This window comes from Pelophylax lessonae, assembly GCF_965119305.1.
Source record: "Pelophylax lessonae genome assembly, chromosome: 9".
Lineage (NCBI taxonomy): Eukaryota > Metazoa > Chordata > Amphibia > Anura > Ranidae > Pelophylax > Pelophylax lessonae.
This window is the reverse complement of record NC_138776.1, coordinates 246,882,852-246,950,666: the sequence shown is the minus strand read 5'-3', so window position 1 is coordinate 246,950,666 and position 67,815 is coordinate 246,882,852. Positions and strand designations below refer to the sequence as shown.

The following is a 67,815-nucleotide window of genomic DNA, read 5'->3' as shown; positions in this document are numbered from 1 at the left end:
TTGTCTCAACAGTTGCTGGTTGCTATGCAATCTCTGACTATTTTAATGAAGTTCTTCTTTAAGGTAGGCTGAGCAATCAAAGCATATTTTATGAGTACTAGGAAGTCTGGGTTGTGTTTACCCTATCCCTTAAGCCCCTCCCACTGCTAAGCAATTGGCCACACCCACAATTTGCCGCGGCGCGCTACGCGCGCCGCAGGTTTGCTTTTTCTTTCAGTGTCCCTCATTGCGAACTTCAAAAGTTGGGAGGTATGCAGAAAGATGCCAGCCAATAATCCTGGTAAAGGGCAGATATTATTAAAATGATAAGAATTCCACACCACAAACATATCTCCGCAGTGAATACCAGGGCCCCGGCTGGCTGATATACATTTGTGTGGTGGAGTTCTCCTTGCACTGCCATAGATCCGGACCGGCACCGCCAATTGGGATGATCGGGCTACAAGTAGCGTGCAGTCTCCATTTAATGGAAGATTTCCACAATTACAGGTCTTTCCTCAATGCCAGTTAAAGCAATATTCGCTGTGCATAGCGATTACCGGTAAACTGACACTGGGAGACATAATGGCAATTTAACTAAAAATACATCCTAAAGGAACATCCACATAAATATTAATAACATTTAATAACATTTCCACAACACAGTCTTGAGGCACCCCATTGTAAAATGTAAAAAACTATTCTAATACATTTTTCCTATTACAATAACGTCCACACACGTAAAGCACCCAACGTTAGAGGTGATTTATTCTTCCAAATCCAATACACGTTTGCATACTGGTACTGACTAGTTTTCCAATGTTTCTCTTCTCCCTCAGATGTCTCCATCATTTAGCTAATAAGTCCCCAGCACTGACAGAGAGGGGCAGGGGAAGGTCATTGGTTATTAGGTCCCCGGCGGCTAGAAGGTCGTAATGGTGCATAGTGAAAACCTATGGCTTTGTGTAACTAACAGGTAGGCTTCATCTATCTGCTGACTTGTATACAATTTTGGGGCAATTTTTTAGGCATTTTGCCAAGGCACCCCTGATGAAACCTCAAGGCACCCCAGGGTGACTGGGCACCCTGGTTGAAAAAGGCTGTCCTGGACTATACAGCTCTAGTACATTGTACTTGTGGAATGGACTATCAGGGGAGAGGGCCAGCTTAGAGCTCAGCATAGGAAGGAAAGGGACACAAAGAGATGACTGAGAGCAGCAACATCCACAGGAAGGTGGGTGGTGTTTTCTGGAGGGGGTAGTCCTTCATCCCCATCTCCTTTGCAAGCTGGGATGAATTCCTAAGCAACAGACCATTGGCTTTTCCAAGAGTTTGATAAAAGACCTGCAACCCACACTTTACTGCTACTAAAACACTAAAGATACACACACGTATTTAGTAAAATGATGAGGTGGGTGCAGAGGATCCAGAATATACTGTACCTGGTTGATCAAAAGTGTAGTCATCATTTAAAGCTTAACTCCTACCCAAACTTTGTAAACTATCAATAAATGGTGTATTACATGTTGTTCATACTCACCCAGTCACTATAAGATTCATTTTCTGTATTCTGCAACCAACCTGGTTTATCCTGCTGTTCTCTATCTCTGCATTTTGTCCATGTCACCAATGCAGCTAGGGATTTGGCAGAGCATTGTTGGCAGCTCTGCATCTATAGCAGTGTTTTTCAACTCCGGTCCTCAGGGCACACTAACAGGCCAGGTTTGCAAGAAAACTGAAATGCATCCCAGGTGATATCATTTGCTGCTCAGTGATTGCAGTGTTCTAGTCGGCATCTCCCCAAGGTAATACTTAAAATCTGGCCTGTTAGTGTGCCCTGAGGACCGGAGTTGAGAAACCCTGATCTATAGTATGGTCAGTTTTCAGTGAGTTTCAATGCTGAGCATTTTCTCAGCATCACATCTGAGCAGCCCGTGTGACTATAAAGTCACACATGTGGGCATATATACAGTGGTAAATGACCCACTCCCTGCCTCCTCCTCCATGCCCACTAACCAGCTAAATACAATGGGGGTGGGATATTACATGTAGATTGATTGAGGCTTCACCTTCCTGTTATTCTAAGACAAAGTGGAGTAAAAAGGTACTGCGCTACCCTAAGTATAAATATTATAAAATAATATAGACAATATAATATAAAGCAATATGAAGCAATGGTCTAATTAACAATAATAAAGTGCTGTTTTGAGTACCATATATCAAATTCAAAAATTCAAAAAATATTCAAAAGTGCACGTGCATATGTGTATAAACAATATAAAGTGCTATAGTATCGTGATGGCTGGTAAACATATATAAATAAATAAATGCAGAACAATGTATAAATATTGGTGACAGTCCGTGAAATCGTGACAAAAAAGTGCAATGAGTGCTGGAATAGTCTTTTGAGTGAAGTTAGCAGTAGGTGATATACTTCAGTGACCCTCCGTTTCACCACTCTGTGCCAAAGGTAAGGTGGCTCACTTACCAGAAGTTGTGGATTCTTATGGCATACGCCAAAAAGAATCTATATGCGCTTAGTTTGCTGCTCCTCTGTGTGTATGGACGAGCTCCGTGGGATGCTGGTATGCACTCAGAATAGAAGAAAAGAGAGGCTCCTCATAGTGTAGAAAGATAACGACCTTTATTTGTGCATTTCACACCAAACAACTATGTAAAAACGGTTATCTTCATATAAAAACATCCATAAAAGTCCATAAAAATCACTGCAGCGTTAAAACTTTCATCACTCCATTGAAATTGAAATAAAACGTAGGTGTCACAGCAAAAAACAAACCGCATTGTGGTCAAAAAGGTATTCCCACCGCTATTGAGCTCCTGTATAGCCTCGCAGCTGGTGTAACAGGACGCTGGCTCTCTCCGCAAGCTGCGCCGTACCCGGAAGTGGGAACTCGGCGTGCGGTCCAGCTGTCTGCTCAAAGCGAGGCAACGTGCGTACCAACTTGACGCGTTTCGTCAGAGATGTGACGTCTTCGGAAGTGGTACGTGCGTTGCGTGTCAGCTTGGTTATATGCGAGAGGTTTCATTGGTATCCGCCTTTCAACCCGCCCTTGTTAGCATATTTTCCATACAGACCGGAAGCAATTCACAAGGTCCGCAATCTGAGCTTTTATGTTATAATAAATACATATCAATTCTCCGTCCTGTATATCATTCTGTATTATTCTACGCCTTAGATCTCCTTTTGGGAAACATGCGGATTATTTATATATATATATTCTAAAGCGTATTGGCCACCTATTGTATATACCCAACCCCGTATAGATATATATCAATTATGGTTCCGGGGTGTGTCCATTCCAACGTAATCTTACAAGGATATTTATTAATTTAATTGGCCACCCATTATGTATCTACCCTACTTTTTGAATGTGGGTCAGATGTAAAAACAAATGAATTGCTTCCGTTTACATACTTATATACATACTTTTATCTTAACACCTGTCATATATTTGATGGGCTGTGGATAGCCCTAATATTAAAAGGAATATTATTATGTGTGATCTGCCCATCTGCCTTGGTCCTATCATCTATATTATATTTGGCTAATAGTCACCTCACTAATGAACTGTGTACGTATTAAATAAATACAACTATAGTAAAAGTATGTTATTATGAAAAATTTAAAAAAAAAAATTTTTAAATATAAAAATATTTAAATATTTAAAAATATTGTATCTGCCACCTATTTACACTAACCTCAGTTAATAATTGGAAATGAAACAGTTAATGTCAAGGTCTTTGTTCATTCCACCAGGTTGTAGTGTACCTAATTCGCATATCCAAAATGTCTCATTTTGTGATATAGCTATTTTCATATCTCCCCCTCTCCAATGGGGGTCAACTCTGTCTATCCCACAAAAACGGAGTAGAGTGGGATCCCTGTTATGGTGGGTCCTAAAGTGCATGGAGAGACTGTGTTTTTTATATACCTTTCTGATATTATTAAGGTGTTCCCCTATTCTTATGCTCAGTTTTCTTGTGGTGCGGCCCACATACTGTAGGCCGCATGGACAAGTAACTAAGTAGGTTACGTGAGTGCTAGAGCATGTAATTAGTTTTTTGATTTGGTATTCTTTAGACGTGGTGTGGGATTTAAAGGAAGTTTGTTTTCTAGTTTTTGTTTTAACTGTGTTGCATGCTTTACATTTTTTACAGGCATAGAAGCCTTTAAAATCCAGAAAGGATGACACCATCCTCTTTGGGGGATCTGGGATATTATGGGCCAATCTATCTCTCAAATTTGGTACTCTGCGATATATAAAGAGTGGCTTGGGAGGTAAAATAGTTTTGAGGGCGTTGTCCCTCATAAGTATGTGCCAATGTTGTTTGATCACTTTCTCAAATTGTCTATGATTTCTGTAGTATTGTGTGATAAAGGCTAAATTAAAGTGACTGGTGCTTGGGTCCTTACTTTTGTTTCTGTTCTCCAAAAAGGTTTTTCTATCTACAGTTTTAATATTGTCTCGCAATGTGACTAATTTTTGTGCATTATATCCCTTATCTGTAAATCTTTCTATCAGTGTATTAGTTTGCTCATCATAGTCTATGTCATCTTTGCAGTTTCTCCGCATTCTTAACATTTGTCCCTTTGGGATTCCCTTGATCCACCGCGGATGATGGCAACTGTGGGTGGGTATGTATCAATTGCGATCTGTACTCTTAAAAAATGTTTTTGTATAAAATTTGCCTTGTTTCATATTAATAGTCAAATCTAAAAAATTAACCTCTGTTTTGTCATAAATACCCGTAAAATTTATTTTGTAATTGTTAATATTCATGTTGTGCATAAAATCTTTTAAAGACTCCTCCGTTCCAGACCATACAATAAAAATGTCGTCAATATACCTTTTATATTATATAATTTTACCGGTATTTATGACAAAACAGAGGTTAATTTTTTAGATTTGATTATTAATATGAAACAAGGCAAGTTTTATACAAAAACATTTTTTAAGAGTACAGATCGCAATGGATACATTTTGGGTCTTTTTGACCCCAGATGCCTCCATAAAGAGGACCTGTCATCCTTATTTCTATTACAAGGGATGTTTATATTCACTGTATTAGAAATAAAAGTGATGAAAAAAAAAAGGCACAGTGTAAAGATAAAAAAAGTAAAAAAAAAATAAGAAAAAAAAATGTACAGAGCCCCCGTCCCTCCGTGCTCTCATGCAGAAGCAAACACATACATAAGTCACGCGCACATATGTAAACACTATTCGCACCACACATGTGAGGTATCACCGCGAACATTAGATCGAGAGCGAATATTCTAGAGCTAGATCTTCTGCGTAACTCCAAACAGGTCACCTGTGAAGGCTTTTTAAAGGTCACCTATGGAGATTTTTAAGTACCGTACTTTGTCGCCATTCTATGAGTGTGCGCAATTTTAAAGCGTGACATGTTAGGTATCTATTTACTTGGCGTCACATCATCTTTCACATTATACAAATGCATTGAGGTTTAGGGGTATTGTGTTTTTTTAATGAATTAAAGTCTATTTCTCCCCCAAAAAAATTGTTTGCCAAACTGCTGCGCAAATACCGTGTGACATCAAAAATTACAACTATCCCCATTTTTTTCTCTTGGGCCTCTGCTAAAAAAAATTGTACAATGTTTGGGGGTTCTAAGAAGTTTTCTAGCAAGTGATACTGTTTGGAAGAAGATGAAGGGAGAACACCCTGAAGGCCAGTCCTGAAAAGTTACCTGTTAGAGCAAATAACCAAAACATCACCGAGAGTACTCAACTGTTTTGCTGTGAGGAACAAATACGCCTACAATCACCCTAAGTACGCTAAGTACAAAAATCCCAATATGGTCCACAAGGTGGTGACCTGACTTCTCTCAGATGGAACGCACAGACAGGAAATGATATGAGGTACAGACAGGAAGTGATGTAAGATACTAACAGGAAGTGATGTAAGATATTAACAGGAAGTGATGTAGGTCCACACAGGAAGTGATGTCAGGTATAAATAGAAATTTCAGAGGCGAGTCAGGAAGAAGTAAAGAGGAGCCGTAGCTGGAAGTGGGAGCAGAGGAGGTAATAAGATATTATTTTCTATATAATCTTTAATTACATAAAGAAAATATCCTCCTTTCGTTTTTATGCTGGGGGAACAGAAATAGAGGAACGCATAACACTGAGAATCAGATTGCAGTCCCCCGGTGAAATCACATAAATAGGATGAGCGGCAAAACTTCCTCCAGCTCTCCTGTAGCGCCCTCACCAGGCAGAGCCGAGGTACTCATAATCTATCTGGGGAAGAGGCAGAGCTCGGGGTGACCCCGACACTCCCCTCTGGAAATATTCAGAAGCTTTCCTCCCTCGTCACTACTAACATTAATCCTGTCCTCTGCCCCAACACCAACTGGGACCCCACTTCTCAACCCCCATCTAATACCCCTGTCCCCCACTCCTCACCCCCCATCTAACACTGCTGTCCCCCACTCCTCACCCCCATCTAACACCGCTGTCCCCCACTCCTCACCCCCCATCTAACCCTGCTGTCCCCCACTTCTCACCCCCCATTTAACACCGCTGTCCCCCTCTCCTCACCTCCCATCTATCACTGCTGTCCCCCTATTCCCCCCATCTATCACGGCTGTCCCCCCACTCCCCCCTCTATCACCACTGTCCCCCACTCCTTACCCCCCATCTAAAACCCCTGTCCCCACTTCTCACCCCCCATCTAACACCGCTGTCCCCATTTCTCACCCCCCATCTAACACCACTGTCCCCCGCTCCTCACCCCCCATCTAACACCGCTATCCCCCATCTAACACTGCTTTCCACCATTCCCCACCCCCCATCTAACACTGCTGTCCCCTCACTCCCCCCCATCTAACACCACTGTCCCCAATTCCTCACCCCCCCAATCTAACACCGATGTCCCCTGTTCCTCACCTCCCATCTAACACCACTGTCCCCAATTCTCACCCCCAATATAACACCACCTTCCCCCACTCCTCACCCCCCATCTAACACCGCTGTCCACCATTCTTTACCCCCCATCTATCACCCCTGTTCCCTACTTCTCTTCCAACACTGTTGTTCCCCTCTCCTAACCCCCCTACTCACACTTCTCACCTATATTCCACAACCCCCACTGACACTGTTGTCCCCCACTCCTCATTCCCTTATTCAACATTGCAGATGTCCACTCCTGACACCCCATATTTGACACTTCTGTCCCCCACTCTTCACCCAGACCCAATGCTGCTGCCTTGCTTTCTCTCGCTTCTCTCATGATATCGCTCTTCTCTCTATTAATAATACACAGACCTGATCAGAGAGGTGAGGGGGATTCTGGGAGGTCACATGACATCACTTCTTATCTCTATTAATAAAGCACAGACCTGACCAGAGAGGTGAGGAGGATTCTGGGAGGTCACATGACATCACTCTCATCTCTATTAAAAAAACTCTGACCTGACCAGAGAGGTGATGAGGAGTCTAAGAAGTTTCTTAGAAGGACACAAGGATCTCTACAAGGACGTCATGATGAAGAATCAGTCGCCCCTCACATCACTGGGTAAGAGGAGACTTTATTGTAAAGGAGAGAGCAGTACAGAGGCTCCACTTAGATCCCCCATCATCTGATAAACACATAGAAACAATATATTCAGTCAGTGTGTGTGTTTCCTACAGATGGATCCAGTAATGGGAACCTACCAGAGAGATGTCCCCGTCCTCTGTATTCCTGGGATTCCACACAGGAAGGTCACACCATCCCTCACCATCATCAGGTAGGTGAAGATGGATGTCGAGATCGTAAAAGTGACCTGACTGTATGAAAATATATTCCACTTTTAGATATAAGGTTATTTGTGCTCACATTTTAAAGAAACCATTCCCTGCTATTTCTTTATTTAGAATGAAAATCCGATAGATATAAAAGATGAGGTTAAAGAGGAAGAAGAGACGTATGTGATGGCTGATCAGCAGTTCAGGGAAGAGGTTGGGATGATGGACAAAGTTAAAGAGGATGAATCTTCTCCAGACATCAGCACAGGTGAGTGATGACCACTAAATACAAAAACTGTTTGGGTATATGGATTGATGTTTGAGGATCAGTAGATCCACTTCAACAAAGACGTCATGATGGAGAATCAGCCGCCCGTCACATCACCGGGTAAGAGGAGACTTTATTGTAAAGGAGAGAGCAGTACGGAGGCTCCACCTAGATCCCCCCATCATCTGATAAACACATAGGAACAATGTATTCAGTCAGTGTGTGTGTTTCCTACAGATGGCTCCAGTAATGGGAACCCACCAGAGAGATGTCCCCGTCTTCTGTATTCCCGGGATTCCACACAAGTTAACATTAAAGAAGAGATAAAAGAGGAGGATGATGAGGATTTTGTAATGAAAGGGTCAGAGTTTCCAAAAGGTCACAAAAAACAGTACCAGGACACCATGGAGGAGTCATCCAGTTACAAAAATCCACCAGAGAGATGTCCCCGTCCTCTGTATTCACGGGATTCCACACAGGAAGATCACACCATCCCTCACCATCATCAGGTAGATGAGAATGAAAATGTAGGAAAATGATCCAAAGCCCTAAGAGATATCATTCTTCTATTATTATTATTTTTTTGGATTTAATATTATTTCTGCCATTTTGTTGGTTTAGGGTGAAGATCTGATGAATGTACAAATTGAGGTTATAAAGGAAAAGACGTATGTGAGGGGTGATCAGCATTTTACAGAGGAGGTTGGGATGATGGACGCAGTTAAAGAGGAAGAAACTCCTCCAGATATCAGCTCAGGTAATTATGCAAGAATGGTTTAAAGCTTACTTAGTGATGTTTGGTTGGATGGTATCATTGATCTGGTTAGTTGTCATAGTTTGGTGTTGTGATTGCACCCAGTTCCACCACAGATCTCTTTTAAACTTTGAAATGCTCGTCCAACATACACTGCTCCAAAGAATGAAAGGAACACTTTTAAAACACATCAGATCAGGGGAAAAATGTCATGCTGGATATTTATACTGGTATGGACTGGGTAATGTGTTAGGATCTATACTGGTATGGACTGGGTAATGTGTTAGGATCTATACTGGTATGGACTGGGTAATGTGTTAGCATCTAAACTGGTATGGACTGGGTAATGTGTTAGCTTCTATACTGGTATGGACTGGGTAATGACTTAGGATTTATACTGGTATGGACTGAGTAATGTGTTAGGAAGGAAAGGATGCCACATAGTTTGATGGAAATGAAAATGATCACCCTACAGAGGGCTAAAATCAAAGTGAAAAAATGATGCAGCAGGCGAGTCTATTTTGGTGAAATGTCATTGCAGCAACTCAGAATGGTCCTCAGTAGTGTGTATGGCCCCCACGTGCTTGTATGCATGCCTGACAACGTCGGGTCATGCTCATAATAAGACCATGGATGGTGTCTTGGGGTATTTCCTCCCAGATCTGGATCAGGGCATCACTGAGCTCCTGAACAGACTGAGGTGCAACCTGGCGGCATCAGATGGACTGAAACAGAATGTCCCAGAGGTGTTTTATTGGATTCAGGTCAGGCAAGCGTGGGGGCCATTCAGTGGTATCAATTCCTCCATCCTCCAGGAACTGGCTGCATACTCTCAACACATAAGACTGGGCATTGTTTTGCATCAGAAGGAACCCAGGACTCAATGCAGCAGTGTAGGGTCTGATAATGGTTTCAAGGATTTCATCCCAATACCTAATGGCAGTCAGGGTGCCATTGTCTAGCCTGTAGAGGTCTGTGCGTCCCTCCATGGATACGCCTCCCCAGACCATCACTGACCTACCACTCAACCGGTCATGCTGAACAATGTTACAGGCAGCACAATGTTCTCCATGGCTTCTCCAGACCCTTTCACGTCTGTCACATGTACTCAGGGTGAACCTGCTCTCCTCTGTGAAAAGCACAGGGTGCCAGTGGTGGACCTGCTAATTCTGGTGTTCAATGACAAATGCCAATCGAGCTCCACGGTGCTGGTGGGCAGTGAGCACAGGGCCCACTAGAGGACGTCGGGCCCTCAGGCCACCCTCATGAAGTCTGCTTCTGATTGTTTGGCCAGAGACATTCACACCAGTGTCCTGCTTGAGGTCATTTTGTAGGGCTCTGGCAGTGCTCATCCTGTCCGTCCTTGCACAAAGGAGCAGATACCGGTCCTGCTGATGGGTTAAGGACCTTCTACCCTTCTACGGCCCTGTCCATCTCTCCTAGAGTAACTGCCTGTCTCTTGGAATCTCCTCCATGCTCCTGAGACTGTGCTGGGAGACACAGCAAACCTTCTGGCAATGGGATGTATTGATGTGCCATCCTGGAGGAGTTGGACTGCCTGTGCAACCTCTATAGGGTCCAGGTATGGCCTCATGCTACCAGTAGTGACACTGACCCCAGCCAAATGCAAAACTAGTGACAAACACTCAGAAAAGATGAGTAGGGAAAATGTCAGTGGCCTCCGCCTGTAAAACCATTCCTGTTTTGGAGGTTGTCTCATTGTTGCCCATCGAGTGCACCTGTTGGTAACAACACCCTCTGCTACTTCACTGACCAGATGAATATCCCAGGAGTTTCCCTGACTTGATGCTATACTCTGATTATAAAGTGTTGAGCAGTGTATATGAGTGTAGAAAACTCTTGGTAATTTTTCTTGTCTTCTGACAGACGGACTCTGTGGGGGGAATAGAAGGAAATCGGAGGAAGATGTGACTGCAGAAGATAATGACATGGCATTTTCTCCAGAAGTAAATCCCGTTCCTCATAATATACATGACAGATCTCACCATTGGAGGAGATCATTGGATATGTCTAATTCTGAGGAATCTCCTGATACTTCACATAGTCCTCTAATATCTGACAGTGTCGACGGGTGCGGGAAACCATTTAATCTCAGGGAATCTTCTTTATACCATAAAGGGGTTCGTACAGGGGAGAATTCATTGTCATGTTCAGAGTGCGGGAAATGTTTCAAAAAGAAAAAAAACCTTCTTCAGCACCAGAGAATTCACACAGATGACCTTCCCTATTCATGTTCAGAGTGCGGTAAATGTTTTAAACAGAAAAAAAACCTTCTTAGCCATCAGAGAATACACACAGGTGACCTTCCCTATTCATGCTTAGAGTGCGGGAAATGTTTTAGTCACAAAACATACCTTCTTAGGCACCAGAGAATACACACAGGGGAGCGACCTTTTTCATGTTCAGAGTGCGGGAAATGTTTCAATCAAAAAGCACACCTTCTTAGCCATCAGAGAATACACACGGGTGAGCTTCCTTATTCATGTTCAGAGTGCGGGAAATGTTTTTATGATAAAGGAGTCCTTATTAGGCATCAGAGAATACACACAGCTGAGCTTCCCTATTCATGTTTAGAGTGTGGGAAATGTTTTAGCCAAAAAGGACACCTTCTTCAGCACCAGAGAATTCACACAGGTGAGCGTCCCTATTCATGTTCAGAGTGCGGGAAATGTTTTATTCATAAAGGAAGTCTTCTTATTCATCAGAGAATACACACAGGTGAGTGTCCCTATTCATGTTCAGAGTGCGGGAAATGTTTTAATTGTAAAGCACACCTTCTTAGCCATCAGAGAATACACACAGGTGAGCGTCGCTATTCATGTTCAGAGTGCGGGAAATGTTTTAATGAAAAAGGAAGCCTTCGTAGGCATGAGAAAATACACACAGGTGAGCGTCCCTATTCATGTTCAGAATGCGGGAAAAGTTTTAATCATAAAGTAAGCCTAAATAGCCATCAGAGAATACATACAGGTGAGCGTCCCTATTCATGTTCAGAGTGCGGGAAATGTTTTAATCAGAAAGTAACCCTTCTTAGACATCAGAGAATACACACAGGTGAGCGTCCCTATTCATGTTCAGAGTGCGGGAAATGTTTTAATCTGAAAGTAAGCCTTCTTCACCATCAGAGAATACACACAGGGGAGCGTCCCTATTCATGTTCAGAGTGCGGGAAATGTTTTAATCGTAAAGGACACCTTCTTCGCCATCAGAGAATACACACAGGTGAGCTTCCCTGTTAATGTTCAGAGTGCGGGAAATGTTTTAACCCCTTTAAGAACCGAGCCCATTTGTAACACATGTGGTTTACAAGTTAAAATCAATATTTTAGCTAGAAAATGACTTGGAACCCCCAAACATTATATATAGTTTGTAGCAAAGACTCTGGAGAATTAAATTGCGGTCGTTGCAATATTTTTTTGTCACGCTGTATTTGCACAGCGGTCTTTCCAACTCCATTTTTTTAAGAAATACATTTACCCGCATTTAAAAATAACTAAATAGTAAAGTCAGCCCAATTTTTTTGTATAAGGTGAAAGATGATGTCACGCCGAGTAAAAAAAAGAGAAAAGGCCAATGCGCTAGCACTGAAGTCATTGTAATGAGGATGTGTAGATAAATAGGTATAGAATAGATGGATAGAAGAATAGAAAATAGGAGAATCCTATCCCTTGAGAAAGTCACGTGGTGTGACGCAACGCGTCGGGAGGAGCCGGGTGACGTCACATTTTTTTTTCCTATTTATTTTATTTATTATTTTTTATTTTTACAGTTTAAAAAAAAAAGACATTTTTGATCATTTTTATTCCTATTACAAGGAATGTAAACATCCCTTGTGAAAGAAATAGGCATGACAGGACCTCTTTGTTGTGAGATCTGGGGTCAAAAAGACCTCACAACTACACTGAAAAATAAAAATAAATTGTTGAAAAAATATCGGCCCTCTTCACATTACAGGAGGCAACAAGTGGACAATCATCACATTACATGGGGCAACAAGTGAGAAATCATGACAATACATGGAGTAACAGATGAACAATCATGACAATACCTGGGATAATAAATGGGCAATCCTGACAATACATGGGGCAGCAAGTGGGCAATCATGACAATACATGGGCCAATAGTTGGGCATTCATGACATTACATGGATCAGCAATTGGGCAATTATCACAATACATGGGGCAAGAGATGGACAATTATGACAATACATGAGGTAACAGGTGGGTATTGATGATATTACATACGGTAACGAGTGGGCAATCCTCACAATACATGAGGCAACAGTGATAATGATAATACATAGGGAAAAAGTGGGCAATCACCACAATACATGGGGCAACAGATGGACATTCCTAAAAATACATAGCGTAACAAGTGGGCAATCATCAGAGAACATGGGGCAACAGATGGACGATCATGACAATAAATGAGGCAATAGACAGACAATACACAAGCCAACAAGTGGGCAATCATTACAATACATAGGGACACAAGAGAGCAATCGTGACAATGCATGGTCCATCGTGCAACTACATGGGGCAACAAATGGGCAATCATGACAATACATGAGGCAACAGGTGGGCAATCATCATAATACATGGAGCAACAGACAAATAATTATGACAATACATGGGGCAACAAGTGGGCAATCATGACAATACATGGCCTATCATGCAACTGCATGAGGACCTAACGGGAAATGCTTTATTTTTTTGTGTTCTACTTATAAATATGTATATAGATTGAACCTACTGGATGGAAAAAGATCACTGTAACATGCATTAACCCACAGCAGTCAATCAGGATTTATCTTTCACTGGTGAACCTTTTTTATTGGTTGCTTCATGTTGTTACTCCTTTCTGATTTATTGAAGTAGCTGGCTTTTTATTGGTCCAACCAATGTATGATTATTAATCCATTTGACACATTTTTTAATTCTATTATTATAAAAGATTTAATCTTCATTTTATTCATATCATTTACTGTGTGGTAATCGCTTATTCTGATCTTGTACAATAAAAACGCTTCGTACAATATTCTATTTTACCAATGATTAGGTGATCGGTGATTGGAATGTGATCAGTTCATAGAGAGTCATCCATTGGGGTTTTATTAGTGAGATGGAGAATGGAGAAGGCACCACATTGATAAGCCATTGGAGGCCCTTTCTAAAGCCCTAAACTTTTTGGCAACCTGTCTATGACATTAGTCTTCCAAACTCTATCTCACTGAGCTAAGGCCAGAAGAGTTGCAGGAGTTCTTCTCTGTCCACAGATCCCAAACCAAAAGGAGACATCCACCACATCTTCAATCTTAAGGTCCTAAATGTCCCCAGCTGGGCCCAGGAGTTCTGCATGCAATCCACCAGATCATAGCCTCTTTATCAGGGAGACTTTTTGTTTTGACCACCACACGTACATGTACTGCGGCAGGGCGGCTGTTCTGCGCAGAATCACGTAACTGTACGTCATCTGCATTTCCAGGTCTGGGGCCAGAAGAGTTCCAAGAGATCTACTCTGTCCACAGTTCCCAAACCAAAAGGGGACATCTACCACATCTTCAACCTTAAGGCCCTAAATGTCCTCAGCTGGGCTCAGGAGTTCTGCATACAATCCACCAGGTCATAACCTCTTTCTTTATCAGAGAAACTTTTTTTTGGGCCACCCACATACATGTACTGCGGCAAGGTGACCATTCGGCGCAGAATCACGTACCTCTACACAGAGGCGTAACTAGAACCTTCAGGGCCCCGATGCAAGAAACCATGAAGGGCCCCCCAGACCCCTGGCCGGGGCCCTTCCCTTCAAGCCCGGGGCTCTTCCCACTAATCCTGGGGCTCTTTAATCTCATTGCATGGCCTTTTATTATGGTCCCGCATCAGGATCCTTTCACAAGTTCTGCAGTGGGCCCCCTTCCTGCAATCTTGGGGCCTCCCCACAGTGGTGAAATGCCAGGGCCCGGTCGCTAATGTGACCTTTGAGATCCTAGAAGTTCACCCACTGGTTTGCTACCGGGCCCCCAGGAGCATGGGGCCCGGTAGCGATTGCAACCCCTGCAACCCCTGTAGTTACGCCCCTGCCTCTACATCATCTGCATTTCCGGGTCTGCGGTGTCAACACATGCTGCTAGCGCTCAGCTCCCACTGGACACAGCGAGAGCCAATCAGCGGGTCCAGCGGACATGATGTCCACCGGCACCCAGCAATCGTTCCCGAGAGAGGCAGAACAGTGGTTTGCTGATGTAGACAAAGCAGTTCTGTTAGTATGGAAGATGGAGAGCCTGTGTTTCTGCTAATGGAGGGAGGAGATATTGGTGCACAGAGATTATATAAAGTCCAGGCAGCAACAAATATCTTAAAATACCAATGATCAGGGTAGAGGGTATTCCATAAAATGTCACTGGTCTTTGGTTAGGGGGTACAATAAAGGAATGCATGGGACCACCTGCGGCTGCTATCCTCAGAGTTGTGACCGGTTCTGTATAGACTAAGAGGAAAGGCCTGTAGAAGGAGCAAAATACTATGACTGCGTAGCCTTGCTTCTCTTCTCATCTGGTACCTCCTATCCTTCTAGTGACGTCACATGCGCTGTGCCTTCCATGCTGGTTAGTGTGGCTTCTTGGGGCTCCTCCAGGCTACCGAGCCAGCCATCTCTCAGCCCAGCAGCCGGAACAGATGACAGCAATCCTGCAGGAAGGTTCTAGGAGAATTCACATCCACAGACTCTGCCACCAGATAAGCACTTGTATATCTTACCTCTTTGGAGTGTTTTTAATCCTTTGCTACTAAAACCCTTTAACCCAGAAACTACACTAGCTGGCACTTCCTGTAGGGTTGCCACCTGACTGGGATTCACCCGGACAGTTTGGGTTTTGCATCAAGTGTTTGGGTTTCAGGCCACCTGAATCCAGGACACAATATTCAAAATGGACTGTGGCTCCCCAAGTAACCAAGTACCACAACCCCTGAGTGCATAGATGTGCACACCGGCCCCAATCCCATACACAGACAGGAGAGGAGAAAGGGCTTGATCTAGTCCTCCTCCTACCCCTACCTCTGTATGCCCACCCACACTCCAATCCCTGACGTTCTGTGCCTCAGGAAAGGGATGTGTGGGCTGAACGTTTGAAGCTCAGCAACTGGCAGATACACAGTGGATGAAAGGCTTTGATGCCTGAGCCTCCATACTCGGGTGAGTGAGCTCACCATCCAATATCTGTGACTGAAGTCTCTGCCCGCTCTCCCTTCTTTCTCCTGCCTCCAAGTGACTGAGTACCCTAAGGTAAGATTTAAGGGGTGCCATGTAGACTCTGATGTAAGGGGGCTTTCGGAACCCTAATTAAAGAGGGAACGCTGGGAACTCTGATGTAAGTCTGAGGTTTGGTGAGCAGAAACCCCCTTACATAAGGGTTCCCCTTTACATCAGGATCACATAGGAATGTGACAGTACTAGGCAGTGACAGGTACTCTTTATGGAGGGATCGGGGGGGAGGGGGGAATGTGACAGTAATAGGGAGTGACAGGTACTCTTTTTGGAGGGATCGGGGGGGGGGGAATGTGACAGTAATAGGCAGTGACAGGTACTCTTTATGGAGGGATCAGGGGAGGGGGGAATGTGACAGTAATAGGCAGTGACAGGTACTCTTTATGGAGGGATCGGGGGGGAGGGGGGAATGTGACAGTAATAGGCGGTGACAGGTACTCTTTATGGAGGGATCGGGGGGAGGGAGAAATGTGACAGTAGTAGGCAGTGACAGGTACTCTTTATGGAGGGATCGGGGGGAGGGGGTAATGTGACAGTAATAGGCAGTGACAGGTACTCTTTATGAAGGGATTGGGGGGAGGGGGGGAATGTGACAGTAATAGGCATTGACAGGTACTCTTTATGGAGGGATCGGGGGTTTTGTTTTACCTTTTTATCTTAGTTTTACCAACCAGCGGTTTTTATATATTATTTTTTAATTTCAATTTTAAATGCTACATTTATATGTAATGTGGCCTCTTATTTTCAACTGGAACCACTCCATTCGTTTGCCTCCAGGGGTTTCCTCTGTGTCCTGGACACCTGCTGCGTTTCTTTACACTGTTTAATGCTGGGTATACAATATCATGGCCGCTGACTGCTTCCAATTGCAGCCCTTATGCAGTCTGTTGGTCTCCCACAAGATGGCGCTGACCGGCATAATGATATTTAAGCATGTCCCTTATAGCCTATCATTATCTCCTGAAGAAGTCACGTGACCGTGACGATACGCGTAGAGACGTCAGGCTGAATCAGGAAGTGCCGCATCGCGGCCCGCTCGGGACTCACAGCCCCACCACTTGTCATTGAAAACTTTACTGTAAGTTACTATATTTGTTTTCAAATAAAGCGTTAAAAATACTATGCCAGAAGGAGTTCTCTGTTTATCCACCCTTACTTACGAGTGTATAAGAACTGTGATGTCCCCCATTCCCCTGGAAGACTGAAAGAGTACACAGAATCCCGTTTGCCAGCTGACCTTTGGAAGCTACAAGGATACCACTGACACCTCCACCTCCCCTCCCCCTCCTGCCTGGGATGATTACAGGATCATAGTGGAATCCATCTGTAAATGCTTTAATCTTACAGCAGTAAGGTAAGGGTGTAGCACACCCAGAAGAATTATTTGCTGCCATTTTTCCCCATTCGCCACCCGGTGTTGTAATCACCCATCTGATCCCATCACTTGATTGCACGTCACCGCCACTTTATGAGGATTTATTGCTGTTATTTATAATCTACTTTGATATATGAACTTTTTATGGCTAGATTTCCTTCTAGTTCTAGCTATTGTTTATTTACTTGATTTGATCCAGCTGTCACGTGGCCACCTTGCACATTGTATCACCTTATTTTACACCTGAATATGCTTTAACATCTCTTATTTATTTATTAATAATTTTTTATCTCTGTCATCGCTGGCATCGTTCTAACTGAGACTGAAGCCTCACTTCATCTTCTTTGCACTCAAAGCACCTTATTGTTACTTTGTTCACAGCACAGAAGTGCCATTGATTGGATCTCTCTGTCTATGTGCAGTCCCATTACTGCACTGTGTTGCACTACCAGCACTTTAGACTGTCACCTTCTTTACAGTTTAGGAGTCACATATTTATTGATTGTTACATAGTTAGTGAGGTTAACAAAATACATCAGTCCATCCAGTTCAACCTATGATGTGTGTGTGTGTGTTTGCTGTTAACCGTACATTATATACCCCTGTATGTTGTGGTCTTTAAGGTGCCCATCTAATAGTTGTTTGAAACTATCGATGCTCCATGCTGATACGACTGTTTGCGGAAGAGAATTCCACATCCTTACTGCTCTTACAGTGAAGAACCCCCTACATATTTTAAGGTTAAACCGCCTTTCCTCTAGTTTTAGTGAGTGGCCACTTGTCTTAATGTATTCCCTTTCTCTGAATAGGTTTTTCCATATGCTAGGGTTGCCAGTACAGTATTTGTACATTGATATCATATCCCCCCTCAATCGTCTCTTCTCCAGAGAGAATAAGTTCAGTGCTTGTAGTCTTTCCTCATAGCTGAGATCCTCCATTCCCCTAATTATTTTTGTTGCCCCTCTCTGGACTCTCTTCAGTTCCAGCACATCCTTTCTGAGGACTGGTGCCCAGAACTGGACAGAATACTCCAGATGTGGCCGGACCAGAGTCTTGTAGAGTGGGAGAATAATCTCTTTATTTCTGGAGTGAATCCCCTTTTTTATACATCCCAGTATTCTGTTAGCTTTGCTAGCAGTGGCTTGGCATTGCATGCCACTGCAAAGCCTGTTGTCCACCAGTACCCTCAGGTCCTTTTCCATCCTAGACTCACACAGAGGTTTCCCCCCCAGTGAGTAGCTTGCTTTCTGGTTTCTGGCACCCAAGTGCATTACTTTACATTTTTCAACATTAAACCTCATCTGCCATGTAGTTGCCCACCCCGTTATTTTGTTCAGGTCCACTTGTAAGGTTTCCACATCCTGCATAGAAGATATTGGCATGCTTAGTTTAGTATCATCTGCAAATACTGAGATTGTACTCGATATCCCCTCCTCTAGATCATTTATGAGTAAATTAAACCGGATTGGCCCCAGGACAGAACCCTGGGGGAACCCACTTTCCACACCCGCCCTAAACACCCACAGAGCCCAGCAGGAAAATGTCATTGATCGGGACATTAAGTGAATTTGATGGAGAACAGACATGCTGGAGTTCCTGGGTTGAGAGACTGGAACAGTATTTTGGTGCAAATGCCATCCCAGGCGACAGGCAAGTAGCAGTATTTCTGACACTGGTTGGTGCTAGGACATATGACACTCTTAGGGATCTCCTTTTCCCTGAAAAACCAGCAACTAAGACTTTGGCAGAGCTCCTGACACTGTTAGGGAATCACTTCCAGCCTAAACCACTAGAGACTGCAGAAACATTCCAGTTCTATCAGCGGCAGCAACAGCTGGGTGAAGATATTAAGGCTTATGTGCTCGCCCCTTCGCAGACTAGCCTCAACCTGTTCTTTTGGGGAGTACTTACCGACTGCACTGAGGGATAAGTTTGTCATGGGACTAAATAGTGAGTCTAGCCAAAAGAGACTGTTAACAGAGAAAGACCTTACCCTTACAAAGGCAATTGAGATAGCTTCAGTGATGGAAATGGCTGTGAAAGATACAGAGGCTTTGAACCCCCAGAGCAGAAGGGAAGAGGTTAAAGAGTTCAGAACAGCAGTCAAGCCAACAGCAGCAAACTGGAAATATAGACCCTCATCAAGCCGGAAGTCAGCTTGCTACCGTTGTGGGAATACTGACCATGATCACAAAGTCTGCCGGTTTAAGGATCAGTTCTGTCATAATTGTGGTAAGGCAGGCCATCTGAAACAAATCTGCCGTAGTAAGAAGGTGCGAAATAAACAACCTCTGAACACCAGGACAAAGGCATATATGGTGGGAAGATGTACATCGTCATCGGAATCAGAGGATGAGGAAGTGCTCCACAGATTGGACATACATCATATGCATTCAGCACCCTCAGGTAACCGTGGAAGGAAAGAAACTCAAGATGGATGTAGACACAGGAGCAGCAGTTTCAGTTATCACCCAGAAACAATGGAGAAAACTGTCCGTCCAACACCAATCAAACTGCAGACATACTCAAAGCAGATACTCCACCCACTGGGGTACGTGAAAGTACAGGTATCCTACAAGGGTCAGACGAAGAGAATGCCATTGTATATCCTAGAACATGGGGGACCCCCTCTCTTTGGGAGAGACTGGATTGCTCACTTTGGCATGCCAGACATCGCCATAAACTCCTGCAACACCGTGACCATCCCATCAGGATATAAAGAGGGATGGGTGGAATCCCTGAAACAGCGATTCCCACAAGTCTTTGATAACCATTTGGGAAAAATAAAGCATGACTGTGTGAGACTCAGGCTGAAACCCAACGCCCAGCCTAGGTTCTTGAAAGCTCGGACGGTACCTTTTTCACTCCGAGCAGGTGTGGAAGCTGAACTAAGCCGGCTGGAGGAACAAGGTGTCATCTCAAAGGTAGAGCACAGCGAGTGGGCATCACCAGTTGTACCAGTAAACAAAGCGAATGGGGACTTACGCATTTGTGGCGATTTCCGCATGGCACTAAATTCTCAACTGGAGATAGACCAGTATCCCCTACCCAAAGTAGATGACATTTTTGCCTCTCTTGCAGGAGGTCAAAAGTTCATCAAGCTTGATCTAAGGCAAGCTTATTTACAGTTTGAGGTCCACCCTTCGTCCCGCAAGTTTCGAACCATCAACACTCACAAGGGACTGTATGAATACAATCGGATGGTGTTTGGGGTAGCCTCCGCCCCAGCCATTTGGCAACGCAAAATGGATGAGATTTTGGCGGACATTCCTTTAACACAGTGCCTGTTAGATGACAAGCTCATCACGGGCCTGACGGACCAGGAACACAAGCGTAACGTGGAGCTCGTGTTGGCGAGACTCCAAGAGCAGGGTCTAAAAGTGAACTTAGCGAAATGCCAATTCATGGTACCTAAATTGGAGTTTTGCGGCCACCTTGTGGATGCAGAGGGTATACACATCACAGAAGTCAAAGGTGATGCTTTAGTAAAAGCTCCAGCCCCAACCAACGTCCAACAGCTGCGATCATACCTGGGCTTGCTGAACTATTACCACAAATTCCTGACAGATCTAGCACACACTTTGTTTCCGTTGAACAAGTTTTTGGAGAAACACTCCAGATGGAACTGGTCGGCTGCATGCCAACATGCTTTTGAAGTTTCTAAGCGAAAGCTGTTGGCGTCACGAATGCTCGTGCACTATGACCTCCAAAGGCCTCTCACCTTGGCTTGTGATGCCTCACCCTATGGTCTAGGGGCTGTACTATCTCACGTTTTACCAGATGGGTCAGAGAAACCTGTGGCATTCGCCTCCCCAGGTCCTTGACAAAAGCAGAAAGCAATTACTCTCACATTGACAAAGAGGCTCTAGCACTCATCTGGGCAATTAAGAAGTTTCATCTTTACCTGTATGGTAGGGAATTCACCATACTGACAGATCATAAACCACTCCTTCAGATCTTTAGCCCTGACAAAGGCATCTCCCAGACGACTGCGGCCCGTCTTCAACGCTATGCCCTATTCTTGGGAGCATATAGCTACAAAATCCAGTATTGCATCCATGATGCCAATGCTAATGCGGACGCCATGTCCTGTCTGACAAGGACATTAACAGACTCTTCTCCACCAGTCAAGAGTTGTCGTTACACCAGCCTGTCCTTTCTGTCTTCTAGGGAGGTAGCAGCCCATACAGCCAAGGATACCTTCCTTAAGACAATACTCTCCTGTGTACGGTACGGTTGGCCTGCAACTGTCACACAGGATTATGAACCTTACTTCCGTAGGCGTCTGGAATTAACTGTTGCTGGCAATTGTGTTTTATAGGGAGACCGAGTGATTGTTCCACAGACCCTCCGGAGACACATTCTGGACTTGCTACATACTGGTCATCCCGGGGGCACACGTATGAAACAAAAGGCCCGAGGCTATGTGTGGTGGCCGAACCTAGACTCAGATATCACGACATATGTGAATGCGTGTGCTGGATGTGCACAAACTGCAAGAGACCCTCCTTGAGGGTGCGTCCAGCCCTGGACTTAGCCAGCGGTTCCCTGCTTTCGCCTACACTTGGACTTTGCAGGCCCGATCAGAGGACACACCTTTTTGATCATAATTGATGCCCATTCAAAGTGGCCTGAGGTCATTCCTGTTACCCAGCCGACGACTAAGGCGACGATTTTCATACTGTTACATCTCGCTGCTACGTTTGGATACCCCAGAGAAATTGTCACAGACAACGGTACACAATTCACAAGCCAGGAGTTTTAGAGTTTCCTGACTGCCCACAACATCAAACACAAGTTAACCTCACCTTACCACCCGGGTATGCGAGTGCCCAGGTATTTTAGCGCTGAGTTCGTCCATTTTAGCTTAAAGTTCAATCGCAGTTGGGGGAGGAGGGGGTTTGATATTCCTACTCCCATAGCTTCAGATTTAGTATAAAAGTTGATTTTTAGATTGGACAGAGTACCATATGCCTCAAACTCATGAAGAAGATTCGGTAGAGAAATTATGGGATTTATGAGGGAAAATAACATGTCGTCTGGATACGCTGATATTTTCTGCTGGGTCACCCCAACAGTCATGCCTGAGATATCCGGGTGGAGGTGTATTCTACATAAAAAGGATTCTAGGAGCAGAATAGATCTGTGACATCCAATTTAGCATGGTGTTGCCGATGCCCACATGTCGAAGTACTGCAAACATAAAATGCCGATTTACTCAATCAAAGGCCTTCTCTGTGTCTGTGCTTAGGAGGACACAGGGTGTGCGGGTCTTGGTGGCTACATGTAGGAGGTTGAGGACCTTGGTTGTGTTATCCCGTGCCCCACATGTAGGCACAAATCCAACTTGATCCAAATGGATCAGTTGCGTCAGATGTTGTTGGATCATAGTTTCTAGGATTTTGGTGAACAGTTTAATATCGACCTTTAGCAAGGAAATCGGTCGGTAGCTACCACAGGAGGTGAGATCTTTTCCCTCTTTAGGGATGACTGAAATGTGAGCTTGTAAAGTCTCCTTGGGGATATATGTCCCAGAGTCCCATGTATTAAACATGTCAACCATAAACTGTCCAAGTGACGGCAAGAGTGTTTTATAATATTGGATGGTAAACCCATCCGGTCTCGGGGCCTTCCCCACTTTTTAACCACCTATGGCCAGTTTTAGTTCAGCCAAGGTGATGGGATCCTCTAGGGATTTCCTGTCAGTGTTGGACAACCAGGGCATCCGGGAAGAGAGCAGGTATTCCTCTATTTGAGTCTGTTGGGGGTTGGGGTTTGTAAGTTATAGAGCGAGGCATAGAAGAATTTAAATTCTTGTGTGATATGTCTAGGTAATGTGGCTTTTTGACCCGTGCGGGAGATAATAGGTTTCTTCTCGGAGGGATCTAGCCAATAGTCTGCCACACTTATTTCCCGACTCATATGACATTTTACGACAAATGTGCATGGCTGCCTTAGCTTTGTAAAGCAAAAGGTCATTAATTTGCCTACGTAGAGTCATAAGTTATACCTCTGAGGAGAGTGACAGAGCGTGTTTGTGAATGGTGTTAGTCTGAAAGAAATGGTCTAACTCTTTAGTAACATCTGTCAAAACAGTCTCATCTTGGAGTAGGCTTTCATTTAGTCTCCACATCTGGGTTCTGGACCATCGAAAGTAATAGAACCATGTAATAAAACCTATTAAAGAGTCACGGATCGTGTGTAATTGACAATGCGGCATCAAGAAATAGTCTATATGAGAGTATAGTTGGTGAGGTGAGGAATAGAAAGAATAGTCTCATTCTCCGGGAGCATTAGGCGCCAAACATCTATCAAGTGTGCACTATGGAGGGACTTTGCAATACGTTTGCGGACGCCAGGGGGGACAGAGGAGGATCCCAGAGATGTATCCTCTGAAGGAATCAGAGGGATATTAAAATCTCCCCAATAGTTAGTTGACCCTCAGAGAACTCCAGGAGCTTCTCCATACCTCTAGTAATGAACGCATCCTGCTGGCTATTTATTGGGAGCATAATAGGTGGTCAAAGTCCCTCTGACGTCACCAACATCGTCCTTCAGAAACAGAAATCGGCCATTGGGGTCTTTTAGAATATGCACGCAGGTCCATGGTACCTATCACGTACCTGGTGGAGACCAAGCTGTAGAGGGGGCTTCTCTTGCACCTCCTGTCCAACACCCCTGATAGAGATGACAGGCGGTGTAGGACAGAATGGCACGAGGGCCGGTATAGCAGGTGATGTCTTGGCAGAAGACTGATGGCTGTGGATCACCGGATGAACACCTGGAACTGGAACTCGGTGATGCTGGATGAGAAGGCAGGAGCGAAGTCGGAACACAAGCCAAGAAGTTGTCAACAGCCGGACAGCACGGGTACAGGAACGTGAGGCAAAAGCGGAGTCAGGATACAGGCCGAAGTCGGTACACAGTCTGGCAGCAAGGTACAAAGGCATAAGGCAAGGCAGGGTCAAACACAGGCTGAGGTCACAGGTAGGCAGGCAGGAATCCAAGGAGAGTCAAAGGCAAGCCGGGTCAGTATAACGGGAAATCCACAAGCAGGTCAGGGCACAGGTAGACAGGAACACAAGCTGAAAGACCACTCAGCAATGTGCTCCTGTCACCGCTTGGTATAAATAGGCCGTTTGGCGCCAATTGCGTGCGCACGTTGCGTACGCACGTTTGCGCCTTCGCGCATTGGCGCATGCGCATTCGCACATTCCTTCCCGTGTGCCTGGGCATGCGCACTGAGCGTCTCTTACATTGCCCCCCCCCCAATGGGCGGCCTCTGGATGCCCATCTGCAACATCTTCTCAGGATGAAACTGAAAAAAGGTTTGTATTAGATCCGTAGCATGGAGGTTGGCTTCTGGTTCCCATGAATTTTCTTCCGGGCCATAGCCCTTCCATTTAATCAGGTACTGGACAGTACCTCCTCTTTTCCTACAGTCCAGTATTGCTTCAACCTCATATTCTTCGTTGCCATCAATAATTTCAGGCGGGGGTGGATCCGACTCACGGTCAGGAAATGGATTGGGTCTGGTAGGCTTCAGTAAGGACACATGGAAGACAGGGTGAATTTTGTATGTTTCCGGGAGTGAAAGTTCGTAGGCAGCAGGATTGATCTGTCTCTTAATAGAGAATGGACCGATATATCTAGGTCCCAATTTTTTAGATGGACATGACAGTTTCAAATTAATGGTGGATAACCAAACCTTGTCTCCCGGTCTGAGGTTCAGATCTCCCCTTCTTTTCCTATCAAAAATTCTTTTGTTGTCTTGCTGTGCTTTGACAATGGCGTCTTGCAATAGCTTGTTGTTGGTTTGCAAAAATGTGGCTCTTTCCTGGACTGCAGGAACCGAGGAATCAGGCATCACATCAGGTATAAAAGCTGGGAAGTACCCATAGTTTGCAAAAAACGGGGCTTGACCCGTGGCCGAATGCACTGCGTCATTATATGCAAACTCTGCCAGGGGTAAAAGTGATGCCCAGTGATCCTGTGAGAATGAAGAAAAACACCGGAGATACTGCTCCAGGGTCTGGTTTGTACGCTCCGTTTGCCCGTTCGTTTGTGGATGATAGGCAGAGGAAAAGTACGTGTCGATTTTCAAAGTTCTGCAGAGGTCTCTCCAGAATCTGGAAGTAAATTGCACCCCCCGGTCTGAGGTGATGTTGCTAGGTACCCCGTGGAGCCGAACCACTTCCTTGATAAAAGTTTGGGCGGTTTCCATTGCTGAGGGAGTTCCTGACATAGGGATAAAGTGGGCCATCTTTGTTAATCTGTCGACCACCACAAAGATGGTCGTGAATCCTTCAGAAGGAGGAAGCTCAACTATAAAATCCATATTTATCATCTCCCAAGGCCTCTTGGGAATGGGCAAGGGCCTTAGTAGACCCCAGGCTTTGGCCTTGTCATTCTTGTTCCGAATGCAGATTCCACAAGTGCTAACATAATTATGGCAGTCAGACCTCAGACCAGGCCACCAAAAGGACCGTTGTACCAGGTCAACCGTCTTAGATATTCCAAAGTGCCCTGCCAAGGGGTGATCATGGCACAGGCCGAGGACCTTGGCACGTAGACTTGGGGGTACGAACACTTTTTGGTTGTAAAAAAAAAGTCCCTCTTGTTCCTGAAGGCACATACCTGATGGTAAAACATCCCTTGTGGACGCCTGCTTCAGCTGTGTTAACAGATCTGTTTGCAACAGTAGAAAACTTTGGGCCGGCAGGATTGTGTCTACTTGACTACACTCTTCGTCCTCTGGGTACATGCGGGATAGCGCATCAGGTTTGCCATTCTTGGAGCCCGGCCTGTAGGTGATATGGAAGATAAAACGAGAAAAGAACAGTGCCCACCTGGCTTGACGTGGTTTCAGTCTTTTAGCTGTTCGGAGGTACTCCAGATTTTTGTGATCGGTAAAGATCAGGATAGGGTGGGATGCTCCTTCTAACAGGTAGCGCCATTCTTCCAAGGCTACCTTGATGGCCAGTAGTTCCCGGTCTCCAACATCGTAGTTCCTTTCTGCTGGGCTGAGCTTCCTGGAAAAGAAGGCAACAGGGTGAAGAAGAGATTTTGTACCTGAACGCTGTGACAGGATCGCACCAACGGCATTTTCTGAAGCATCCACCTCAAGAACATAGGGTAATGCAGGATTTGGGTGTTGTAAGATAGGTGCAGTAGTAAATAGGACCTTTAACTGGTCAAACGCAGCTTGTGCTGCCGGTGTCCATTGGAAACGGGTACCTTGCCTTGTTAGCTGGGTGACCGGAAGGATAATAGCGGAGAAGTTCTTGATAAACTTGCGGTAGAAATTAGCGAATCCAATGAACCTCTGTGTGCTCTTCCTGTCTGTGGGAGTGGGCCATTCGAGGATCGATTTGACCTTTTGGGGGTCCATGGAGATCCCAGAAGTGGAAATGACGAGTCCCAAGAATTGGATTGATTCCTTTTCGAACTCGCATTTCTCGGCCTTCGCGTACAATCCATGGTCTTTTAGGCGGCCGAGAACCTTCTTGACATGTTCACGGTGTACTTGAATGGAATCTGAAAAGATAAGAATGTCATCAAGGTAGACAATCATAAATAGATCAAGAAAGTCTCTGAAAATGTTGTTTACAAAATGCTGAAAAGTGGCTGGAGCATTGCACAATCCAAAGGGCATGACAAGATACTCGAAGTGTCCGAATCTTGTGCGAAAGGCGGTCTTCCACTCGTCGCCCTCGCGGATCCGTACTAGATTGTATGCTCCTCGTAGGTCAAGTTTTGTGAATACCGTGGCTGCCCTGAAACGTTGGAATAGTTCAGGAACCAAGGGCAGAGGATATCTGTTTTTGACAGTAACCTTGTTCAACTCCCGATAATCAACACAGGGGCGTAGAGAATGATCCTTCTTTTCAACAAAGAAAATACCAGCCCCCGCGGGGGACGTAGAGGGCCGGATGAAGCCTTTTTTCAGGTTTTCATCAATGTAAAGGCGTAATGCCTCGAGCTCCAGTTCAGAGAGGGGGAAGATACGCCCAAACGGTATCTCAGCACCTGGTAAAAGTTCAATTGGGCAGTCATACGGCCGGTGAGGTGGTAGGATGTCTGCTTTCTGTTTATCAAAGACTTCCAAGAACTCATGGTAAGCTGCGGGCACAAGTTGGGATGCAGAGGGATCAGGTTGCAGGCCCAAAAGTGATGCAGGTTTCCCAGGACTGGGCTGGAAGCAGTTTTGTTGACAGTAGGTGGATGGAAATGCCACTTCTCCTGACTTCCAGTTTATCTGAGGATTGTGTGCTTGTAGCCATGGAATACCGAGAATGATAGGGAACAGAGGAGATGGGATAATGTCCAAACATAAGTATTCTCGGTGGCCTTTATTAGAGATAGCCAGTAATGGGCAGGTTTCTTGGGTTATAGGCCCAGACTTGAGATGGGATCCGTCAGCTAGATGGATAGATAGCTGGCGGGTCTTTGCTTGCAGAGGGATTTGATGACGCTGAGCAAAGTCACTGTCCATGAAGCAGCTGCAAGCGCCGGAGTCAATAATGACTGGGACTTGGATGGTCTTTCCGAGAATCTGTAGCGAGAGAGGTAGGGTAATGTGAGTGGACAGATCCCTCCTATAAGTGTTTGCAAGGTAAGAAGGGAAAGCAAACTGAGACTTACTAGGCCGCACCGGGCAGGTCTGAAGGTAATGTCCGGCCTCCCCACAATAGAGGCATAAGTTGTTCCGACGTCTTCGCAATCTCTCCTCAGTGGTTAGTGGAGAGCGTAAAAGTCCGAGTTGCATGGGCTCCACATTGGAGGTTGTGGGGAAAGAGACAGGTGGACGAAAAGCCGGAGGTGACGGCACTTGAGGCAACATCCAGGTAGGTCTGGAACTTCCAGCTCTTTCCACTCTCCGTTCCCTGAGCCTGCGGTCAAGCTGGATAGTAAGACTAATAAGGTCATCAAGAGAATCAGGCGTACCCACTCTGGCAAGTTCATCCTTAAGGCCCTCTGATAGGCCGAGACGGAATTGATGCCGTAAGGCTGCATCATTCCAGCCTGTATCGGAAGCCCATCTGCGGAATTCGGCGACATAGTCCTCAGCAGGGCGGCGGCCTTGTTGTAACGTATGTAGGGTTGCTTCGGCTGTAACAGATCGCTGGGGGTCGTCATAAAGCTGCGCCATTGCTTCGAAGAATGATGAGATGGTGTTCAGGGCTATACTATTTTGTTCCAGCAGACGGTGGGCCCAGGATTGCGGCTCTCCGAGAAGTAGAGAGATCACGAACCCCACCTTGGTGGATTCAAGTGAGAAAGTACGTGGCTGCAGGGCAAAGTATAGCTCACAAGAATTCCTGAAAGCCCGGAATTTGTGTCGGTCACCCGAAAATCGTTCTGGAGCAGGTACCCGAGGTTCTGGTGGTGGCAAAACCACTGCAGGTGTAGATAGAGCCCGTTCGGGCACGGAGGACCCAGGTGCCGGGGTTGCCGGGATAGAAGCCATGGATTGGATGCGACCCTCTAATTGGAAGTAGCCCTCTTGCAAGGATTTGACTGCTTGGGTAAGCGAAGCAAGTTGCTGGCATAATGTCTCTAGAGGTGAAGCCCCTCTCTCGGTCTCCGACATCTGGCTGAGTGGTACTATCACGTACCTGGTGGAGACCAAGCTGTAGAGGGGGCTTCTCTTGCACCTCCTGTCCAACACCCCTGATAGAGATGACAGGCGGTGTAGGACACAGAGTGGCACGAGGGCCGGTATAGCAGGTGATGTCTTGGCAGAAGACTGATGGCTGTGGATCACCGGATGAACACCTGGAACTGGAACTCGGTGATGCTGGATGAGAAGGCAGGAGCGAAGTCGGAACACAAGCCAAGAAGTTGTCAACAGCCGGACAGCACGGGTACAGGAACGTGAGGCAAAAGCGGAGTCAGGATACAGGCCGAAGTCGGTACACAGTCTGGCAGCAAGGTACAAAGGCATAAGGCAAGGCAGGGTCAAACACAGGCTGAGGTCACAGGTAGGCAGGCAGGAATCCAAGGAGAGTCAAAGGCAAGCCGGGTCAGTATAACGGGAAATCCACAAGCAGGTCAGGGCACAGGTAGACAGGAACACAAGCTGAAAGACCACTCAGCAATGTGCTCCTGTCACCGCTTGGTATAAATAGGCCGTTTGGCGCCAATTGCGTGCGCACGTTGCGTACGCACGTTCGCGCCTTCGCGCATTCACGCGTTCGCGCATTGGCGCATGCGCATTCGCACATTCCTTCCCGTGTGCCTGGGCATGCGCACTGAGCGTCTCTTACAGTACCGTACTGGAAAAAATGATAGAGGCTCCTTTTGATTTAGCCTCCGGGTTAGTAGAGTGGTAGGCCAAGGGGAAAAACCAATTCTTAAATAGTGGAAGCTTGTCATCCCTGAAATGGGTCTCCTGTACAAAGGTGATATCAATTTTAGATTGTTTAAATCGTTCAACAAAATTTTCCTCTTGTCTGGGACGTTAAGTCCCTTAGCATTATCAAGAGGATCCTGATGTTATCCATGTGTTAAGAAGGGCGAGGGGAAGGTTGGAAAGTGAGGTTAGGAAGAAGTAGGGGAGGTTAAGTAATAGGGGGCAAAGGGGGCAGGGGTATGAAGAGAATGGAGATTAAAAAAAGAGGAGGCAAAGATGGTATGAGAGAGGAAGAAAGGAAAGTCAGGCCAGCAAAGAATATGAGAGAGTGAAAGAGAAGGGGGCAATCCCACAGAGAGAGGCCTCAATTTTCTAAGAGATAGCAAAACAAATGCTAAGACGCTCACCAGCAAGGATCCGGATGAATGAGCGCTTGCCTATGTGGGGCTGTGGTTGGAAAGAGCCAAGGGATGGGCCCTCGACCCAACCCCCCCCCCCCCCAGACCTGCAGCCTTCTTGAATAAATGAAAGGTATATAAGGTGTAGCAGTGCCCCCTAGAGGACTGCTGAATTTTCACACTTTAAGGATTCCCTTGGGTTACCTGTAGCAACTGCTTTCAGAACTTGCAGAAATCTTAACACTTTATGTTCTTGGCTCAGTCAATGATCAGTCTAGGGGTAGTTGTTTTTGTGGTTTTATTTCATATTAGGATAGGAGAAGGGATGAGTGGGATACTCCAACTCTTGAACTATTCACAATTTAGAGGACTTCTAGCTTGAGAATGCGGCAAGGCCGCTACTTCATCCTGCCACTTGAATGAAGCTGAAGTAAGTGTTCCTATTTGTGTTTCTCCTCAGGGTACTCCCCTAGTACCCCCTTTCTATGCACTTGCTGACACTCGTCCACTGACTACACACTATGGAGTGGTCCCCTTCCTGGGCAGAACCCTGGGCAAGATCCTCTGTACTCATGATACAGTTTTTCCAGATTTCTCACAGTGCCCCAACTCCTCCAGTCAGCTCTCCTGGACCTCTGGGTTCAGCTCCTCTCTGCTGGTTCACCAAGCCGACTGCCTATGACCATGCAGAAGAGGAGGCAGCCGCCACCCTCCTTCTTGGACTTTGCTTCCTGCAAAAGACCTCTACCTCATGTGCCCCTGGCTTTTTATACCCTGCCGAACAATTCACAGAGACAACCCCTCTGTGCCAATCCCTGGGGCTGTATCAAAAGCCTGTGTGTCATTGGCCAGGTTTCCTTCAGCATCCAATGTGCCTCCCCATTGGCTCAGCTGGGGACACTCCCTTAGGCCAGATGAATAACACACTGGGCACACTGAGCAGACCTAACTCCCAGATCCTGCTCCCTGATAAGCAGAGTGCAATATAGAATTTACCTGCTGCTCCTCTGATAGGCAGACAGAGCCAAAACTATACTCACTCTCTAGCACCTGACTAGGAGGGTGCTACATCTTTAAAAGACGTGGATGTCCAGGTAAATTTGAAAAGTTGTGAGGCATGTGGTTGGATACCCCTGGCCTTGGTCCACAAGAATTAACACTTCAAAGATTAGTCCTAGGACCACATTGAGGGTACCTTTGAAGCTGACAGTGTGTTTGCTGGGTTTGGTGGAGGAAATGGCACCTCTTGGAGCACAAAGAATTTTATTGTTGGTTACTCTGTTCTATGCGTGCAAGGTTATTCTTCTGCATTGGAGGAAGACCGAAGCACCATCGGTGGAGTATTGGAAGTCACCAGTGAACAAGATGCTGCCGTTTTAGAAAGCCACATACCTGAATAGAGGATGCGTTAAAAAGTTTCAAAAGATATGGCAGGATTGGACTGAGAGGCCATCTACTCTTCCCGGAGGTGATAGAGGTCCGCCACCGGTGAAGGTGATGGTCACCTTAGAGGGGTGAGTTGAGGTCCCCTGATACTTAGGGAGGTAACAAACGAAGTCTATGCCTAGCAGACAACAAGCAGTGGTGAGAGGGTGGGGGAGGTTGGCGTATGGACCTGGGTGAGAGTCTGTGTGGGGGAGACACTGCCGCGTTGAGGTTCTCCTGGGACTTTCTCCTTTTGCATTTTCCTATAAGTATTGTAGTATATGAGCATTGCACTGAGGTTGGGGGGATGGGGAGTTGTTTTGGTTGCCTTGTTTGTTTTTTTGTGATTAAAAATCAATAAAAATTTATTTTCAAAAATAAAAAGATGAGTCCTAGGAATGAATAAACAGTAGGGAATGGGATAAGGCGCAGGCCAAGGAGATAAACTTAATGAGATGTTGGGGGAGTGGGTGGAGTCAGTGGAGGTGGCAAATGGAAACATGCAGGATTGACTATATATGAAGGTTACGATCGCTGTGTCTATGACTGTACAAAGCGGAAATATTGTGTACAGAATGGAATGGACTTTTCTTTCTTTATAATAAAACCTTTTTCTGATTCAAAAGAAAAAAACACTCAGAAAAGATGAGTAGGGAAAATGTCAGTGGCCTCCACCTGTAAAACCATTCCTGTTTTGGAGGTCGTCTCATTGTTGCCCATCTAGTGCACCTGTTGGTAACAACCCCCTCTGCTACTTCACTGAGCAGATGAATATCCCAGGAGTTTCCCTGACTTGATGCTATACTCTGATTATAAAGTGTTGAGCAGTGTATATGAGTGTGGAAAACTCTTGGTAATTTTTCTTGTCTTCTGACAGACGGACTCTGTGGTGGGAATAGAAGGACATCGGAGGAAGATGTGACTACAGAAGATAATGACATGGCATCTTCTCCAGAAGTAAATCCCGTTCCTTATAATATACATGACAGACCTCACCATTGGAGGAGATCATTGGATACGTCTAATTCTGAGGAATCTCCTGATACTTCACATAGTCCTCTAATATCTGACAGTGCCGACGGGTGCGGGAAACCATCTCATCTCAGGGAATCTTCTTTATACCATAAAGGGGTTTATACAGGAGAGAATTCACTGTCATGTTCAGAGTGTGGGAAATGTTTTAAACAGAAAAGAAGCCTTTTTAGCCATCAGAGAATACACACAGGGGAGCAAACTTTTTCATGTTCAGAGTGCGGGAAATGTTAAAAATAAAAAAAAAGCCTTCTTCAGCACCAGAGAATACACACTGCTGACCTTCCCTATTCATGTTTAGAGTGCGGGAAATGTTTTAGTCGAAAAAGATGCCTTCTTAGGCACCAGAGAATTCATACAGGGGAGCCTCCCTATTCATGTTCAGAGTGCGGGAAATGTTTTAAACACAAAAAAGCCTTCTTAGCCATCACAGAATACACACAGGTGACCTTCCCTATTCATGTTCAGAGTGTGGGAAATGTTTTAATCAGAAAGGACACCTTCTTACCCATCAGAGAATACACACAGGTGAGCGTCCCTATTCATGTTCAGAGTGCAGGAAATGTTTTAATGATAAAGGACACCTTCTTACCCATCAGAGAATACACACAGGTAAGCGTCTCTATTCATGTTCAGAGTGCGGGAAATGTTTTAAGGATAAAGAAAGCCTTCTTAGCCATCAGAGAATACACACAGATGAGCGTCCCTATTCATGTTCAGAGTGGGAAATGTTTTAATGAAAAAATAAACTTTTTTAGACATAAGAAAATACACACAGGTGAGCTTCCCTATTCATTTTCAGAGTGTGGGAAATGTTTTAGTGAAAAAGAAACCCTTCTTAGCCATCAGAGAATACACATAGGTGAGCATCCCTATTCATGTTCAGAGTGCGGGAAATGTTTTAATGAAAAAATAAACTTTTTTAGACATCAGAGAATACACACAGGTGAGCGTCCCTATTCATGTTCAAAGTGCGGGAAATGTTTGAATTCTAAAGCAAACCTTCTTAGCCATCAGAGAATACACACAGGTGAGCTTCTCTATTCATGTTCAGAGTGCGGGAAAAGTTTTAATATTAAAGGAAACCTTCTTAGACATAAGAGAATGCACATGGGTGAGCGTCCCTATTCATGTTCAGAGTGCGGGAAATTTTTTAATTAAAAAATAAACTTTTTTAGCCATCAGAGAATACACACAGGTGAGCGTCCCTATTCATGTTCAGAGTGCGGGAAATGTTTTAATCATAAAGGAAGCCTTCTTAGCCATCAGAGAATACACACAGATGAGTGGCACTATTCAAGTTCTGAGTGCGGGAAATGTTTTGCACTCAAATGTTTACTTGTTAGGCACCAGAAACTCCATACATACAAGCCTCTCTAATCTTGTGCAGAGTGCGGGAAACGTTTAACTAAGTAAGAACACCTACTTACACACAGGTGAGCGCCCTTTTAATGTTACGAGTGAGGTAAATGTTTTGCAAACAAAGGTTTATTTCTTAGAGACCAGAAAGTTCATACGGGCGAGCGTCCTATTTCATGTTCAGAGTGCGGGAAATGTTTCACTCCTTATGTACGTTTCAAACGGCAAAGAATTCACACTTCTATTAGAGGCTCCGTTTTCATGTTCAAAGTGCGGGAAAGTTTACAAATAAAGGAAATATGATGAAACATCAGAGTGCGCCCCCTGCTGGTACTATGGGAAATGGATGCTGGATTGTAACGGGTGGAACTGTTTAGTCCATAAACAAATGTGAAACCACCACAGTCCACTCGGGGTTGGTTTACACCCGCATCGCCCTCTGACCCGCTGTGGGGTTGGCAGGCAGCTGGGAGCCCTTATGTTAACCCTGTAAAGCCCACGCCAGTACGCCGCAACCGTATGCATCGGGGCTGTTGCGGCACAGCCTCATTCAGTTTAATAGCATTGCCCAATGTGACCGGGGGGTGTGAGGTTTGCAGCAGCCGCAAATTGAAGTGCCATGTGTACCGCCCCATCCGGCTACCATTTAAGCTTAAGGGGGTGGTAAAATCATGACTCAACTGTCTACCTTTACCGATCCCTCCCCACATGAGGCAACAGGCAGGAAACCATGACAATACATGGGGCAACAAGTGGGCAATCATCACAAGATGGGCAACAAGTGGGCAATCATTACATTACATGGGGGCAACAGTTGGGCATTAATGGCAATACATGGGGCAAGAGATGGACAATTATGGCAATACATGAGGCAACAGGTGGGCATTGATGACAATTTATTGGGCAAAAAGTGGGCAATCACCACAATACATGGGGCAACAGATGGACAATCATGACAATACATGAGCTTGATTTATTGAAGTAGCCGGCTTTTTATTGGTCCAACCAATGTATGATTATTAAACATTTGACACATTTGTTAATTCTATTATAAAAGATTTAAGCTTTATTTTATTCATATCATTTACTGGGTGGTAATCGCTTATTCTGATCTTGTACAATAAAAACTCTTCGTACAATATTCTGTGCCGAGTCTTCTCATCTTTCCGTACATCACGGGACACAGAGCCATAAATCATAACATACGGGTTATATAGCCACCTACAGGTGAAGGACACTGGCAACCAATCAGAAAGAATGCCCCCCCCTATATAATCCCTCCCACACAGGAAGTACCTCCCAGTTTTTTTGCCAGTGTGTAAAGGTGATGGTCACAGTGGAGAAGTCTCTCCACATTTGTCTTCAAAGAAGAAAGAAGATTATTCTACATCCCCCGATCAAAGATCTCTGGATCTAAGGGGTTATCTATCGGATCCATCCTAAAAAATCAATGGACTATAAAGATCGTACCCAAGCCTCGGGGAGAAGATACGAGGATTTGCCTGTAATGTTGTCCTTTTTTAGGCGCTGGACCCTGGGATCCGGACCCTTGGTAATACCAAACCCCAAAGGCGCTCCATGCTGGGTGCTCTACAGGTTCAAGGCCGTGGTCCCTCTAAAACAAGGGGACTCAGTCCTTGAAGGTCGCCAAGACCAAGCTCACCGTGATGGGTGAAGATTGGATTCCTGTTTACAAACGGAATCCTGCGGCAGGACTGGTGAGTCCAATTTATAATATTTACACAATACAGCAAATGTAAATATTTTATGCACTGTTCCATTTAAAAGATAACAGAGAGCGAGTGCCATGTGGGTCTCTGCATGAGACGGGGGATGGTAAGCTGCAAAACACATCTTGGTAAATCTCTGGCCTTTCCTTAGGGATTAACTACTTCTGGCCCGTGCTATAGCTGAAAGTCGGCTACAGCACGGACCTAAATTGCCGGGAGGCAAGTGGTTAAATGTGCCGATTGTATCAATGTGTGATTATATGATCTTGTGCAGTTGTGGGATTGGTGCAAAGTTTAACTTTTTCTGGACCGCCCATCGCAGTTATACTGCGGCAGGCTGGCCCTCCTGCACGAACCGACGTAGCCATAGCTAGGGGGCGAGCGGGCGCCGCCGGCTTCCGATTGCCGCCGGACACCTGTGATCGCTCCCCGCTGAGAGAGAACGGTCGGCTGTTGTAAACACATCTGACTATACCTCTCTCTGTATTCATCACAGAGCGCCTTCTATATATGATCACATGTCTCTATTGTCATTTCACAAGCCCCTCCCCCATACAGTTAGAATCACTCCCCTAGGCTCACATTTAACCCTTTGATCACCCACTGTGTTAACCCTTTCCCTCCCAGTGTCATTATTACAGTGACAGTGCATATTTTTTAGCTCTGATTACTGTGGTAATGTCACTGGTCCCCCCAAAAGTGTCAAAAATGTCAGTTAGGGGTCCGATCTGTCTGCCGCAATGTCGCAGTCCCGCTAAAAAATGCAGATCGCCGCCATTACTAATAAAAAATAAATAAAAATTACATAAATTTCCCCTAGTTTGTAGATGTGATAACTTTTGCGCAAACCGATCAAAATACGCTTATTGCTATTACTTTATTCAAATCAAAGGACTCGTTCTCGGACCGTGGTGCTTTGCCGGCACTGCTACAGCAGAGAAGGACACAGTGAGTGCAGAAGACCCGGACACCATGTACCCCGCCGCCCACTGCTGCCTGAAGGCGAGGAGCACCGCCTCCTGCCTGTGCAGGTATCTGCAGGGAAGTGGGAGGGAAGGAAGAAATGGAGGAAAGAAAGGCTGGAAGGTCATTAGTGGTCTGCTCATGGAGGGGACAGGTTACCCTTAGAAACAGAGACGGAGCAGGGGGTGAATGAGGTCCATGGCTGTGCAACACATTTACTGAGGAGGGGAGGTTTAAAAGATTATGTAATGTCTAATATTAACATTCCTTTATATTCCGATATTCCCGAATCCTTCACCGGCTTGTGTAGGCAGAGATTCATGTGGAGTGGGCGGGGCTTAAGGGAAGTGGGTGTGGTAAGTAATTGATAGCTGTGCTGCAAAGTTCCCTGGAAATTTTTTTCAAAACCTCCAGCGGCACTGAACGTCTGTTTGGAAAGCACGCTGGAAGCAGGAAACGGCCAGTAGCTCCATTGCATATTGAGCAAGTTCTGGCCAGTGGTCCATCCTCAAGACCCAGTAAGCCAGTGGATGCCCAGATGGAAAGGTCTCCAAGTCTGCTCTTGCTCCTAGATAATCATGCACCATATGATGGAAACGCTGGCGATAGTTGCTTAAAGCTAACAGCCTTGGGTGCTGCTGAGGACAAAAGAACTGTTTAATGGCATCGGTCAGCCAGCCGCCTTCTCCACTGCTCCTTCATTGGCTGAACGATGCCTCAGAAACACGTCCGGAGAATATTGACCTCCCAGTGTCTGGTAAGGCAGTACACAATTTTTTTTTCAAGGCCTCCTCAAGATGCAAAAACGAGAGAAAAAGATGGGGCTTTCAGAGCCAATGGGAGGAGGAGGATCATGAATGTCATACAATTTGTATGAAACACATTATTTTATTAAACATATGTTAAAAAATGTACATCAGCAGGGCAAAAAGCCATGCATAGCATATAAAAGAAAAAAGAACCGCATGTGTAGAAATAATTTCCCATACGGGAATGCCGATACTTGGTATCAGATGGTGATGTTTTAGGGGTCTCTGATGGAGCACAGTCTAAGGGTCCCCAGCAAGCCAAAGCGTTTCACACAAGGCTTCCTCAGGGCCAGAGAGACCAAGACAGACCGATATTTCCCACTGAGAATCGGATCATGGCGGGCAGAACAGACTGACGGACCAATCGATCAGGCTGACCGCAATAATAGGTTTCCACGATGATGCCCACAAGATAATGATGCCCACAAGGTGGAGTAAGAGGAGGGTCTGGGGGCAAGGGGGGGGAAATAGGGAATTTCATTTTTTTATATGCAAGAGTTTTTTTATATAAATTATGTAATTTGCTTATTGGAAAATGTATTAAAATCTAAATTAAAAAAAAAATAAATTCTCCATAGGGGAAACGCCTTTACAGATGACCAGTACAGAGTTGCACAGGAGGTCTGGCGCTAGAATCATTGCTCCCTCTCTGACACTCGTGGCAATACCTCACATGTGTAATGCAATCACCGTTTACATATGCGTGTGGGAGTAACATATGCATTCGCATTTGCGCGTAACCACGGTGGGACGGCGGCACTTTAAAAAATGTTTTTTTTATACTTTTTATGTATTAACTTTATTGCTAACATAATGGATGAACAACATCCCTTGTGACAGCAAGGGGCTGTGACAGGTCCTCTTTATGGAGAGATTTGGGGTCTATTAAACTCCAAAACTCTCCTCTGGCCCCCATGCACCCAATCACACAACATCCCTTATGACAGCATGGGCCATGGCTGGACCTCTTTATGGAGAGATTTGGGGGTCTGTTAGACCCCAAAACTCTCCTCTGGCCTTCCATGCAGCCGATCCGACAACTTCCTTTATGACAGCATGGGCCATGAAAAGTCCTCTTTATGGAGAGATTTGGAGTCTATTTAATCCCAAAACTCTCCTCTGGCCCACCGTGCAGCCGATCATACAACATCCCTTATGACAACATTGGCCATGACTGGTCATTATCACGGAGAGATTTGGAGTCTATAAGACCCCATATCTCTCCTCTGGCTCCCATGCATCCGATCAGACAACATCCCTTATGACAGCATGGGCCATGACTGGTCCTCTTTATGGTGAGATTTGGGGTCTATCAGACCCCAAAACTCTCCTCTGGCCCTCCATGCAGCCAATCAAACAACATCCCTTGTGACAGCATGGGCCATGATTGGTCATCGTTATGGAGAGATTTGGGGTCTATTAGAGCTCCAAATCTTTCCTCTGGTACCCCCTGCAGTCGATCAGACCAAGATTGGTGGACAGGCAAACAAAGGGGCAAAACCGGAAGTGGCGAATACTCACCACTCCTGGTCTCCAGGGTTACACAGTGAGGGGAATGATGTCAGTTCCTATCTCTGTGTACAGGGCAGCTATCACCGCTGGCCACATCGCTCCTGACCTCCGCGATGGGACCGGAGAGCCGGGGAGAGGGGGTGGGAAGGTGGTTGAACCCCCTTCCGTCACCCGAAGAAATTATAAAGTTGCTAATTAGCCACTCAGATCACTTCTGCCTTGTACAGAACCGCCAGCTGAACAAACTGATAGCAGGATGATGCCTATAGATGCACCCACCACCCCGCTATTACCACTGAACCCCAAAGACGTATGGGTATGTCCATTTGGGGGAATGGTTAAAGTGTGTTTTTCCCCAAAGCATTGCGTTTGCAAAACCGCTGCGCAAACACTGTGTGACATAAAAAATTGCAATGACCGCCATTTTTTTCTCTTGGGCCTCTGCTAAAAAAATTGTATAATGTTTCGGGGTTCTAAGTAGTTTTCTAGCAAGAAATACTGATACTGTTTGGAAGAAGATGAAGAGAGAACACCCTGAAGGCCAGTCCTGAAAAGTTACCTGTTACAGCAAATACCCAAAACATCACTGAGAATACTCAACTGTTGTGCTGCGAGGAACAAATACGCCTACAATCACCGTAAGAACGCTAAGTACAAAAATTCCAATATGGTCCACAAGGTGGTGAGCTGACTTCTCCCAGATGGAACGCACAGACAGGAAGTGATGTGAGGTATAGACAGGAAGTAATGTAGGATATTGACAGGAAATGATATGAAGTATAGACAGGAAGTGATGCAAAACATACAGGAAGTGATGTGAGTATAGACAGGAGGTGATGTAGGATACTGACAGGAAGTAATATGAGGTATAGACAGGAAGTGATGAGGAACAGACAGGAAGTGATGAGTTATAGACAGGAACCGATGTAAGATACCGACAGGAAGTGATGTAGGTCCACAGAGGAAGTGATGTCAGATATAAATAGGAACTTCAGAGGTGAGTCGGGAGGAAGTAGAGAGGAGATGTAGCTGGGAGTGGCAGCAGAGGAGATAATAAGATATTATTTTCTATATATAATCTTTAATTACATAAAGAAAATGTCCTCCTTTCGTTTTTATGCCGGAGGGACAGAAACAGAGGAAAGCATAACACTAAGAATCAGATTCCAGTCCCCCGGTGAAATCACATAAGTAGGATGAGCAGCAAATCTTCCTCCAGCCCTCCTGTAGCCATAGTTGCCAACACTCACAGATTTCCTGGGACATTCACAGAAAACTGACTGATGTCCTGGGGAGAATCTTAAAAAATTAACAATCATTAGCCCCGAGTCCCAAGGGCTGGAGGTGGCCGGGAACTCTGGGCTACATACCTTAGCAATAGAACATCTATCCAGCATTCAGTGATTGGTGGGCAAGTCAGGGGTGGCCGCAATGACAGTGAGCGGGGCTGTCAAAATGAAGCTGATGATGGGGTGGGCGGGGCCGATAGGTGGGGCTCCGCCCCTTTGACCAGCTGCTGGACGGGGAGGGGGGTGGGACCAGTTGTACTACTGTATGTGCATCCACAGCGGTGTATAGACCTGAATTATACACCGCTGTGGGTATACACCTGAATTATACATCGCTGTGGGTATACACCTGAATTATACACCGCTGTGGGTATAGACCTGAATAATACACCGCTGTGGGTATACACGTGAATTATACACCGCTGTGGGTATACATACAGTAGTTACAATTGGTCCCACCCCCTGCCACCTTCCTCCCCGGGTATATGTGAAATGACACCACAAAATACATTCTGCTGCTTCTCCTGAGTACAGGGATACCACATATGTGAGACTTTTTGGGAGCCTAGCTGTGTACGGGACCCCGAAAACCAATACCCACCATCAGAATTTCAAAGGGCTTATATTTTTCATTGCATCTTCTCACTACCTATAACGGTTAAGGAGGCCCTGAAATGACAAGATACCAACCCCCCCCCCCCCAAATTACCCCATTTTGGAAAGTAGACACCCCAAGCTGTTTGCTGAGAGGCATGGTGAGTCCATGGAATATTTTATATTTTGCCACAAGTTTTGGGAAAATTACAGTTTTTTTTTTTAACACAAAATTGTCACTAAAAGATACATCTCGCACACATAACATGGGTATATGTGGAATGACACCCCAAAATACATTCTGCCGCTTCTCCTGAGTATGGGGATACCCCATGTGTGAGACTTTTTGGGAGCCTAGCTTTGTACGGGACCCCAAAAATCAATCACCATCTTCAGATTTTCTAATGGCATAAATTTTTGATTTTACTCCTCACTACCCATCACAGTTTCAGAGGCCCTGAAATTTTAAGATAGCACAAACCCCCCCCCCCCCCAAATGACCCCATTTTGTAAAGTAGTAGACACCCCAAGCTATTTGCTGAGAGGCATGGTGAGTCCATGTATTATTTTATATTTTGCCACAAGTTTTGGGAAAATTACTTTTTTTTTTTTTTTTAAACACAAAGTTGTCACTGAAAGATAAATTGCTCACACATACCATGGGTATATGTGAAATGACACCCCAAAATACATTCTGCTGCTTCTCATGAGTACAGGGATACCACATGTGTGAGACTTTTTGGGAGCCTAGCTGTGTACAGGACCCTGAAAAGCAATCACCACTTTCAGGTTTTCTAATGGCGTAAATTGTGCATTTCACCTCCGCACTACCTGTCACAGTTTCGGAGGCCCTAAAATTCCAAGATAGCACAAAACCCCCCCAAATGACCCCATTTTGCAAAGTAGACACCCCAAGCTATTTGCTGAGAGGCATGTCGAGTCCATGGAATATTTTATATTTTGCCACAAGTTCCGGGAAATATATTATTATTCTTTTAATTTTTTTTGGTTTTTTACACAAAGTTGTCACTAAATGATATATTGCTCACACATGCCATGGGTATATGTGAAATGACACCCCAAAATACATTTTGCTGCTTCTCCTGAGTACAGGGATACCCCATGTGTGAGACTTTTTTGCAGTCTAGCCGAGTACAGGACCCCGAAAATCAATCACCACTTTCAGGCTTTCCAAGGGCGTAAATTGTGGATTTCACTCCTGACTACCTATCACAGTTTCAGAGGCTATGAAATGCCAAGACAGCACAAATCCCCCCTAAATGACCCCTTTTGGGAAAGTAGACACCCTAAGCTATTTGCAGAGAGGCATGTTGAGTGTTTTGCAGATCTCACTTTTTGTCACAAAGTTTTGGAAATTGAAAAAAGAGGAAACAAAATGCATTTTCCTGTTTTTTCTTCATTTTCCAAAAAAAATGAGAGCTGCAAAATACTCACCATGCCTCTCAGCAAATAGATTGGAGTGTCTACTTTGCAAAATGGGGTCATTTGGGGGGGGTTTGTGCCATCTTGGCATTTCATGGCCTTCAAAAGTGTGATAGGTAGTAAGGAGTGAAATCAACAATTTACGCCCTTAGAAAGCCTGAAGGTGGGGATTGATTTTCGGGGTCCTGTACGCGGCTAGACTGCCAAAAAGTCTCACACATGGGGTATCTCTGTACTCAGGAGAAGCAGCAGAATGTATTTTGGGGGGTCATTTCACATATACCCATGGCATGCGTGAGCAATATATAATTTAGTGACAACTTTGTGTAAAAAAAAAAAACAAAAAAAAAAAACAAATTGTAATTTTCCTGAAACTTAGGGCAAAATGTAAAATACTCCATGGACTCAATATGCCTCTCAGCAAATAGCTTTGGGTGTCTACTTTCCAAAAAGGGGTCATTTTGGGGGGGGGGGGGGGGGGTTTGAACAGTCCTGGCATTTTATGCTCAATCTTAGCCACACATTTTTTTTTTTTTTTAGCCACTTTTTGTTTACATGAAAAAATATATTTTTTTACAAGAAAATTACTTTGAACCCCCAAACATTATATATTTTTTTCCTTTTGTCCCTCCACCTCACTGCAAGCAATTCATCGTACCTCAAGCAGGCTCTCTCCCCCAAGCTCAGTGGGGCATTTACTAGCCATTGGGGAAACCCCAGCGATTAGATCGCACGGTGCCACAAGCGCCAATTTGCAATTGAAAGAGGTGTCTAAAAAGTGGCACGCTTGAATAAAAATTGTCCACGTACAAGTGGTACCCCTTTCCGAATAAGGGTGACACCAAGTCCCAAACTATTTTGCTGCTGCTCCCTATGTAGTCTGGGCAGTCAGGGGGCTCCACAGAGCTATCTTTTCCCTTGTAGACACGGAAACTAACTGTATAGCCTGTGGCCCTGTCACACAGCTTGTACAGCTTGACCCCGTATCTGGCACGCTTGCTGGGGAGATACTGTTTGATAGCAAGGCAAACAGTAAACTTAATCAGGGACTCGTCAACGCAGACATCTTGTTGGGGGGTAAACAAGGCTGCAAACCTATGATTGAAGTGGTCTACGAGCGGCCGAATTTTGTGGAGCCGATCATATTCAGGGTCTCCCCTAGGACGACAGAGTTCATTGTCGCTGAAATGCATGAACCAAAATATTTGTTTGTATCGAGCCCTGGACATAGCAGCAGAGAACACGTGCATTTGATGAATTAGGTCAGTGGACCAATATAACCGCAATTCATTCTTTTTTGTAATGCCCGTGTTAAAGGATAGGCCCAGAAAGATTTTAAAATCGGGAATCGTTATATGATTCCAGCCGAATGGTCTGGCAAGGGGTGAATTTGGGTTGGCGGCGATGAATTGTTGTGCGTATTAATTTGATTGATCCACAATAGATCTGAAAAGATCTTCAGTGAAAAACAGCTCAAAAAAGTTAATGGGATTAAACCAGCTGTTTCCACTTGGATTCCGGGTTGGGCAGTGAATGGGGGAAGTACTGGCGCTGTGGAATCTGTGGGCTGCCAATTAGGACATGCCAGCGCTTCAGGGAGGGCACTTTGGGCTCTACAGGCCTGTCTTTGAATATGAGGTGGCTGTGGGCCACTACTCATGCTAGCCACCACGCCAGCTTCAACTGCACTTATGGGACTCGCCACGTCACCAAGTGTTACTGCAGTGCTGGTTGTACTAGGTCCAGGGTGTACTAGGCCGCTCGTGCTTGCCAGATCACCAGAAGTGTGAGCGGCACTAGTACTGGCACTCTGCTACATACGAGAAACATCCGGTTCTTGCATCTCAGCAACTCCAGAATGGGGTCGGGTACGCCTGACCTTAGCAGGGACCCCTCTGTCGCCGGAGCTATCTGTCAGGGAGCCGCTTCTGTCATCAGGTTCGTATACTGACCCTGATTCTGTCAGTAAGGCTTCCCCATCGCTCTCATCTGACATGGTCAGTATACTGTAAGCCTCTGCACTACTGTACCAACGTTTGGTCATTTTAGTAACTAAATTTACCGGTACAGTAGTTTGACTCACAGGTAAAAAAGCACCTGGTTGTCAAGGACTATGTGGTCGCTACAAAAAAAACTGCTAGTGTTAGCAGAGATCAGGCCTAACTCTGATAACGCAGCGGTTTTGTGTGATTTGTGTTTTTTGGAAGTGACAGTAATCTATTGATTACTACACTTGCCTGGGTAGGGTGAGCTGGGCGGAGGGGCTAAACGCAGGTGCTGGCAGGAATCAGTGCTGATTGTGCAAACACTGCGTTTTGGGAACACTAGTATAGTTCTGATCAAATCAGATATTGATCTGTTCAAACACTATACTAGTAATGGAGGTGTGTGTGTGTGTGTGTGTGTGTGTGTGTGTGTGTGTGTGTATGTGTGTTAGTGTACTTGACTCTAACTGACGCTAAATAACGGTGGTGTAGTGGGACCCTGACGCTAACTAGCCTAAGTTGTGTCACCCGTGACACTAATACAGTGATTGGTAATCACTGTATATAGTGAACACTGTGACAGGGCAGTGAAGGGGTTAGCTGGGGGAGATCAAGGGGTCAAATCTTTATAGGGGATAGATGGCGGGTGGCCTAAACCTATTTGGGCTTAGTGCAAGCGCAAATTAGGGTCACAAGCGACACTAAATACAGTGATCAGTATTTACCTATATACTATATTTAGTGCACAGAGTGATAGGGAGTGAAGGGGTTAACTGGGGGTGATCAAGGGGTTAAAACTTTATTAGGGGATAGATGGTGGGTGCCCTAACCCTATTTGGGCCTAACACAAGCACAAATTAGGCTCACAAGTGACACTAATACAGTGATCAGTAAAAGATCTGTATACCACTGTATATAGTGTTCACTGTGAGGGGTTTGGGGGGTGATCAGGGGTGATCAAGGGGTTAAATGTGTCTATGTGAGGTGTGTCAGTGTAGTGCTTGGTGGAACTCACGTTTTTGATGTCTCTCTGTCTTCTCCTGGAACCGAAAGGGCTCCAGAAGGGACAGTTACATCACTTCCCCTGCCTGTGTTTACATTACACAGGCAGGGGACATGATGCCATTGGCTGGAACCGATCACCAGATCCAGACCAAAAATCATTGGTCTGTATATAGTGACTGATCGGTTCTCTGCGGAATCAGACCAGGATCGGCTCGTGGGACGCGCGGGAGCGTGCCCTGCAAGCTGTGATCGCGCTTGATGTAGGTCTACGTCGCTGGATGGAATCGAGCCACTTTGCCGCAGTACCAGCTCAGTGAGCGGTCGGCAAGTGGTTAAAAAGAAAAATCCCAATAAGTGTTTATTGATTGGTTTGTGCAAAAGTTATCGCTTCTACAAACAATGGGATATTTATATAGAATTTTTAGTTTTTTAATTTTTTTTCTAGTTATGGCGGCGATCAGCGACTTATAGTGGTACTGCGATATTGCGGTGGACAAATCGCACAGCTAACTGATACTTTTTTGGGGACCAGTGACACCAATACAGTGAAAAAGATATAAAAGAAATATGCACTGTCACTGTACTAATGGCACTGGCAGGGAAGGGGTTAACATCAGTGGGTGATCAAAGTGGTAAATGTGTTCCTAGGGAGTGCTTACTTACTGCGGGGAGGTGCTTTAACTGTGTGAAGGCAGAGATCCGTGTTCCTGCTTAGCAGAATCATACAGGAAGCTCAGGTTGTCACCTTTTCTTCAAGCCAAACCTAAACACTTTAGCCACACACTGCAAAATTTTATTTTTAACCACTTCAATACCAGGCACTTTCTCCCCCTTCCTGCCCAGGCCAATTCTCAGCTTTCAGAGCTGTCACATTTTGAATGACAATTGCGTGGTCATGCTACACTGTACCCATATGACATTTTTATTATTTTTTTCACACAAATAGAGCTTTCTTTTGATGGTATTTAATCACCTCTGGGTTTTTTATTTCTTACAAAAAAAAAAAAGACAGAAAATTTTGAAAAAAAAAGTTTTCTTATTGTCTGTGAGTAAGTTTTGAAAATAAGTAATTTTTCTCCTTCGCTGATGTGCACTGAGGAGGCGGCACTGATAGGCTGCACTGATGTGAACTGATGAGGTGGCACTTATGGGCACTGATGAGGTGGCACTGATGAGGAAGTACTAATATGCTGCACTGATGAGCACTGATAGGCGGAACTGATGGGCAATGACGGGTGGCACTGATGGGTGGCACTCATGGACACTGATAGGCAGCACAGATTAGCAGGCACTGACTGGCAACACTATGGGCACTGATTGTGGGCACTGATGGTTGGCACTGTGATGGTGGCGGGTATCAGATACCTGCCCTTCTCACTAACTCTTGACCAAGGACCAGCCAATCTCACACCCTGCCGTCACTTGCGTAACAATGCCACTCTCAGCTGCACCCGGCACATAGATTTTCCAGCTTGCGGGACCACAATCTAGATGCCAGCAGGCTGAGAGCGATTGTCACCGGGCTAATTAAGCAATTAACCCTTTCACTGCCACCACCGCTACGCCATGAGCCTAGCGGACGCTCGTAATTTTAGAAATGCCAATTATGACTTTAGAATAATCATCGGTAACACGTACTGTCACCACAGACAGGAATGTTCAGAGGATTTATTCTATACAGTAGCACTCTTCAAGAGACAGGTTCATTGTTAGTTTGCATTAAGAGCTTAGGGACAAGATTAACACTTTTCAAAATAAGGTTTAATAATAAAAAGGTTAAAATTGGTGCAAATAAAATATTTACAGAAAAAAGTGTTTCAAAGAAATAGCGACATAATTCAGTAATTTATCATCAGAGTTCAGAAGCTGAGCCGGTGTGATCGGTTCTCAAACTTGATAGATGTTTCTTTCTTTATGTTACCATGAGAACTCTCAACCCCATCTGCTTCTCTCCTTTTCTCTGAGACCGCAGGGGGTGTTAACAGAGGTCCCTGACCAATAAACACAGTGGCCATGGGCAGTCCTAAGGTTTAGACCAGGCATGTCCAACCTGCGGCCCGGGGGCCGCATGCAGCCCAGAACCCGCAGGCAATGCTGCCCACTGCCCCCTGACAATTTTTTATTTTTTGCTGGGGAGGAAGGAATTTGAGTCAGGGGCACGGCCACAGAGGCTGCCTCTTCATCCACTAGTTGTGTTAAATTGGGGCTGGGGGGGGGGGGGCGGCAGCACGGGAGGGTGCGGCAGCATTTTATTACTTATATACCTTAACTATAGTATATATTTTATATGCGGCCCGAGAAAATTTCTCTACACTCAATTTGGCCCAGAGAAGCCAAAAGGTTGGACACCCATGGTTTAGACAATACCAAGGAACCTCCCGTATAGACAGATTTATAACATAATTCATATCTTCCAATATCTACCAGTTGCCTTCTTGAAACTGATATATTATTGTGCAGCATTGAATTGTATATCCATGGATACCAAACACATAATAACCTCTGACCCGTAAGGCTTCTGACAGCTAGCTTCTATTCTATATGTGATAGGGTGGTCATGCTTGGTCTTAATTCGATCAGTATGACATTTCTCATCCAAATATATACTTTTTGTTAATGTGTCATGTTCCTGTCTGCATTTATGAATTGGGTATGGATTGTTAGATGTTCTAATGAACAGCTTGGCTGTTGTGGTATTTACGAAACAGTCTGGTCAGCCTTAATGGACATCTGCTAGGATTTCTGTCTGTGGAGATAAGGTTTCTTTGAAGGGCCGTTTCTTTGAAGTTGAAACTCTTCTGCATTCTTTAGTTAATTAGCTCAAGGGGGTAGGGTGAGGGGCTGTACAAAATGGTATATCCAGTGCAGGATATCATTACAGGCACTGATGGGCATTGGTTGGAGAGAGATATGGATACTGTTTTTTTTCCTTACTGTAATCAGGGCACTGATGATCAGTACCCTGATTACCTTTCCTAGGCTCCCCTTCAAGGAGAAGCCGCTGATCGATAAACGGCACTTCCTCATTTACACGTGACCGGCTGTGATTGGACACAGTCGATCACATGGGTAAAGAGCCAAGTCATTTGCTCTTTTTCAAGATCGGGGTCGCGCCCTGTCCAAGCAGCATGGTGCGGCCACAAACTGCGTGCCCCCACTTGCGCACGAGAGAGGCTGTTCTGGTAAGCCGTCATGTGAACGAGAGCCGCACCGCTCCGCCGTCATTTGACGGTGGGTGGGCAGGCGGCAATTGGTTAAGGGGGAATGCTGTGGACCTCCCACTTGCCTCAGAGTTCCCAGAATTCCCCCTTTAATTAGGGTTCCCAAAGCCCCCCTTACATCAGAATCTACAGGGCACCCCTTAAACCTTACCTTATTGTACTCACTCACTTGGAGGCACGAGAGAGAGAAGGGAGAGGGTGGAGACTTCAGTCATAGACATTGGATGGTGAGCTCACTCACCCGAGGATGGAGGCTCAGGCATCGAAGCCTTTCATCCACGATGTATCTGCCAGTTGCTGAGCTTCAAACTTCCAGCCAACACATCCCTTTCCTGAGGCACAGAATGCCAGGGATTGGAGTGTGGGTGGGCAGACAGAGGGGTAGAGGTGGGAGGAGGGATAGATCAAGCCCTTTCTCCAATCCTGTCTGTGCATGGGGGTGAGGTCGGTGTGCACATGTATGCACTCAGGGGTTGTGGTACTTAGAGCCACAGTCCATTCTGAATATTGTGTCTGGGTTTCAGGTGGCCTGAAACCCAAACACATGATTCAAAACCCGAACTGTCCAGGTGAATCCTGGATGGGTGGCAACCCTACAGGAAGCACCAGCTAAGTGTAGTATCCTGTTTAAAGGGTTTTAAAAGCAAAGGATTAATAACACTCCAAAGAGGTAAAATATACAAGTGCTCATCTGGTGGCAGAGTCCGTGGATGTGGATCCTCCTAGAACCATCCTGCAGGACTGCCGTCATTTGTTCCGGCTGCTGGGCAGAGATGGCTGGCTCGGGAGCCTGGAGGAGCCCCAAGAAGCCACACTAACCAGCATGGAAGGCACAGCGGAAGTGACGTCACCGGAAGGATAGGAGGTACCAGACAAGAAGAGAAGCAAAGCTAAGTGCTCAGAGTATTTGGCTCCTTCTACAGGGCTTTCCTCTTGGTCTATACAGACCCGGTCAAAAGGATAGCAGCCGCAGGTGGTCTCGTGCATTCCTTTATTGTACCCCCATAACCAAAGACCAGTGACGTTTTCTGGATTACCCTCTACCCTGATGATTGGTATTTTTAGATATTTATTGCTGGATGGACTATATATAAACTCTGTGCGCCAGTATCTCCTTCCTTCATTAGCAGAAACGCAGGATTTCCATCTTCCCTACTAACAGAACGGCGATCTGCCTTGTTTACACTGGCAGACCACTGTTCTGCCTCTCTCAGGAATGATTGCCGGTTGTCGGTGGACATCATGTCCACTGAACTTGCTGATTGGCTCCTGCTTTGTCCAGTGTCCAGATGTGGTGGATGTGCCCTTTTGGTTTTGGAACTGTGATCAGAGTAGAACTCCTGGAACTGTTCTGGCCCCAGACCTGGAAATGCAGATGACGTACAGGTACGTGATTCTGCACAGAACGGCCGCCCTGCTGCAGGACATGTACGTGTGGTGTTCAAAACAAAAAGTCTACCAGATAAAGAGGCTATGATCTGGTGGATTGCATGCAGAACTCCTGGGCCCAGCTGAGGATATTTAGGGCCTTAAGATTGAAGATGTGTTGGAGGTCCCCTTTTGGTTTGGGAACTGTGGACAGAGAAGAACTCCTTGAACTCTTCTGGCCTTAGCTCAGTGAGATAGAGTTTGGAAGACTAATGTCATAGACAGGTTGCCAAAAAGTTAAGGGCTTTAGAAAGGGCCTCCAATGGCTTGTCAATGTGGTGCCTTCTCCAATCTCCATCTCACTAATAAAACCCAATGGATGACTCTCTATAAACTGATCACATTCCAATCACCGATCATCTAATCATTGGTAAAATAGAAGACTCGGCACAGAATATTGTATGAAGCGTTTTTATTGTACAAGATCAGAATAACCGATTACCACACAGTAAATGATATGAATAAAATAAAGCTTAAATCTTTTATAATAGAATTAACAAATGTGCCAAATATATTAATAATCATACATTGGTTGGACCAATAAAAAGCCAGCTACTTCAATAGATCAAAAAGGATCAACATGAAGCAACCAATAAAAAAGGTTCACCAATGAAAGATAAATCCTGATTGGCTGCTGCGGGTTAATGCATGTTACAGTGATCTTTTTCTATCCAGTAGGTTAAATCTATATACATATTTATAAGTAGAACACAAAAAGAATAAAGCATTTCCCGTTAGGTCCTCATGCAGTTGCATTATAGGCCATGTATTGTCATGGTTTCCCACCTGTTCTCTCATGTGGGGAGGGATCGGTAAAGGTGGACAGTTGAGTCATGATTTTACCACCCCCTTAAACTTAAATGGCAGCCAAATGGGGCAATACACATGGCACTGCAATTTGCGGCTGCTGCCAACCTCACACCCCCTGGTCACATTGGGCAATGCTATTAAACTGAATGGGGTTGTGCCGCAACAGCCCCGATGCATACGGTTGCGGCGTACTGGCGTGAGCTTTACAGGGTTAACATAAGGGCTCCCAGCTGCCTGCCAACCCCACAGCGGGTCAGAGGGCGATGCGGGTGTAAACCAACCCCGAGTGGACTGTGGTGGTTTAACATTTGTTTATGGACTAAACAGTTCCACCCGTTACAATCCAGTGTCCATTTCCCATAGTACCAGCAGGGGGTGCACTCTGATGTTTCATTATATTTCCTTTATTTTTAAACTTTCCCGCACTCTGAACATGAAATAGGACGCTCGCCCGTATGAACTTTCTGGTTTCTAAGAAATAAACCTTTGTTTGGAAAACATTTCCCGCACTCGTAACAATAAAAAAGGCGCTCACCTGTGTGTAAGTAGGTGTTCTTTCTTAGTTAAACATTTCCGCTCGCCTTTATGAACTTTCCAGTGTCTAACAAGTAAACATTTGAACGCAAAACATTTCCCGCACTCTAAACATGAATAGAGAGGCTCACACGTGTGTATTCTCTAAAGGCTAAGAAGGTTTCCTTTTTTATTAAAACATTTCCCACACTCTGAAAATTAACAGGGAAACTCACCCCTGTGCATTTTCTGATCGCTAAGATGGTTTCTTTTCTGATTAAAACATTTCCCGCACCTGGCACATGACTAGGGACGTTCAACAGTGTGTATTCTTTTGATGGGTAAGAAGGCTTACTTCATCAGTAAAACCTTTCCCACACTCTGAACATGAATGGGGACGCTGACCTGTGTGTATTCTCTGATGGCTAAGAAGGCTTACTTTATGATTAAAACTTTTCCCACACTCTGAACATGAATAGGGACGCTCACCTGTGTGTATTCTCTGATGGGTAAGAAGGTGTCCTTTATGAGTAAAACATTTACCGCACTCTGAACATGAATAGGGACGCTCCCCTGTGTGAATTTTCTGGTGCTGAAGAAGGCTTCTTTTCTGTTTAAAACATTTCCCACACTCTGAACATGAATAGGGAAGCTCATCTGTGTGTATTCTCTGATGCCCAAGAAGGCTTCCTTTCCCATTAAAACGTTTCCCGCACTCTGAACATGAATACGGACGCTCACCTGTGTGTATTCTCTGATGGCTAAGAAGGCTTACTTTCTTATTAAAACATTTCCCGCACTCTGAACATGAATAGGGATTCTCACCTGTGTGTATTCTCTGATGGCTACGAAGGCTTACTTTATGATTAAAACTTTTCCCGCACTCTAAACATGAATATGGAAGCTCCCCTGTGTGTATTCTCTGATGGCTAAGAAGGTTTCCTTTCTGAGTAAAACATTTTCCACACTCTAAACATGAATAGGGACGCTCACCTGTGTGAATTCGCTGGTGCTGAAGAAGGTGTGCTTTTTTACTAAAACATTTCCCACACTCTAAACATGAATATAGAAGCTCCCCTGTGTGTATTCTCTGATGGTTAAGAAGGTTTCTTTTATGTTTAAAACATTTCCCACACTCTGAACATGAATAGGGACGCTCACCTGTGTGTATTCTCTGATGGCTAAGAAGGCTTTTTTTCTCAGTAAAAGATTTCCCGCACTCTGAACATGAATAGGGAAGCTCCCCTGTGTGTATTCTCTGATGGCTAAGAAGGCTTACTTTATGATTAAAACATTTTCCGCACTCTGAACATGAATAGGGACGCTCACCTGTGTGTATTCTCTGATGGCCAAGAAGGGTTTTTTTCTCAGTAAAACATTTCCCGCACTCTGAACATGAATAGGGAAGGTCACCTGTGTGTATTCTCTGATGGCTAAGAAGGCTTTTTTTGTGTTTAAAACATTTCCCGCACTCTGAACATGAATAGGGACGCTCCCCTGTGTGAATTCTCTGGTGCCTAAGAAGGTATGTTTTGTGACTAAAACATTTCCCGCACTCTGAACATGAATAGGGACGCTCCCCTGTGTGTATTCTATGGTGCCTAAGAAGGTATGTTTTGTGACTAAAACATTTCCCGCACTCTGAACATGAATAGGGAAGCTCCCCTATGTGTATTCTCTGATGGCTAAGGAGGCTTTTTTTGTGTTTAAAACATTTCCCGCACTCTGAACATGACAATGAATTCTCTCCTGTATGATCCCCTTTATGGTATAAAGAAGTTTCCCTGAGATTAGTTGGTTTCCCGCACCCGTCGGCACTGTCAGATATTAGAGGACTATGTGAAGTATCAGGAGATTCCTCAGAATTAGACATATCCAATGATCTCCTCCAATGGTGAGGTCTGTCATGTATATTATGAGGAACGGGATTTACTTCTGGAGAAGATGCCATGTCATTATCTTCTGTAGTCACTTCCTCCGATGTCCTTCTATTCCCACCACAGAGTCCGTCTGTCAGAAGACAAGAAAAATTACCAAGAGTTTTCCACACTCATATACACTGCTCAACACTTTATAATCAGAGTATAGCATCAAGTAAGGGAAACTCCTGGGATATTTATCAGTGAAGTAGCAGAGGGGGTTGTTACCAACAGGTGCACTAGATGGGCAACAATGAGACGACCTCCAAAACGGGAACGGTTTTACAGGTGGAGGCCACTGACATTTTCCCTACTCATCTTTTCTGAGTGTTTTTTTCTTTTAAATCAGAAAAAGTTTTATTATAAAGAAAGAAAAGTCCATTCCATTCCGTACACAATATTTCCGCTTTGTACAGTCATAGACACAGCGATCGTAACCTTCATATATAGTCAATCCTGCATGTTTCCATTCGCCACCTCCACTGACTCCACCCACTCCCCCAACATCTCATTAAGTTTATCTCCTTGGCCTGCGCCTTATCCCGTTCCCTACTGTTTATTCATCCTAGGACTCATCTTTTTTTTTATTTTTTTTATTATTTTTAATCACAAAAAAACAGACAAGAAACAAACAACGCAACCAAAACAACTCCCCATCCCCCCAACCTCAGTGCAATGCTCATGTACTACAATACAGAAGAAGCAAGATTGCGAGTGCCAAAGTGAGCCGGAGCACGAAGGCTATCCCACGTGTTGGCGAAGATCCTGCGGAGCAGACCGGAATGCCGACATCGACCCTATGGGACACTGGGGTGCAATTGGTGCCCGGTGGAAGACTGACATTGTGTACCGGAGCAGGCGTGGAGCATTTGGGCCTGGTATGTAGTCAATGCCTGAATGTTACCATGCGGATGCAAGTGTGGGGCCAGTGCGGGCACTGTGGCAATCTGCTGCAGCGGGCTGAAAAGAGTGAAGGTGTTAGGAACGCTCCCTGAGCACACTGATGTGCTGTCATGAGTCTGCTATCTAAAGGGTTAACCTAGCGCAGATTAATTGCAGTAATCGGCAACAGGCTGCCTTATTTAAACACCTCAGCAGCACTGTGCCTTTGCTGTCTTGTCTACAGCTCCTGCCGTTGTTCCTGAACCTGAGACCTGTTTCCTGCTGATTTCCTGTTGACCTTTTGGCTCGTCCCTGACTCCCCTTGTCTGCTGCCCGTCCTGACCCCGGCTTGTTTGACCATTCTCCCGTATCTTCCTTGTCTGTTTATCTGCCTTCGGACCTTGACCGGTTCACACTTGGTGGGGTGACCCTGAGGACCGCGACTTGGTATTTACACGCAGCGAAGTCCATCCTCACTATCAGAGGCTCCGGCGAAAACCGGTGGATACTTAGATTCCGCACCTCAGGCTAGCCTGTGTCACTTACCTTGAGGGTTCCCGTCCAAGCTCCACCCTCTAGCAAACATCGGGGGCCTTCCTCTCCTGTCAGGTTACCACCAGCAGCCTAACAGAAGGTCAGCCCAGAAGACTGAATGTGATATGGAAGAAAGGGGTCACTCATGCTCTGTTGGCCTCTGAATTGGGACTCTGGGCAGAGGAAGAGGAGTGCTCAGGGTGCTGATGGAACTGGGCTCAGTAACATCTGCCAGCGCTACAGAGTACCTCATGAGAGAAACCTGTACTTCCGAGGCTGTGTGCATGCAGGTAGTGAGGGCCGGGGAGTGGCTATCTGATGTACAGAAGACTGCAGTGGCAGACACCAGGTCTGCTCCAACAAAGGCAAAGGGGAGTCGATGGCCTGCGGTGACCAGGGCTGTGAGTGTGAGCAGCGAGGAAGAGGCCGGGGTCATTTATGTGGGGTCTCCTAGTTTCCAGCATCACTACGGATCTTTGGAGGAGGGGATTGATGTGTGGAAATCAGAGGAAGAAACCGAGTGGGACTGGGGGTTGAATGAACAGAGCAGTTTGGCCAATCCAAGTGTTCCTGATGAGGAGACTAGAATCTGGGGTTCTGTGAGGCCTACTATAACCGGGTCCCAGATCTATCCCTTCCTCGGACCTATGCCCGGACTCGGGAACAAAATGAGGCCTATGCGCCTCTCATCATTAAGGAGGAGACCCTGTATTCCCCACCTGGGAGAGGCAACAGACAAACCCTCCCCAGGTTCTCCAGACTACAACGGCTGATACAGAGGAAGGTGGCCTTAGAATATGGATATGATTATCCTTATGATCCAAGGGAGATCATGTTGGAGATTGAGGCCAGGGGAGAGGCTTGGTGAGACTTCCTTTATATCCCAAAACCCCACCGCAACCAGTCAAAGCCGGAGTTATGGAAAACCTTCCAATCTGTAAAGGCTAATTGGAACTTTGGGCGGGCCATCGATATAGACAGAGTGGAGGTCCACCGCCCAGATGGATCTGGCCAGGCATGGTCCATCCATGTAAAAGACTCAGAAGGGAAAGTTGTGCGAATCCCACATCCTGACTACTATTGCTAAGGACACAGGATGCGGAGTTTAGTGAGGCTGGCTAGCCTGAGTTTGCTTACTTGCTTACAGAAGAAGATGGGCTGGAGGGCCCAAATGTAACGTGTACAGTGAGGTTCCAAGTTTCACCTTTGTTGCTAGGGCCCAAACCCTATTTCCAATACCTCTTTCCCTTCTATCCTTGCAAAATGGATTGGGAAATCTACAATTACCACTGCTGAGTGGTTCCACTAAAGAGGGCCAACCCTCCAACTTTAAAGAAGAAGAGACCCTTACTAAAGGAGGACTCTAGTGATACTATAACTGTGCTAAAAAGGAGATCCTTTGGGCCATCGGGCCAGGATCATGTAACACCTCAAGATAAAAAGGACAGTCTGTGGAGTAGTTAGGTCATCGGGCTGAAGAGGAGAATTCTTTGCACAGAGACTCCTTTTACAAAGATGCCTTGTGAAGATACTATTGTGCCAATGGGCCAGTAATGGAACTTTGTTGGGTTGCTACCCAGGGAGAACGGGTAGTGGCCTGAGGTCTCTTCGGTGGGGGGTGCCCTAGTGCCAGGGGCCCCTGAATACACAGTTAACACCCACAAGTCTGACAGGTTGCTCAGGCTCCAGCAAATACCTTGTCCTTAAGAAGAAATGTAGCCTCGATGCTACAGGTGCGAGGAACACTGTGAGCATCAGTCGGATGGACTCCACATGTCTTTAAGAACTTGTGGGCGTGGCTGAAATGGAAGAAGAGTCAGTGCCCGGGTGCTAAAGGGACTGTGTCTGTTTCAGTCACTCATTGTGGCTAGAAGGTAGATGGTTAGCTTGACAGGGTTTGGTTGTGACCTGTACAGGAGTGGAGCTGAACGCCTAGTCAAGCCTACTGGAAGTGATATCTGCCAGGATGTGTAGCTAGGGATCTTGGGTGAGAAGGTCGCCTCTGAGGAGAGGGCATTTTCACTACATTAGGTAGAATGTAATTAATATGCAAATGTTGGAAGTGTTAACCTTTAATTCTTCCTTTGCAGGCTTGCACGGGATGTCCGGGTCTGGCAAGGCCCTCAATTTTTGAAAAGTGAATGTTATAGTTAGCTAGTTAGTCAGGTTGACATGTTACCCACTCAAGCAGAGTTTTGTTTGGTGGGGGGGGGGGGGGGGTGCATTAAGTTGTTTTGTGAATATTTGTACAGTATATCTATATTTTTCTACGTAATTTATTTTCTGTACATTTGTTATTTCCCTTTTCTTCCTTGTTTGTGGGATACTCTGTTTATTTTTGTAGGAAATTTTTGTAGGGGGGAGGCTGCCCCAGAGCCAGTAAAGACATGGCTTGTTTGGTGGGGGGTGGATGTAGCACCCTCCTAGTCAGGTGCTAGAGATTGAGTATAGTTTTTGGCTCTGTCTGCCTATCAGAGGAGCAGCAGGTAAATTCTATATTGCACTCTGCTTATCAGGGAGCAGAATCTGTGAGTTAGGTCTGCTCAGTGTGCCTAGTGTGTGATTCATCTGGTCTAAGGGAGTGTCCTCAGCTGATCCAATGGGGAGGCACATTGAATGCTGGAGGAAACCTGGCCAATAACACACAGGCTTTTGATACAGCCCCAAGGATTGGCACATAGGGGTTGTCTCTGTGAATTGTGGGGCAGGGTATAAAAAGCCAGGGGCACATGAGGTAGAGGTCTTTTGGCAGGAAGCAAAGTCCCAGAAGGAGGGTGGCGGCTGCCTTCTCTTCTGCAGCAGTTGGTGATGGTCACAGGCAGTTGGCCTGATGAACCAGTGGAAAGGAGCTGAAGCCAGAGGTTCAAGAGAGCTGACTGGAGGAGTTGGGACACTGCGAGAATCTCAAAAAACTGTATCGTGAGTACAGAGGATCTTGCCCAGGGGTCTGCACAGGAAGGGGACCACTCTGAAGTTTATAGTCAGTGGACGGGTGTCAGCTAGTACAGAGAAAGGGGGTACTAGGGGAGTACCCTGAGGAGAAACACAAATAGGAACACTTACCTCAGCTTCATTCAAGTGGCAGGATGAAGTAGCGGCCTTGCCGCATTCTCAAGCTAGAAGTCCTCTGAATTGTTCAACAGTTGGAGTATCCCACTCATCCCTTCTCCTATCCCAATATGAAATAAAACCACAAAAACAACTACCCCTAGACTGATCATTGACTGAGACAAGAACATAAAGTGTTAAGATTTCTGCAAGCATTTGCTACAGGTAACCCAAGGGAATCCTTAAAGTGTGAAAATTCAGCAGTCCTCTAGGGGGCAGTACTACAACTTATATACCTTTCATTTATTCAAGAAGGCTGCTGGGCTGGGGATCCCCCATCCCTTGGCTCTTTCCAACCACAACCCCACATAGGCACACGCTCATTCATCCGGCTCCTTGCTGTAGAGCGTCTTCGCATTTTTTTTGCTATCTCTTAGTAAATTGAGGCCTCTCTCTGTGGGATTGCCCCCTTCTCTTTCACTCTCTTATGTTCTTTGCTTGCCTGACTTTCCTTTCTTCCTCTCCCATACCATCTTTGCCTCCCCTCTTTATCTCCATTCTCTTCATACCCCCCCCCCCCCCCGCCCCCTACTACTTACCCTCCCTTCTATTGGGGGAGATTTTAATATCCCTCTGATTCCTTCGGAGGATACATTTCTGGGATCCGCAAACGTATTGCAAAGTCCCTCCATAGTGCACAATTGATAGATGTTTGGTGCCTGATGCATCCCGGAGAACGAGACTATTCTTTCTATTCCTCCCCTCACCAACTACAATCTCGTATAGACTATTTCTTGATGCCGCATTGTCAATTACACAAGATCCGTGACTCTTTAATAGGCTCTATTACATGGCCCAACCATGCCCCTATTATACTTTCTTACGCACTAACAGACTTTCAATGGTCCAGAACCCGAATGTGGAGACTAAATGAAAGCCTACTACAACATGAGACTGTTTTGACAGATGTTATTAAAGAATTAGATCATTTCTTTCAGACTAACACCATTGCAGATACTGACCCTGGAATAATTTGGGAGGCACTAAAGGCAGTAATTCGTGGGGTGCTCATAAAGCATGGCTCCTGGATCAAAAAACAGCGTACAGCACAACTAGACTCCTTACTCCAAGCTTTACATGCGTTGGAGTCCCATCACAAACACGCTCTGTCACTCTCCTCAGAGGTAGAACTTATGACTCTACGTAGGCAAATTAAGGACCTTTTACTTTACAAAGCTAAGGCAGCCACGCAAATTTGTCGTAAAATGTCATACGAGTCGGGAAATAAGCGTGGCAGACTATTGGCTAGATCCCTCCAAGAAGAAACCTATTATCTCCCGCACAGGGCAAAAAAACACGTTACCTAGACATATCATACAAGAATTTAAATTCTTCTATGCCTCGCTCTATAACTTACAAACCCCAACAGACCCATACAGAGGAATACCTGCTCTCTTTCTGGATGCCCTGGTTGTCCGACACTGACAGTAAATCCCTAGAGGATCCCATCACCTTGGCTGAACTAAAAGGCCATAGGTGGTTCCAAAGTGGGGAAGGCCCTGAGACCGGATGGGTTTACCACACAATATTATAAAACACTCTTGCAGTCAATTGGACAGTTTATGGCTGACATGTTTAATACATGGGGCTCTGGGACATATATCCCCAAGGAGACTTAACAAGCTCACATTTCAGTCATCCCTAAAGAGGGAAAAGATCTCACCTCCTGTAGTAGCTACCGACCCATTTCCTTGCTAAATGTCGATCTTAAACTGTTCACCAAAATCCTAACAACTAGGATCCAACAACAGCTGATGCAACTGATACATTTGGATCAAGTTGGATTTGTGCCTACATGTGAGGCATGGGATAACACAACCATAGTCCTCAACCTCCTACATGTAGCCACCAAGACCCGCACACCCTGTGTCCTCCTAAGCACAGACACCGAGAAGGCCTTTGATTGAGTATATCGACATTTTATTTTTGTAGTACTTCGACATATGGGCATCGGCACATTCTAATCTAATGATAAATTGAATTCTGGTCTCCATTCATGGTTTGGAAGATGCAACATTATTAAAAATGTGCATACTCCCTATGTTCCTATACCTCTTTCAAGCACTTCCAATATTCATCTCTTCACATTACTTTAAACAAGATGACACCCTACTAGTGGATTTTATCTGAGCACATAAGCGACCTAGGCTATGTAGACTACTCTTGCTTCCTAAACGACTAGGTGGACTGGCAGTGCCGGACTTATGCAAGTACTATCAGACTACACAATTGGGGAGACTCAGACTGGTGTCGTCATGGTGAAGGGAAACTTTGGCCCAGACTAGAACAGGCCCAATGCGACATACCCCTCCATAGAGCATAATGGTGCCACCATTCACTACCAGACTCCATAAGACGCCATCCCCTTATAGGTCACATGATAAGAACCTGCTCTAAATTATTCACACAACTTTCACTTTCCCCAACGCACTCGCCACGGACACTCATACTGGGGAATCCCCAGTTTACCCCCGGCTACCAAGATAAAACATTCAGGAACTTGATGGAGTCAGGCTATTTCCAAGCCGCCCATTTTTCAACATCATCTAGTTGGCCTGCACTCAAAGACCTCATGGACTCCTCGGGACCCTACCGTCTGGATTTCTGGAGGGCATTGCAACTCCATTATTTCTTAAACTCATTGCCACCTCCCAGTGAATGCAACACACAACTTACACCCTTCGAAGAACATTGCTCTCAAGACGGAATACTGACACAGGTATTATCCATGACCTATGCATTACTGATCACACCCCAGGGGACTTACCAACCCCCATTCTTTGCTAAGAGAGAACGAGCTTTAGACTGTAACTTTAATCCAGACCAACAAAATTGCATCATTCTGTTTACATTTACATCATCCATCTGCATTTAAATACAAGAAAACAACTTCAAACTCCTAACAAGGTGGTACCGCACTCCCTCAAGGTTAAGCAGGTTCTTCCCCACACTTACTGATCAGTGCTGGAGATGCCAGGAAGGGCCGGGGGACACTCCTACATGTTTTTTGGTTGTGTCCTAAACTAGCAGAGTTCTGGAAGACAGTACATGAAATGTCTCAGAGGTTTATAAACCGACCGCTCCCCAATGACCCTGCTCTCTTCCTTCTCCATGCTTCTAACATCCCGGTCGAGACCTATAAAAATTCTGTCATTTGTCACCTTCTAAATGCTTCTAAAATGTGCATCCCTCTTAAATGGAAAAACCCACAGGCCCTGACTGTTTGCATGTGGCTCAAAAAGGTTGAATAAATAAATAGAATGTTCTCTCAACACGTCCCCAACACGAACGATATACCAAAACCTGGGGTCAATGGAATATATTCGACCTCTCTGATGAAGGCTGCTCTAATTAAGGGTGGCAATACTAAAGAGACCTCATGTTGAGTTTGGGGGAGCTCTAAAATATTGGTGGAAAGTTTTGCTGATGTAGGGCCATAGCTTTACCAATGCTAACCCTCTTTAACCTCCACCCCTCCTCACCCCTCCTTCCCTTCTCCCCTCATACCACCTACTTATCCTCTTCTGCCTCTCTAAGTTTCTTTTACTTCCCTCTCTCTTTCTACTACTTATTTGCTTTACTACTTCCTAGTTATTCTATACGTTATGCAAAACTGGAACGGACAACTCTGGGTACTTTCTAGTCCTGCATAACTCCTCCCATTAGAGGAATTGTAGAACACCTCTTATTCTACGACCGATGTAGATCTCAACCTTATGACTGAATTGTCCTCAGTGTTGTAATACACTGTCTCAGCATATGTTCTATAAGGAATGTTACTGTTTATTATGCCTGGAAGTTGTCTTTCATATAAATAAAAGGATTGAAAAAAAAAAAAAAAAAGAGATCCAACATGGATCAATGATACCTTAGCCAACCAAACATCACTAAGTAATAATGCTATTGAAATGATGACAATTTTATTGTTTGGAACATGATGTTATATTGAGGAATGGAGGTGGACCTTTCATATGGTGTACAGCATCTCCTCCTCATTTGTCGGAACATTATGTTATATTGAAGAATGGAGATGGACCTTTAATTTGGTGTACAGCATCTCCTCCCCGTTTGTCTTGACTTTATATTGAGGAATGGAGATGGACCTTTCATATGGTGTACAGTATCTCCTCCTCGTTTATCTGGAACAAGACATTATATTGAGGATAGGAGACGTGGGAAGGTAATTTAAAAAAAAAAATGATAAGTATTTTTCAGGAGCCGTATATGTTGGTTGAGCATTTTAAAGTTTAAAATGATCTGTGGTGGAACTGGGTGTAATCACAACACCCAACTATGACAACTAACCAGATCAATGATACCACCCAACCAAAGATCACTAAGTAAGCTTTAAACCATTCTTGCATAATTACCCGAGCTGATATCTGGAGAAGTTTCTTCCTTTTTAACTGCGTCCATCATCTCAACCTCCTCTGTAAACTGCTGATCACCCCTCACATAGGAAATACACACACTGACTGAATACATTGTTTCTATGTGTTTATCAGATAATGGGAGATCTAGGTGGACCCTCCGTACTGCTCTCTCCTTTAAAAAAAAAAGCCTCCTCCTACCCGGTGATGTGAGGAGCAGCTGATTCTCCATAATGACGTCCTTGCAGAAATGGGTCTACAGATCCTCAAACATCAATCCATATACCCAAACAGTTTTTGTATTTAGTGGCCATCACTCACCTGTGCTGATGTCTGGAGAAGATTCCTCCTTTTTAACTTTGTCCATCATCCTAATCTCTTCCCTGAACTGATGATCAGCCATTGCATACGTCTCTTCTTCCTCTTTAACCTCATCTTTTATATCTATCACATTTTCATTCTAAACAAACAAAAAATAGCATTGAATGGTTTCTTTAAAATGTGAGCACAAATAACCTTATACCTAAAAGTGGAATATATTTTCAAACAGTCAGGTCACTGTACAATCTTGACATTCATCTTCACCTACCTGATGATAGTGAGGGATGGTGTGACCTTCCTGTGTGGAATCCCGGGAATACAGAGGATGGGGACATCTCTCTGGTGGGTTCTCATTACTGCATCCATCTGTAGGAAACACACACACTGACTGAATACATTGTTTCTATGTGTTTATCAGATGATTAGGGAATCTAGGTGTAGCCTCGTACTGCTCTCTTCTTTACAATAAAGTCTCCTCTGTCCTGTTGATGTGAGGGGCGGCTGATTCTCCGTGATGACGTCTTTATAGAAATGGGTCTACAGATCCTCAAACATCAATCCATATACTCAAACAGTTTTTGTATTTAGTGGCCATCACTCACCTGTGCTGATGTCTGGAGAAGATTCCTCCTCTTTAACATTGTCCATCATCCCAACCTCTTCCCTGAACTGCTGATCAGCCATCGCATACGTCTCTTCTTCCTCTTTAACCTCATCTTTTATGTCCATAAGATTTTCATTCTAAACAAACAAAATAGCAGGGAATGGTTTCTTTAAAATGTGAGCACAAAAAACCTCATACCTAAAAGTGGAATATTTTTTCATACAGTCAGGTCACTTTTACGATCTTGATTTCAACTTCACCTACCTGATGATGGTGAGGGAAGGTATGACCTTCCTGTGTGGAATCCTGGGAATACAGAGGACGGGGACATCTCTCTGGTGGGTTCCCATTACTGGATCCATCTGTAGGAAACACACACACTGACTGAATACATTGTTTCTATGTGTTTATCAGATGATGGAGGATCTAGGTGGACCCTCCGTACTGCTCTCAACTTTACAATAAAGTCTCCTCTTACCCGGTGATGTGAGGGGTGACTGATTCTCCATCATGATGTCCTTGTAGAGATCCTTGTGTCCTTCTAAGAATCGTCTGAGAATCCTCCTCACCTCTCCGGTCAGGTCTGTGTTTTACTAATAGAGATAAGGCAGGAGGTTCAACAATACATTGAGGAAATTACAGGTGTAAATATTACTAATGACCCGTAGGTTTGCTTATTTCACAAAACTGGTAAATAAAAAAAAAACAATATAAAAGCACGATAGCCCCAACTTAATGAACGCAGCAAAGGGGGCAATTCCAAGAAAATGGCTAGAACTTGAAAGTCTTACAATTAGCGATGGGTATAAAAGAGTTGAATATACAATATGGAATACATGGGAAGCAGACAGGAAGACTAGATGGAGTTTTTCAAACAAGTGGGTTAAGTAGGCAGAGTTCAAAAAGACGAGTAAATATTTAGAAATCTGGAAGGATTAGAGTATGAGGGTGGAATATGGGTAGATTAAGAAGAAAGGGAGGTGGTAAAATAGACCAGTGTTTCTCAATTCCAGTCCTCAGGGCACACTAACTGGCCAGGTTTGCAAATAAACTGAAACTGATCACAGGTGATATAATTTGCTGCTCAGTGATTGCAGTATTCTAGTCTGCATCTCCCCAAGGTAATGCTTAAAATCTGGCCTGTTAGTGTGCCCTGAGGACTGGAGTTGAGAAATACTGAAATAGACGACTAGATGAGTAATACCGAGTGGAATGGGAAGTGGGAGGGATCTGGGGAGAAGGGTTTCTTGGGTAAGGATTTTAGTAAGATTATAGATATGTATTTTCTGTTTTTTAAAACTAATAAAATTTTGATAAAAAAAAAAGTGATGTCCTGTGACCTCCCAGAATCCTTCTCACCTCTCTGGTCAGGTCTGTGTTTTATTATTAGAGATAAGAGTTATGTCATGTGACAAGTGAGAGAAAGCAAGGTGGCAGCATTGGGTCTGGGTGAAGAGCGGGGGACAGAAGTGTCAATTATGGGGTGTGAAGAGTGGAGATCTCCAATGTTGAATAAGGGAATGAGGAGTGGGGGACAACAGTGTCAGTGGGGGTTCTGGAATATAGGTGAGCAGTGTGGAAGGGGGGTGAGGAGAGGGGGACAGTGGTGTTGGATTGGGGGTGAGGGGCTGGGAACAACAAGGTTAGAATGGGGGTGAGGAGTGGGGGACAGGGGTGTTAGATGGGGGGGTGAGGAGTGGGGGACAGGGGTGTTAGATGGGGGGGTGAGGAGTGGGGGACAGTGGTGTTAGATGAGGGGTGGGGAATGGGGAACAACAGTGTTAGATGGGGGTTGAGGAGTGGGGGACAGTGGTGTTAGATGGGGGGTGAGGAATGGGAACAGCGGGTGTTGGATGGGGGTGAGGAATGGGGGGACAGCAGAGTTAGATGGAGGTTAAGGAACGGGGGACAGCAGTGATAGATAGGGGGTTAGGAATGGTGGACAGCAGTGTTAGATGGGGGGTGAGGAGCGGGAGACAGTGGTGTTAGATGGGGATGAGGAATGGGGGACAGCCGTGTTAGATGGGGGGGTGAGGAGCGGGGGACAGCGGTGTTAGATGGGGGGGTGAGGAGCAGGGGACAGCGGTGTTAGATGGGGGGGGTGAGGAGCAGGAGACCGCGGTATTAGATGGGGGGGTGAGGAGCGGGGGACAGCGGTGTTAGATGGGGGGGGTAAGGAGCAGGGGACAGCGGTGTTAGATGGGGGGGGGGATCGGGGGACAGCGGTGTTAGATGGGGGGGTGTGGAGCAGGGGACAGCGGTGTTAGATGGGGGGGTGAGGAGCAGGGGACAGCGGTGTTAGATGGGGGGGTGAGGAGCAGGGGACATCGGTGTTAGATGGGGGGGTGAGGAGCAGGGGACAGCGGTGTTAGATGGGGGGGTGAGGAGCAGGGGATAGCGGTGTTAGATGGGGGGGGGTCAGGAGCGGAGACAGCGGTGTTAGATGAGGGGGGGGGTGAGGAGCGGGGGACAGCAGTGTTAGATGAGGGGTGAGGAGCAGGGGACAGCGGTGTTAGATGGGGGGGGGTGAGGAGTGGGGACATCGGTGTTAGATGGGGGGGTGAGGAGCAGGAGACCGCGGTATTAGATGGGGGGGTGAGGAGCGGGGGACAGCGGTGTTAGATGGGGGGGGATCGGGGGACAGCAGCGTTAGATGGGGGGGTGTGGAGCAGGGGACAGCGGTGTTAGATGGGGGGGTGAGGAGCAGGGGACAGCGGTGTTAGATGGGGGGGTGAGGAGCAGGGGACATCGGTGTTAGATGGGGGGGTGAGGAGCGGGGGACAGCGGTGTTAGATGGGGGGGGTGAGGAGCAGGGGATAGCGGTGTTAGATGGGGGGGGGGGTCAGGAGCGGAGACAGCGGTGTTAGATGAGGGGGGGTGAGGAGCGGGGGACAGCAGTGTTAGATGAGGGGTGAGGAGCGGGGGACAGCGGTGTTAGATGGGGGGGGTGAGGAGTGGGGACATCGGTGTTAGATGGGGGGGTGAGGAGCAGGGACAGCGGTGTGTCGGGTGTCTTCTGACACATGCAGAGTATAGATGGCACAGACATGGTGGGGTTCGCGGTCATCCCGTATATACAGATCTGGGGGCCCAGTTGGTGTTCAGGCAGATGACGCGATTAATGTTAGTTGGGGGGCGTTCTGCTGAATATTTCCAGAAGGGAGTGTCCAAGTCACCATAAGCTCCGCTTCTCACCCACATAAATTTTGGATACCTCGGATCTGTCTGGTGGGGGCGCTGCAGGAGAGCTGGAGAAAGTTTTGCTGTTGGGAAGCGCGATGTAAATCCATGCTTTTAATTTTTCATCGGGGGACCAGAAACAGATCCTCAGTGTTATGTGTTCCTCTGTTTCTGTTCCCCCAGCGGCAAAAAGGAAGGAGGACATTTTCTTTATGTTAATAAAGATTATAAATATAAAATAAGATCTTATTACCTCCTCTGCTGCCACTTCCAGCTACGTCTCTTCTCTAATTCCTCCCTCACCGCTCACTCTAGAACGTTCTATGTATACCTGACATCACTTCCTGTCTGTAACTACATCACTTCCTGTCTGTAACTACATCACTTCCTGTCTGTAACTATGTCACTTCCTGTCTGTGTGTTCCATCTGAGAGAAGTCAGGTCACCACCTTGTGGACCATATTGGGATTTTGTAGATTATGGGGGAGGAAATTTCGGGACTTTATAGGAGACCAACAGAGTCCCCATCCCTGTATGCAATGAAGCAGGAAATAAAGACAATATTGGGATTTTTTTTACTTATGGTGATTGTAGCCGTACTTGTTCCTAGCAATCTGTGCTCCGAACATCCCAGGGCCCTTCCTTGCGCCCCCTTTTGTTTGTAATCTTCAGGGTTCACTACACAACGGCACCCCCTTTACGGTAACACTCTGAGTGAGCTGGCTCCTTGATCCCCTGACTTCTCTGGAGTGGTCCCTTCTCTCAGGCAGACCCCTGGGCCGATCCCTTAGCGCTCACGATACTGTCTTTCCCGAAGTCCTCTGCCCAGCAGCTCCACTGGTCAGCACACTGGATCCTCTGCAGGTCCACTCCTGGTCCCTCGGCCGACCGCCTGGACCACCTTCCTCACACCTGCAGGAGGAGAGACAGCCGTCCGCCTCCTCCTGGGACTTTGCTCCCGCCGAAAGCCCCCCTGACACATGCTCCCCTCCTATTTACGTGCAATCCCAGGATGCATTGCAGGAATGCCCTCCCACTGGAACTGACATAAAACAGAGTGTGCCACTGGCTAGGTTTCCTCCACTGTCCAATGAACTCCCTCATTGGCTACAGTGGGGACACTCCCTCAGACCAAGTGAATCACACCTAGAAACATGTGACAGGCTAAACTAATAGAATAGCTCACCTGATAAGCAGCAGGATAGATGCTTTTATTTAGCACTTGTCTAGAAGGGTGCTTAATTTTTTTTAGCAGAGACCCTAAAGAAAAAAATGGAGATAGTTGCATTTTTTTATGCCACACTGTATTTGCACAGCGGTTTTGCAAATGCAATTTTTGGGGGGAAAAAAATACACTTTAATTCATTAAAAAAAAAAACACAACCCCTAAACCTCAATTTTTTTGTATAATGTAAAAGATGATGTTCCGCTGAGTAAATAGATACCTAACATGTCACGCTTTAAAATGGCGCATGCTCATAGAATGGTGACAAAGTACGGTACTTAAAAATCTCCATAGTCAACCTTTATAAAGCCTTCACAGGTGACCTGTTTAGAGTTACACAGAAGACCTAGTGCTAGAATTATTGCTCTTC

At 45.5% G+C, this 67,815-nt stretch overlaps 1 protein-coding gene and 1 pseudogene across 2 annotated transcripts in view; one reads left to right on the top strand and one right to left on the bottom strand.

Annotated features, from left to right (window-relative positions):
* Positions 1–7,450: 7,450 nt before the first annotated feature.
* Positions 7,451–34,057, top strand: LOC309564356 (annotated as a pseudogene). The gene is made up of 5 exons: positions 7,451–7,538; positions 10,912–11,976; positions 32,943–33,362; positions 33,444–33,755; positions 34,032–34,057. The product of its transcript is annotated as an uncharacterized misc_RNA (transcript).
* Positions 34,058–51,618: 17,561 nt separating this feature from the next.
* Positions 51,619–67,815, bottom strand: part of LOC309564355 (uncharacterized protein) — a gene marked incomplete at its 3' end in the record, with an annotated part of 715,072 nt that continues 698,875 nt past the window's right edge. Inside the window, 1 exon segment of the mRNA XM_082268983.1 lies at positions 51,619–53,025. Coding sequence (XP_082125109.1) covers positions 51,619–53,025 — 1,407 coding nt within the window.